The sequence below is a fragment of the Urocitellus parryii genome, chromosome 11, assembly GCF_045843805.1.
Source record: "Urocitellus parryii isolate mUroPar1 chromosome 11, mUroPar1.hap1, whole genome shotgun sequence".
Taxonomy (NCBI): domain Eukaryota; kingdom Metazoa; phylum Chordata; class Mammalia; order Rodentia; family Sciuridae; genus Urocitellus; species Urocitellus parryii.
The window spans coordinates 65,126,027-65,198,115 of record NC_135541.1 but is presented as its reverse complement, the minus strand read 5'-3'; the positions used below and the strand labels follow the sequence as shown (position 1 = coordinate 65,198,115).

Here is a 72,089-nt window from a genome sequence, read left to right as displayed (position 1 = left end):
TAAATACAATTTGAGGTCAACTATTGTGATGCCTCCAGAATTGCTTTTTTGGCTTTGAATTGCTTTGGATATTCTAGGTCTTTAATTCTTCCAAATGAATTTTAGGACTATTTCTTCTAGTTCTATGAAGAATGTCATTCGGCATTTTGATGGGGGTTGCATTGAATCTGTATGTTGCTTGTGGTAGTGTGGTCATTTACGAATATTAATTCTGGGGTTGGAGTTGTGGTTCTGTAAGAGTGGTAGAGCACTTGCCTAGCACATCTGAGGCCCTGGGTTCAATCCTCAGCACCACATAAAAATAAATAAATAAAATAAAGGTATTGTGTCCAATTACAACTAAAAAATAAATATTAAAAAAAGAATATTAATTCTGCCTATCCAGGAACATAAAAGGTCTTTCCATCTTCATGTGTCTTCTTCAATTTTTTCTTCAATATTCTATAGTTTTCATTGTAGACATCTTTCACCGCCTTGGTTATATTTATTCCTAGATTTTTTTAAGGCTATTTTGAATGGGGATATTTTCCTGATTTCTTTCTCAGCAGATTCATTATTGGTGTATAGGAAAACTATTGATTTTTGTACGTTGATTTTGTAACCTGCTACTTTACTGAATTTGTTTATTAGCCCCAACAGATTTTTGGTGGAGTTTTTTTTTGGATCTTTTAAGTATAGAATCCATATCATCTGCAAAGTAATAATTATTCTTCCTTTCATATTTTATACCTCTTATTTCCTTCTCTTGCCTAATTGCTGGGGTTAGAATTTTTAGTATTGTATGAAATAGGAGTGGTGAGAGTGGATATCCTTATCTTGTTCCAAATTTTAAAGGAAATGCTTTCAGTTTTGGTTTTGTTATATTTTGTCATATGTAGCTTTTATGATGATGTTGAGGTGGGTTCCTTCTATCTCTAGTTTCTTCAGTGTTCTTTATGAATGGGTGCTGAATTTTATTGAAGGCTTTCTCACCATCTATTGAGGCAACTAAGGGGTTTTTGTACTTAATTTTATTTATGTGATAAATTATATTTATTGATTTGTGTATGTTAAGCCATCCTTACACCCCTGGGATAAAACCAACTTGCTCATGATGTGCAGTCTTTTAATATGTTGTTAAATACGATTTGCTAATATTAAGGATTTTTGCATCTAAGTTTATCAGGGATATTGGTCTATAGTTTTCTTTCCTTCATGTGTGTTTAACTGGTTTTGGTATGAGTGTGATATTGGCTTCATAGAATGAAGCCTGGAAGTGTTCCATTCCTTTATATTTTATGGAATAATTTGAAAAACATTGGCATTAGTTCTTCTTTAAAGGTCTAATAAAATTCAACTGAAAATTCATCTGGTCCTCAGCTTTTTATTACTGCTTCTGTCTCATTGCTGGTTATTGGTCTGTTTAAGTTTTCTCTGTCCTCTTGATTCAGTTTTGACATGTTGTATGTGTCTAGAAATGTATCAATTTCTTCTAGATTTTCCAATGTATTGAAGTATAAGTTTTCAAAACAGTCCATAATGATCCTCTGGATTTCTGTGATGACTGTGATGATTTCTCCTTTTTCATTTCCAATTTTAATTATCTGGGTCTTCTCTCTTTACTTTGGTTAGTTTGGCTAAGGATTTATCAATCTTATTTATCTTCAAAGAACCAACTCTGATTCATTGATCCTTGTGTGTATTTGTGTGTATTCTCAATTTCTTTGATTTCAACTCTGATCTTAATTATTTCCTTCCTTTTACTGGTTTTGCAGTTGGTTTGTTCATGTTTTTTTCAAGGGCCTTGAGGTACGTCATTAGGTTGTTTATTTGGGATCTTTCTAATTTTCTTCTGTAGGCACTCATATCTATAAATCTTCCTCTTAGAACTGCCTTCATAGTGTCTCAGAGGTTTTAGTATGTTGTATCACTATTCTCATTTTATTTTAGAATTTAAAAAAATTCCCCTGATTTTTCTATTACCCATATTCATTCAAAAATGTATCATTCAATCTCCATGTGTTTATATAATTTCTGTTATACAGGGGTTATTTAATGTTGACTTATAATTTGAATGCAAGATTGTTTACTGAACCACATCCTCTTCCCTTTTTAGTTTTATTCTGAGATAGGTTCTTGATAAATTGCTGAGACTGGCCTCAAGTTTGCAATCCTCCTGCCTCAGCCTGCCAAGTTGCTGGAATTACAGGCATGCACCACCATATTCAGCTCTATCATTATATCTTATTTGCTGGATTATTAATTTTAGCATATGAAGTAACATTCTTTGTCTCTTTTTTTAAAGCAAGCTTTTATTGAAACTTAAATTGTGATACAGAAACACATATCAACTTATTTAAGTCCAACACAAATAAAGAGAGAAATTATGGCACCAAAATTTTCCTTCTTCTATCACACGAGGATAGATTCTATCCAATATATAGTTTTCACTTCTCTAGGCTTTGTTCCATACAAATTTGTGCAAGTTTTCAACATTAGAAGTCTTAAGATTATTAGGGGAAAGGAAAAAAATTTAATAAATAAAAATAAGACCTCAAGCCAACAAACATTACTAATCTACTGGGATACTGATCCAAAACAAAATCCATGTTGAGTATAGGTCCTCACAACAGAGCAAGTCAAAACATTTGGTGCTGTGCTCATTACAGAATCAGACAGATCAAGCTGATTGAGAGCTTCCTCAATGAAACATTCAGTCAACAGCATACTCGAGATATAAGTCAAACAGTGTTCCAACCATGTGATTTCAAATCAAGTAGATTTTATGTTTAGAAACATTGAAAATGTGTTTCATTTATAATTATGGAAGGAATAAAGCATCAATCCAGAAATTATCAAGAAAATATTGTGAGTTCAAGAAATACAAAATGTAGTCATTTTTTCCTGTTCTCTCAGTTGCTTAAATACCACAGTATTTGCAAATATAGCTAAAAGATCCCAACTCTTGAAAGCCTATACACCGAGTCATTTCCCATTGAATATTTTTAGAATTTTAATTTTTAAAAATCTATCCATATACTCTGCTATATGATAATATCTGAATAATCTGGACAGTTTTCATTCTGGGCAGTCATTCATTTGATCTTGTGGATACCGTGGTGGAAGGAATATGATGCAGGAACAGATGAACATAAACGTGTGTTACTTTACTTAATCACAGAACTTCTAAGTCTTAATATGGAAAAACACTGATTCTGCTTTGAACCAAAGTTCACAATACACTATTAAAGGAAATTACTGGCAATGGCTACTAAAAGTAAAATTTAAGTAGATGATCCAAGATGACAGGACTTAATGAATCCAGGACAACCTGTATGCTAAATCTCCCTACTTATCTACTTAGAGATAAAAATCCTTTTATACCACTACTTAGGAAGTTAGTACAGGCATGGTACCCCATTAGAAGCTAATCTCATTTATGAAAGAGCACAGCATAGCATGGGGTATACAGTTCAGTATACCCTAATCTCAATCTATAACTCTCCACGTCCTCCCTGCTAGTCAACATTGGAGATGCTAAAAATTATTTTGTGGGAGACATGTAATTTTGTCACTTACCTTCCAAAAGAGCCCATGCCATTAAAAAGGAGGCCAAATTAATATGCCCTTAAAAGAACATCAAGCCCAGGGACTTTTCCTAATTCTCGCACCTGGGGTATAAGATTAGTATATAAACCCACAGTGTAAGTACATGGCTTCATTTGTGGGGCTGGAGGGGAAGACACCAGGTTGAGGGAAGAAATCAAAGGACTACAAATGCAGAAACAATTATAAAAATAGTAATACACAAAATGAGTAATTAGAATAATTTTCTTAAGGACTTGTGAAAGAAAAATTTAATTGTGGTTGCCAAAAACATCTCTATGAAGTAGAAACTAGTTTCAATAACATTAGTAGACAATATGTTCTAGAAAGTTGAGGTCACTGGATATAAAATTCTGGCAGCAATTTAACAGAACAGTCCCAGATGGTTCAGCTGAGGCCAACACCTAATGAGGACGAAAGCCTTGTCTGTGAGGAATTTTGGACAATACCTGCAGATATATTATACTGTGCATAAGCCAGTCGAAATTGTTTTCACAAGTGTTGTAAAGTTTAATATAGTAAAAGTTTTTTTCTGAATGCACTTCAATTTCACAGCAAGAGTGGCAGAGAATACCTAAACACAGAAAACAGCCTCCATGCAAGATATCTAACTCCTTGATATAATAATGCATACACTTCAAAATGATTACGCTATCATTAGTCTAGGACTTTCTGCAACTACAGGTGGTGGTTATGGAAAGCATAGCCCCCAGTACCAACATCTATAAAGCAGCCACCACCTTCTGTGGGTGTTCTCTTTTTGAATTTTTTTCTTCATTTTCCTCAATCAACTCTGCTGTGCTGCTTCTTGGCAAGATTAGTAAAAACAAAGTTGTAATCATTTAACTAACATAGCACTCTGGCAATCAAGACGAGTTCTAAATGCCACACAGTGCTTTCTTCTGGCGTGAATATATTTTGTATACAACTGGAGATACGAAAAATTGTGCTCTATAGGTGTCATATGAATTGTAATGCATTTCTTCTGGGGTGAAGAAAGCACTGTGTGACATTCAGAACTCTGACTAACAAACCAGGTGGTCACAAATTTTCCTGGCTTGAAGACTTCCCAAACTTTCCTGATCAGATCATCATAAGAGATCTGACTCAAGTTTGTTTCAAAACTAACATAAGAACATTCTGGTTCTGGAGTGATGTGAATAGTCCAATAAGTTCCATTCTTTTTTATTCCATTCATTGAATACCCACAAGGATTGAACAGTACAGCATCAATGACAAAACCTGGTATCAGGTCACAAATTCCGCTCTCATGAGTGACACCCTTTGCAGTAACACCATCTTTCATGTAGAATTGGTTAGTAACTGCTGGGTCAAGCTCACTCATCAAAATTTTCAGGGTTTAAATGCCAAATGTTTTCTCTGATATAAGGAGGCTGACTCCTAGTGGGGTTGGGAGGGGGAGCATGGGAAGATTAGACAAACTCTAGATAAGGCAAAGGGGAGGGAAAGGAAGGGAAGGGGGTAAAAAAGATGAAGGAATGAGATGGACATTATTACCCTATGTACATGTATGGAGACACGAATGGTATGAATATATTTTGTGTACAACCAGAGATATGAAAAATTGTGCTCTATGTGTGTAATATGAATTGTAATGCATTTTGCTGTCATATTTAACAAATTAGAATAAAAATTAAAAAAAAATTTCCAGGGTTTGATCTGGCTGACTTATTATCCGACTCTCTGGGAAATCCAGAGTATACAAGTACCAACAGTCAGAATTCATAAGTCCCGTAAAATACATTGTTCCATTTGGGAAAATTGCATCTATGTCTTCCTGGAAATTCTGGTGTGGGTATCCTTGATGAGACGGCTTCATGAAATTCTTACAAGAATAAAAGAAGCTTTGAATTGAGTCAAACCCACTGTAATCCTTAGTAAGCTTCAATAGGGGAAACAGTGCTTTCAGCAAGAGGGTGGTACCAAATGTCTTCAAAATGTCTCTTGGAGACAAACACACTACTCTCATAAGCTTCCTTATAATCTAGATTGAGATTCCCCTCTCCCTTATAGGTGTGGTATCCATAGACTTTGTGTTAATTTTGGTTTTGCTGCAGGAGAAAATGTCTGTGAATGGGATCCAAGGTCCCATGCCTAGCCATTTCTATTTGGGTCCTGGTCATTAGTCTGAGTTTTTGCCTCTTGTTTTCATTGTATTGTTATTTTTTTAAATATTTATGTTTTTAGTTTTAGTTGGACATAATACCTTTATTTTATTTTTATGTGGTGGTGATGATTGAACCCAGGGCCTTGCATGTGCCAGGCATCACTCTACCACTAAGCCACAACCCCCGCCCTATTTAAGTGCAATGAAAGTTTGAGTGTGGCTAACTTTAAAAATAATTATTGTAAGAAAAATGATAAAACTGAGAAAAAAGGGAAAAAACATGTATAATATATATAATGTATTATATATACAATACATATACATACATACATAGACACACATACACACACACACACACACACACACACACACATACACACACACATACACATATCCATGAACCAATCAGCCCAGCAAGAACACAAAAGCAAAAAGAAAGGAAAAAAGTTAATAAAAAATGAAAAAAATTGTCTTGATTGAGGTGTTCAAAACAGTTGTTGAGAATGGATGGTCACTGCCTGTGCCCGACTGTTTTTCGTTCCATTTCTTCTTGAGCTAGGTTCAGAGAGAGAATCAGAGAGAGATATAGCATACACAAAGTCTGGGAGTTGTGAAGCCCTTTCTCTTTTTGAGTTGCTCCCTGAGCTGTCAACTGGAGTACCCTAAAACTGAAGCTGATTGAAATAGCTCTCAGCTTCCCTTCTCATCAGTATAAAGTAGGATGGAATGAGAGGTTCTGTTGATTGAAGTTTTGTCCACACAGACCTGGATCAATGCACTCCCCAGTTGGGACTGCTGTAGAGTTCTGTAAGGGGAGTTCCACTGGCTAGGGCTTAGGTCTAATCTAGTGTTGGGGCCTTTGTTGGGTGATATCTGCTCTGGGGAGATTAGATCAACACACCCCTATGGCCAGGCAGTTACTGATCACTGCTTGGAGTCTGGATCTTAGAAACCTCCTCAAAATTCTCCTTATGGGTCAGGGGAGACTATCCTTTACACACTGCACCCATGAATATGGTCTTAGTTCCTGAATGTATTCACACTGCCTGTTCAGATTCCCAACCCTCAAATGGTCTTGTGAGCTACCAGACTCAAAGGAAAAGTGAATTTCACTCCTCTTTGTTTTTCCGACTCGAAAACCCCTCGGCTCTCTACCTCCTAGTTGAGAAATACAGAGCACTTTTCAAACACCGGTCTGTTGTGCAGTCTCACAACTAAGTTCAGGCTGCTTTCCTGGTTTACAGGTCCATCTTTCGTGTTTCTCTCAACCCTCCCCCTCGGTGGTGAACTAGCGCTGCTGTTGCCACACCTGGCTTGGCTCCAATGTACTCTTTCTTGTTCTTTGTTCAGTGCACCCGAATTTCTGAGTCTCTTAGACACTCTGTCCAATGTTGAATTTTAGTGCATTCCTTCGTTCACCCACCTCACTAAGAAGCAGTACTTCCTCTGCTTGAATCCTGAGCCATGGAGCAACTGGAGATGCAACCTTCCTGTAATTTGCTATCTTGAATCTCTTCCGTGAGTGTTTTGTAGACAACAGAACAAAGTTGTATATTTACAACTTGTAGTTAAGGAGTTCATCATGGCCTTTTGTGTTGTAAACAGGGGCTTACTACCTCCTAAACTTATTTGTTTCTTGCCCCCACCCCCACCCCACACTAGCTGCAACAAACTCCTGTTCCCTTGCTTGGATTTGGTCCCATGTCAGCACAATGTGACTTCCTCTCCATGGAACTCCCCACTCTCCTCCTATCCCAGTGGTTCTTGGGGAGGAAAGAATGAACACTCTCTCACTCTGGGGACATTTGGAAATGTCTGGAGTAATTTTTTTGTTGTCATAACTGAGGAAGTGCCACTCCTAGCATGTTGTGGGTAGAGATCAGGGAGGCTGTTAAGCATCTTACAATACAGAGGATAGTCCCACAATGAAGAATTTTGAAGCTCAGAGATCAACCGTGCCAAGGTTGAGAAACCCCATTTAGTCCCTGCACCCCAGCTCCACTTGCCTGCATTCAGAAAACTCTTATTCAGAAGCAGTTCAGTTAGACAGCTTTCTTGGAATTCCTTGTTTTCCTTGTCTCCTCCTTCTGACTAATGATTTCTAATCTGGACTGTGCATCTGTCCATCTCTAGTCACCACAGGTCATTCTCACATGTAGCAAAGATCAGGAAGAATTCCTTTCTCAAGTGTGCATTCCTTGGGGTAGTTAATGAATGAAGCAACTTAAGTATTTTCAAGTTCAGAACACTGTTTTGCAAATTCTTCCAGATTTTCATTCTTTGCTGAGTGACTATGCTTTAACAAGAATTTTTTTAAAATATTTATTTGTTTTAGTTATTAATATCTCCATTTTATTTATCTATGTGGTGCTGAGGATCGAACCCAGGGCCCCGCACGTGCTAGGCGAGCGCTCCACCGCTGAGCCACAGTCCCAGCCCCTTTAACAAGAATTTTGATATTAAAAAAATATTCAAATCCATCAGAAACAATTCTCTTATATCCTTTATTTTTCACTTGCCTGACCTTTGTTTAGCTGTCACTAATGGATTTAAGAAAAAAGTCTCATAGTGGGCACAGTGGTGCATGCCTGTAGTCCCACCTACTTGGAAGGTGGAGGCAAGAGGATTGCAAATTCAAGGCCAGCCTGGACAATTCAGCAAGACCCTGTATTAAAATAAAAAGTAAAAAGAGTCTGGGAAATAAATAGTGGTAGAATGCTTGCCAAGCATTCACAGGTCCCGGGGTTAATCCCCAGTACCAAATTAAAAATAATAAAAACAAAATCTGACTTTATTTCTTTTTTATAAAAATGGCTTCCTTAAAAATTTCAACAATATGGAATGGTACAAAGACAAAATTAAAACCATGAGAACATTGAATATGCAAATAAATGGTTAGGTTACATATTGTTGAATATCCTTTCAGACATGTCATAGTCCATAAAATGTGTATATGTTTGTGTGTATGACATCTTACAAAAACAGGGCCATAAATATACTGGTCTATATTTTACTTTTTTTTTTTTTTGGTAACAATACTATGTCCTTGGTATATTTCCTGGCCAATACATATAGATCTACATCATAATTTTAATAAATTTCTAGTATTACCCTTTGTAGCTCTTTAATGATTAACATAATCAGCTCCCACTGATGGACATTTAAGTGGTTTCTAATTATTCACTATCTTAAACAGTGCTGATATGAACAACCTTGTGAAACAGCATGACCTGAAGGCAAGGTTGATCTGGTATAACTCTCAGCTCTGCTGTGTAACTTTAGATGAGTTACTAAATTTGTCCCTCAGTTTTCCCATTAATAAAATAAAATATTATGATACCTAATATTTGATAGGAGAACTGTGAGGATTAGGTGAGTTATTATATGTAATAGTACCTATTACATATATTAGTACATAACATCTCATAAAAGTTGTGTACTATTCTAATATCTTTTCATTTGTCAGATATGTGGTTTGCAAATATTTTTTTTTCCTTGTCTATAACTTTTCATCTTCTTAACAGGGCCTTTTGCACATAAAGTTATTGAGATCCAGTTTCATGGATTGTACTTTCAATGTCAAGTTTAAGAAATTTCCTCTAGGCCTAGGTGCTAAAGATTTTCTCTGATATTTCTAAAAGATTTATAGTTTTACATTTAAGTCCATGATCCATTTTGTGTTAAGATGTGTAAAGATAGTACACTCATATTTATAGCAGCGTTTTTCACAATAGCTAAACCATAGAGGCAACCTGAGCGTCCATTAACAGATAATGGATGAAGGGATAAACAAAATGTGGTATAAACATACAGTGAGACATTATTTAGCCTTAACAAAGGAAAGGAAATTGATGCCTCCACAATGCAAACGATGAAGACATTCAGCTAGATCAAATAAATCAGGCACAGAAGAGCACCTGCTGCATGACTCCATTCATATGAGGTACTTAGAATAATCAGTTTCATAGAAACAGAAAATAGAATGGCTATTGTCAGGGGTTCATGGGAGAGAGGAATGCGGAGTTATTGATAGGAACTGTGTTAAAACTTTGTACCATTTGGGGGAGAGTTAGCATATTTATCATGCTGAGTCTTCCAATCCGTAGAAGGAGTCTGTACTTATTTGTCTTCTTTGGTTTCTTTCATTAGTACTTTGTAATTTTCAGCATAAAGATCTGTGTATGTTTTAAATTTCATATCATATTCTTTGTAGCAACTTGAAATGGAGGGTTTTTTTTTTAACCTTTATTTATTTATTTTTAGGTGGTGCTGAAGATAGAACCCAGTGCCTCACACATGCTAGGCAAGCGCTCTACCACTCTGCCACAACCACAGTCCTAAATGGAGGTATTTCAAAAATAGATTCTGCAAACTGCTTTCTACTCCCCTATAAAGCTGTTCTCTCTTAAGGCTTCACCAATATTGAGAATTATTCATATTCTTTATCAACAAACGTATAGGCAAAGAATAATAGTTTCTTCTTTGATATCCCAGCAAAGTTGAACATCTTTTCATTTGTGTTTTGGCCATTTGTTTATTTACATTGATAAATTGCCTAATTTCCATTGAGATGTTGCTTTTGGTTAATTTATGAGTTCTTTGTATTTAGAGGCATTGATCCATTGTCTGTCTTGTATTGCAAATAATTTTTCCAAATTAAAAAATTCTTATTGGACTAGTATATGTGTGGGTGAAGGTTATCTGGTTATGAGTGTGTACATAAATAAAAATTAAGTCAGCTACACATTTACAGTTTGTACATTTTACTGTTGACAAGTAATACTTCAATAAAAAGAAAGGTAATAAATAAAGAAATTCATTGTTTTTTTGTGTGGTAATTCCAACAAAATATAAAAGTTTGTAGTATATTCTACTTGCCAGAGATTTGTTCTATTTATAATACTTACGTTTTTCCATTTATAAGACATAGTATTTACTTCATTCTGTTTTCTAATATAGTTATTTGAGTATATGGCATATTATCTCTATTGGATAATGTGTATTAAAGGCAGGAATTTATTATAGAGTCTCTTTATAACCATTCTGGGAATAAATGAGAGAAATAAATAACACACTATTTGGGGGTAATTTCCAGTTATTTCATGTTATGGTTATTGAAGATCTATGTTTCAGACACTGTACTAGGAATTCTATCTATTCTTCACAAGAGCCATACAAGTGGTCTATTGCTTAGCAGCAAACCATCTCCAAATTTAGTGGCTTAAAACAATGATGCATTCACTATGCTAAAAAATCTGTGTGTGGGCATACTTAGGCAGAGACAACTACTGTTCTCAGCATCCACTGGGTAGTTTGAAGGTTCAGGGTTGGAATAATTTGATGCCACATGCATTTAAATGATGTGGTCAATGCTGGCTGTTGGCTTAAACCTTAGCTGGGCTGTTGATTGGAACACCATATGTGCCTCCTCCAGGTAGCTTGGACTACCTCACAGAAGTGGCTGGGTTCCAAGGCTGAGTGCCCAGGGAGAGAACCAGGAGGAAGCTGTGTTGTCTTGTACGACTTAGCCTCAAAAGTGAACACAATGTCTTTCATACTACATTCTGTTCTTGAAAGCAACCACACCACCCTGCTAAATTTCTAGGGAACGGGAAATGGAGTTTGGGGTATGGCAAGAATACGTGGGATGAGAAATACTGCTCTGTCCGTCACTGAGAGTTCCTTTGACCTTGGCAGAAACTCATCATGATTAGTTTACTAAAACTTCTAAGTGGCTTAATACTCAGAATTCTGACTCCAAAGCCATGAGTATGAACTAGATATTTCTCTGATTTTTAGCGCCATTGACAAATATATCAATTCCTTTTATGTTTTATAAACAAATCCTTATGCATACCATTCATTTTCCATAGGAGGATCATCTATGAAATATTATTTTCCAATTATATTTAGACAATTTTGTGCTGCATAAGGTACTAATTTGTTTTAGAGTATTGTTTAATTCTTGGTTACTTTTTATCCATGGAAAGGGACTAGCATTTTTGAGGAAGCAGTGAAGAGAGAGCAGAGCTTAAAATAAATAAATAAATGAATAAATAAATAAATAAATAAATAAATAAATAAATAAATAAAATAAGAGAGCACAGCTTATGTGGAGAATTACATGGAGGGCAATGGCTTGAGTAGAAATAGGGGAGAGAAAAGCAGTAAGAGATGAACTTAAAAGTAAGAAGGGCTGTGTCTTAAGCAGGAAAAGGGCTGAGACCTAATGCCCGAGGCAAGGAGGGATCTCTGAAATTTTTAAAATAGGGGATTGATGAAGTGCAGATTTGAATTTTAAATGAACACTTCAGCTTCAGTGTTCAAAGCAGGAGATTCAGAATGATATCTAGTCACTTCTTGCATAATTTGTAGTTTGAGTAGAATATTGTATGCTCATTCAAACCATAGATACAAGTAATTTTCAACTTAGGAAAGGGTTGTTCCCCCCACCCTCCATTGGACTATCTTTGGCCATGCCCCTCTTCCCCCTGTGTTTTATTAACTGTGCATAGGTTTAAGTCTTATTCTGGATTTTTAGGTGATAGTTCAGCACATCTGTTCTAATGAGATGGAATTTCTCTAATCTACTTGAGTATATTAGGATAGGACAGGCCATGAAATAAATAAACCCAGAATTCTTCACAGTTGAACACGGGTAATTTTCCACTTGCAAAATGTCTGATACAGATTGAGAAACTTTTCTCTGTTTTATAAATTATTGGCATTAGAACGCATAGTACGAGAAGTTAAAATTGGAGGATTTCATGAAATGATTTAAAGTCAGGCCTGGAGTGGCTTCTATCACTTCCACCCACATCCTGTTGGCTGGAACTCAGTCAGTCACGAGATTCTAATCTAACTGCAGAGGGGGCTGGCAAATGCAGAGGCACACAGGGACGTTTGACAAGAACAGTGGTTTCTGACACCATCCTCTGCCCAGATTTTATACTCTCAGTCAACTAAAATTAAGATTCTCAGAATAAGTGGATACAGAATCTTTTTGTTTCCAACTCTGTTTATAGTGTATCATCTCTGAGGACTAAACTCCTCACCAATATTCCCTAGTAGAGCTTGAGTGGATTTGTAGGGTTTGCTTTCCTAGTGCTATGCTGATAGCCTGCTGGAGAAATTCAAACAAAATTCTGTTATCTTGAAAAAATAAAATATAGTGGTGCTTACATGTTTCCCTTGTTGATATAGATTGGGTTGAGAAGAACACATAAAATGCCTTTCTACTTTTTAAACAGATGTCGCTCTTCTTTTAAGATAATGTTTACTATTTTTCCTTTTTCCAAGTATAAGACTTTAGGGCCTACATAATTGTTAAACTAAATTAATTGGCTACTAATACGTGTAAATTATTCATCCAATGGGTTAAAACTGTGGAATGTATTGGAAAGTTGAATGTTAATTAAACATTGGCTAGGGTTGGGGTTGTGGCTCAGTGGTAGAGTGCTTGCCTAGCATGCATGAGGCACTGGGTTCGATCCTCAGCACCACATAAAACTAAAAAATTAAAAAAAATTAAACATTGGCTATTGGGAGTTACATTGTAATAAAAATATACTACAAAAAAGGTCAGTTTACTCCCTTTGATACTTCGAGTCACCTCAGAATCCCAAAGTAGTTCAGCATTATTATTATTATTATTATTATTATTATTATTATTATTTCACATATATTTACAGCATTTAGACTTCACAAATTACTTTCATTTGTTTTATTTAATCTTTATAGTTCCATGCCATGGGAATTATCCTATTTGTTGAATGAAGAAATGAAGGTGATTTGCCCAGCATTATAAACCTAGTGAGTGGCTGAGCTTGGGCTCTCTCTGTTCTGACGACATTGAAAACCTATTGCCCAGTCCTACAGACATGACTCTTAGCTGAATTGTGCTGACACTTGGATAAACCTTGAATTTGGTCATCAAAATGATAAATCCTCAATTCATTTTTTATTATTACATTCAGAGCCATACAGCCTAGAAATGTCTTTAAAAATGACAAGCTGGTATCAATTTCAGTTTATAATTTAGCTTGCGTACTAAGGCTGAAATAAAGCAGACGATCAGCACTTAAGACTTGATTCTATATTGTTTAATTTTAACAATTTTTTTTCAAAGAGAATTATTATTCTTAAAAAATATTGCCCCTTTTATTGATTAGGTTATTTTTTTTTGGATGTTGATTTTTTGATTTCTTTATATATCCTAGAGATTAATGCTTTATCAGAGGTGCATGTGGTAAAGATTGTCTCTCCCAATCTACAGGCTCTCTCCTCATATTATTATTTTCTTTGCTGAAAATAAGCTTTTTAATTTGAGTCCATCCCATTTATTGATCCTTGATTTTACTTGAGCTTTAAGGGTCTTGTTAAGGAAGTCAGATCCTAGGCCTACATGGTGAAGATCTGGGCCTACTTTTTCTTATATTAGGCACAGAGTCTCTGTTCTAGTGCCTAAACAAAATAAGTCAATCCCCTAAAAACAAAGGCCGAATGTTTTCTCTAATATGTGGATAATAATTCACAATAAGGAGGGAACTAGAGAAGAGAGTTACCTTAGATTAGGTAGAAGGAAGTGAAGGGAGGGGAGGGGAGGGGGAGGGGTGTGGGGATAGGAAAGATAGTAGAATGAAACAGACATTATTACTGTATGTATGTATGTATATATGTGACTACATGACCAATGTGATTCTGCAACAACATGTACACTCAGAAAAATGAGAAATTATATCCCTTTTATGTATGATATATCAAAATGCATAAATGCACTCTACTGTCATGTATAACTAATTAAAACAAATTTAAAAATTAAAAAAATATGGCCCCTAAAAAGAGCTGGAAAATGTATCTCTAGATGACAAGGGAGAATGTAAAATCTTCTATTTTACATTTTTCTAATTCTTCTCTGTAAAAGAATAAAAACATCCTAGAATGTCACAGTGCAGGTTAGTTAGAGAAACCTTACTCTCTGCCTATATTTGAGTGTGGGCATTATTACAGGGAAATACAACCTATATCATTTGCCATATTCACCATGTATATATTTTGAGTCATAATTGTTGACAAGAAGGTAATTACACATTTTCTTTTTAACCATTGTTTCCTCAATAAAAGTTGGTTGGGTGTGTGGGATTCTGCACTGATGATGTGCACTTGTTTTACATGAACCTGTGACCCTCAAACAGCTCATCAGCTATGCAAGAAATGGATTCATCTCACAGGATTTAATCTGCCCTTCACTGAGATATTTTATTTCCATAGTAGGGATCTAGCTCGGTTATACAGTATCTGCCCTGGCAATGGCAGCCTAGCAACGGGGTAGAATGCCGCCTACCCTGGGCAGAGCTCTGGGGCACTAGGGCACAGAGAGATGTTAATTATTTACAGTGGTGGATTAGCAAAGCTGCAGAGGAGCTCATGGACCACTGACTACTGGAGTTAATTGCTTTTCCATCTGAAGTACACACGGATGATGTGTTTATTTGAGGACCTGAAAATATGCTGGTTTCATTACACATTTCTTGGTGAATAAAAAGGATTTATAATGCAGAATAACAATTCAATTTGATCTAAATAAGTCAAATATTATTAGAATGATTCATTTCTTAAATAGCATTTTAATTTCTGCAAAACAGAAAGCTACTCTTCAGATTTGAAATAGTGTCCAATATTTGTGGTCTCAGGATGATCAAAAGCTAATATTAAGCCAGACGTGCACAGTTGCTGCTTAAGTCACATTTAAGAGTGGGAGACATTCCCATTATTAATAGTAACCAAAATGTTAAAATCAGAGATTATTACTTGGGGCAGAGGAAACACTGGTGGATGTGTCCTTGTTCCTGAGACCAAGTAGTGGAGACAACATCCATTAAGGGCCAACAATGCTCAGGTACTTCACATTATTTTTGTGAGTTGGGGTAGGTATGATCACCACTCCCATTTTATAGATGAGGTAGCCAAGACTTAGAGGACAGTGCAGCTTGCCCAGGGCATGAAGCTGGGCTCTGGACTCCAGCCCCTAAAGCTCTCCCTATTTTTACTACCCTGTAGGCAAGAACAAAGAACCTATGAACAGAAAAAGAAGACCAGATTGACCCAAAGTACAGCTTGGAAGGAATGGGCAACAGGGGACAGGGCAGAGCCATGGGGTTAGGAAGGAAGTACACCAATTAACTCTTTTTCATTCATGCCCATATTCCTACATCTTCCATTTAGGTGTTTTGCTTGAGCCTCAAACATGCTCTTTGCTGAGATGTAGCACGTCTGCCAAACAGAAGGTCTGGGCCAGAGAAAAGGACATCAGCTCGAGAGGCTGAAAAGCCTCCGAGAGATCTCATCCCATGGCAGCTGTGTGAGTTTGCTCAAGTTCCAAAGCCTTGGAGTCAAAGGGAAGAACAAGAAAATCATTAAACCATATCTGGCCACCTGAGACACATCCTGCACGACCTCTGCCCTTTCCTCTCTCCTTCTGTTCATACAGATGGGCATTGAGGGATGAAGTCTCTCCCTTGTTTCTCCCTCTTTCTCCCCCAGCAAATCCTTTGTGCATCTAATTCTGCTTGGTATTTGCCTCTTGTTACCACTTCAACTCCCAGGAACACTGTCCCAGCCATAAGTTATTATGTACTCTAGCATTTTGGAAGAAGGGAGCTTTGAGTGCCTGGTGGTCTTCAGCTGGTTTTTTGGACATACGTGACTCCATCTTTATCCCAAGTGGTACTGGACACACCTAGGGGCTCTTTACAGAAGGTGGAGATATCTGATAAGCAGTTGGAACAAGAATTCACAAATCTTGGGTTCTGGCTGCTAATGAGACCCCATTGGTGGCCACAGGATAGGGACATGAGAGGACTTGGAAAAATTGAGTTTCCAAACACTGAATGAAAATATATTAAACTGATAGTAGTTGTAGTCATTAATATGATGAATCCCATGTTTAGTCTCTATAGCATAAATGTTATAATCATTTTGTATTTGTAAATTAGGGGAGATATAGCAAAATGTTACTTACGGCTTACTAAATACTAGTCACTATACAAAGTTATTATTATTATTATTTTGTACCAGAATTGAACTCAGGGGCACTCAACCACTGAGCCACATCCCCAGCCCTATTTTGTATTTTATTTAGAGATGGGTTCTCACTGAGTTGCTTAGAGCCTCGCTTTTGCTGAGGCGGGCTTTGAACTAGTGATCCTCCTGTCTTAGCCTCACGAGCTGCTGGGATTATGGGCATGCACCACTGAAGTTCTTTTCTTGATAACCAAGGCAGACACTTATTCAATATTCATTATTTACCCCATCTTCTATGCTAATAAAATCCTGATTTTGAGAAAACAAAGTGCTTAGCCCTCTGTAGTGGTTTATGTCACATACCCATGACCACACCTGTTCTCTGTAGTCTAAGCATTTTTTGCACTGAGGGATGGAGGACTGGATTATGGAATACACTTCCAGAAGATTATAGGTGAAATTCCTCACTTCCTTCAGGTCTTTGCTCAAATATCAGCTTCACTGGTCACCAGTTTAAAAGTGTGGAGTCTGGCACACAGTAAAAACTTAATACTTTTTTTTTTTTTTTTTTAGTGAGTGCATGAAAATAAAACAAGGACTATTTCTGGAGAAGGTGCAGTACATAGGCCTTGGGTTTGGAACATGCCTCACACATTTACTGAATAGGAGGTCAACATGACTGGTGTAGGTCTCATGGAGGAGAGAGTGAGTGATGAGACCCAGTAACAATGAAGCACACGGAGGCTTGCAGGCACGGTAACAACTTGAGCTAGGAAGCTGTGGGAAGAATGATAGCACCTGACTTTCATTTAAAAATAGCAGCCTAGCTGTCATAGAGAGAGAAGAGAGGTGGAGGACACAGAAGCAGAGAGAACCAGAGGTGAGGTCAAACTCCAACCTGGTGATTAAGGTTGCTTGGACCATGGTGAAGCTGTGAGGGAGGAGGGACATGATAAGGTTCTGGCTGTATATGAAGGTGTACTCCACAGGATTTGTTAGCAGATGGATGTGGACTGTGAGAGAAAGAGGGCGAAGGATGACCCCGCGCTTTTTGGCTCCAGCAGCCAGAAGCGTGGTTGGCTGAGAGGATTGTCAGGAATGGGTTTTGGAGGGAAGTAAGGTCAGGCACTCAGTTTTGGGCATGTTGAAGTTTGAAATGACTATTACCTCCAAGTGGAGATAGAGAGTCAAAGGGCTCCGTGGCTCTTGGTTTTAGGGGAGAAGTCCAGGTAGTTTTTAAGACCATGAGACCTGGTGAATTCAACCCAAGATCCAAGTGCAGAAAAAAGGAAGACAATTCTAATAGGAATTCATCCTAATAGAAGCAGAAATCAAATTCTGCGCCTACTGATCACATTGCTTTTGTTCATCTCTCCAAAAAGAGCTCCCCCTGTAAGACTGCACAAATTATAGGGCCATGTGCTAAACACAGTTCTAACAAATAAAATCTAGAGATAAACATATTTAAAAAAAAATAACAGATGGAGTCTGAGTTGGGTTTATCTAAGGTTAATTTAACCATAGAAGCTCAATAATTGACTAAAAGAAAGTATGATGCCAAGTAGATATAGAAAAACCTTTGATAAGGTTTAAGATCCATTCATGAGAAACAATAAGAACTTAAGGTGGCAGAGAAAGAAGACAACTTCCTTTATCTAACGAAGGTCATCTAAAATAATCCCATACCAATCATTACACATGGTGAAAAACTAAAAACTTTCCTCCGAGTTGTGGCCAGAACCCGGTACCCACTGTCTTTGTCGTCCTGTTGGTGTGGTGCTGGGGGTTTAGCACCCAGGCACAAGGAGGAAATGATAACATGTGAAATTGAGCTGCCACAGAATATGACACTGGGCTGTAAAGGGAAGTGGATTATAGATTGTGGGGAATTAATAAAAGGGCTAAGCAGGAAGGTGCCAGTCAGCTTTATTTTTAGGAAGATAAGGAACAGATTTGAGCCGGGAGGGTCTCCTGGCAGGAAAATGACATTTTTTTTTTTTGGTTGTTGTTGAAAACTCTTATATGCAGGTACAAAATTCAGTGCACACTCAGTACAAAACTTAAACATATTTTATTGTTATAATCCAAATACTTTAATAGAAATGAAATAAAAGCCTATAAGTAAAACTACATATGTTCAATTTGTTAGTTCATCTTATACAAAATAACAAATAAAACAAGACCCACAGAGACCCACCCCCAAGTACCCCTTCAGATACTTTCCTATATGATGTCCATGTATGGCACCTTCTCTGTCTCTTTGGCTAGGCCAAGATTGATGAGGACACTCTTTTCCAGCTCCAAATAAGCCTCGTATTCCAATTTCAGTTCAGCCTCCGCTTGTTCTTTTGACATCTGATATATTTTCTAGGAGGAAAAATAGCAAGACATCTCTAGAAATTGCTGATAGATAAAAACATCAAAGAATTAGAAGAAGCTGTTTTTGAATAGTTGGTGTGACTGGGCTCTCCAGAAGGGGCCGGGGAGGGTGGGAGGGCTAGAGGGCAGTCCATGTGCAGGGGTGGGGAAATGGGGAGAAGTGAAGGCCTGGCTCTCTCCAGTGCTTCTCTCCAAAAATAAAAGAAAGCCCTCTTTCCCATAACTCTTTCCTGGCTCTCATGGCCTGGAGGGAGAGTAACTTGACTACAGGCTGCAGAATCCTTTTGAAGTTCTCCCTCCCCTCAATCCCATAGAAAAGGCATAGCTTGTGGATCACATGGCTACTACTCCTTTACCCAGCTCTGGTTCTCCAGCTGAAATTTCAATTAGAAAGATTCCCATTTCATATGCTGTTAGAGCTGTGATTATTATTATCCTTTGAGAAGTGAGCTGTGTCCAGACTCGATGGTGGCAAAGAGATGCTGTATCATTTCCCTGGGGTCTGTGGGTTGAGCCTCATCCCTGGCATCCAGAGGGCATTCATGAAGTCCAGCCAGGAAAGTAGGATCCTCCCCTGACCTCTGACTAGCACTTTCTAGGTACCAATCACTGTCTCAGTGCTGGAAATATGGAAATATTTTAATTCACTTAAATCCCCACTGCAATCCTCTGAGGTTCATATTGCTATTGTTCTCATTCCCCCCTTTCTAAGGGGATATTTCTGACTAACATTGTTTTTCCTTAGTGACTTTATTCATCATCAAAATGTAACAGAAGAGCCCTTTGAAATTCATTCACTTATCCATGATCTAGTTCCAGAGAAAATTTGAGAAGTGGCAGCTCTACTTACAAGAAGATAATGTGTCAAATGGAAATGATGTTACAAGAAGTAGTTGGAAAGGTTCTGGAAACTTTAAAGTAACACAATTTTAAGATATGACTATTGTAATATCCACTCATTTAAAAAATATTTTAAATGCAAGTTATTTTTTGGAATTTCCATAATTCTACTTTGTTTTCACTGATGTCGGTAATTTGAAGTTGTTGCTATGATATATAAACACGCATAAAAAATTTGGATAATTACTTGGGTAAGGGAAGGGTGGCAGATATATCCCACCACATAATTTCATTGAATTGTTTTTAAGTGTGAAAAAGAAAAACTTAAAACCGTTTTTTTTTTTTGGTAGCAGTGGAACTCGATGAAGAGTTAATTAACTGGCATTAATGCATAATTTGTAAAAGTAAGCAATGTTTTTGAAATGAGTTCCTCTGCTTCTATTGCACAAATTAGTTATCTATCAGTAAGTGATATTATTAATCTATTGGCTAGTGCAGTATGTTATGATATTTCCACATGTTGGTGCTTTTAACAGGGAACTCAGGTCTCACCTGAATAATTAAGGATGCTATGCATTTGGCTATAAGGAGACTACTGCTAGGACCAAACATAAAATTACTGGTGACAAAGGGCAAGGGATGGAATGAACCAAAGAGAAGTAAAAATCTCAAGGGAAAAGGAGAGAAGAGCTTAATTAACAGACTATTGAAAAGACCCAAATTCCAGTGGATAAATGAAGATCAGAATTATAGAATTCATAAAAAAAAACAAAGAAAGGCTGAGAAAGAGGAGGGTGAGAGCTTGATTTAGAGTTCTAGGTTCCTTTTTGGTGGAATTAAAGATGGGTGTGTCCTGTACCGAATTCTTCTCTATTTCAAGTGTCATGCACAGCTCCAATATATTATATTATAGGAAAATTCACTCTCTCCTTGTCTGTCATCTGCCATTATAGTTATAGTAGCTCTCATTTGAAGACAGTCTACTATTTGTCAGGTTATTTAACTGAAAGTCTTATAGTAATCATCATCAAAGGTAGTTACTAATATTTCTATCTTCCACACGAGACAACTGAAGCTCAGCAAATCAAAGAAGAGCCCTCTTGACTCTCATAATGAGAGAAGGCTGTGGAAATGGGGGAAAAAGCCAAATGCACATATTTCCATGGGTGTGAGGGGAAAACAACTTTCATTTCTACAATTTAACTTACAAATTTTTTCTTCTCCATTTCTAGTTCCATTTCTCTCTTTTCTTGCTCACGAATATTTTTGCGCTGTTCTACATATTCCAGATGCTTGACTTCTCTTTCGAAGTAGTAGTTAACACTTGCTATCTGTTAGAAACAATGGCTTGTGAGACAGTAACCCACAGGGAAGCTCTATGTTCTGTCCCAGACTCTTAGAATTCCTGCTGTTTGTAATGAGGCAGGCCACCTACCTGACCAACCTACTTAGTCCATCCTGACATGACCTAGTGACCATCTACCCAATCATGAGAGAGATATCTACTTTGGGATGCTTCTAATCCTTGAGGTGAATGCAATTTGGAAATTGTACCCACCTGCCTACTACCAGAGTAGCTAGCTCAATATGGGAGCAACTGTGCTTAGATTTAGGTCCTTGTGACTTGGAGGTTTTTAGGAAAGAAGTAGGTTGGAAGGAGGGGGCTGCAAATAACTGCTATTGCATAGTAGGAATATTTTCCCCTTTTTCTTCCTTGATTTGAAGGATATTTCATGTCATCAACTGAACTTAGAAAACCCAGATGAGGATATCAGTGGAGACCCTGAAGGGACTGACGTAGAGCTGAACTCCTAGTCCCCTGGAGGGCTTAATATGTGAAAATAAGAACAGAAGCTGAAAAGTCAGCAGAGTCCTCAGGAAGGCAACCTGAGTAGGACGAGGGAAAGTTTGTCACCTGCCAGTAAGCAGGTTGTTGTTGGGATGTGCAGTGGGTTACAATCTGTGCATTTAATGTTGGTTGTGTATATACTTATGCATCTCTATTCATTGATTTTCTTTTTTATAACCTCATTATTAGCATTGCTTTAAACACTTGGGTAGTGTGTACCAGGTTTGGGGGAGGGGTGCAGAATATTGTCAGTTCAGATATGAGGCCTGCAATATACTAAGGTGGGAGGAGGAGGACAGAAAGATGCATAAAAATGTCACCTGGGTTCTAAGGAAAGAACTTCACTGAAATTGGGAGGCTAAAATTTAGTTAAAATCTAAAAACATTACTATTTATGATTATGAATTCCCAAACTGATTTTTCTATGACTCTGGGCTTCATCTAATTGCCTTCTCTCCCACCTTGTGTTAGGTCTTTTTTTCTAGCTTCAAACTACTGAACTCATATTAAGAGAAATATATCTCCTTTTTTTTTACTGCATTAGTTTTTTGTTTTCTCATAAAGCAAACATGCTGCCATTTTAAACACACTTTTAAGATATGCCTCAGCAATGTCTAGTCACACAAATCTTCAAAACTAAAAGTCACTAACCTCATTGATGGAAGGGTGACTTAATGTCCATGGAATTTCTAATATATGCAGTGTTCCATAATAGTCAGCTATGGCTATAAATTGTTGCTTAGCTGAAAGATTTAAAAGAGAGAGAAAATTCAGCAAATTCAGCTTCAGAGGCTAAATATGCAATGTGTTTTGTTTTGTGGTTTCCCAAGGGACGTGCTGTGGTTACAGTGATCTTGGCAGCTTCATCAGATGTTCATGACTGAAACATATAAACATGTAAAAGTCATTTTTTCCAGTTAATGAAATGAAAGCTAAGACTCTGAGTCTTCCTTGGCCTCCCTGTCACCTCCAACCTTGCTTTCCTGGCATCCATATGAGGAGTATGGCTGATAGCCGGCTTCTCTGTGGCTGGGCTCATTGTCAGAGTTGAAAGTAAGGAGGGCACATGGAAAGATTTTTCAAAGAAAAGCCATGAAGCATATTTTCACCAAACACCCTGAGGGCTAAAAGAATACCAGTTGAAATTCAAAGACATAGCCAGAACCACAGTCTTCATTACAAAACCGAATTGCTTACTTGAACCACTTAAAATGGGCAAAATACATTAAGTGTTTGAGAATTTTAATTTTCTATCTCATTATATATGTCAGTATAGTTTCTTCTCATTTTCAGAAGATCTAGTTCAAATGGTTGAATCCTAGACTCATGATCCCTGCAGGTACAAAAACAATGTTTTGTACCAAAGATAGGGAAACATACATTAGTGACACATATAGCTATGCAGTACCCAGATTGTGATACGCTACAGAAGCTGAAGACCAAAGTTTCTGAATCTAATGTTTCTGAGAGAAATGGATCGACAACTTCTTGCCTGTACACCTTTGGAAACAAAAGGGAACTTCTTTTAGAAAAGGCAAATATGCTGGATTTACCCAGAAAGTACTATTTAAATGAAATAGAAAAATTGGGGAAAAGGAAATAAATTTGCTCTTTCATAGACACAGTCCTGGGTGTATGCTTGTTTTGCTGCATATTACCTTTTCCTCATCCTTAATCCAAAGATTAAAGTTTAAATAGATATATAACCCCAGAGAATCATTTGATGTCGTGAAGAGAACTGCTTGATAGAGCCTACAGGAAAAATCATAAAAGTGACATAATGTCACAAAATATAAATTATAATAAAAAAGAGACAAAAAAATTTTATATGGAAAAGAAACAGCAAAAAGTAGCCAAACTTCAGGGATGACCCTGTCTGACCCCAAGAGGACAAGAAGGATGTTTCCCATCAAGCTTGACATGGTAAACGTGTATCAGAAATCATTGTCAATGAGGCCAAACAGTATGGGAGGCTCTGGGTGTATCCAAGGTTTGAGAGCAGGAGAGAAGGGGAAGGATGAGGAAGGAGGGGAAAGAAAGGAAAGATGGAAGAAGGAAAGAATGAGGAAGGACAAGAGAGAATGGGGTGGAAAGATAAACCAAAACCTGAGAGAAAACACTGGATACTTTCCAAATGAATGTCAAAATGTTTCCCAGTTACCCAAAAGGATATAGCTCACTTATTTAGAATTAACATACAGGAAAAGGTCCAGGGCTTGATGTTGGTGATCATAGTTATGCAAATATTTTGTGACAGAGCTGGTTCATGGGTTTTCTCCAGAAGGTCCCAGACATCGATGTATCCATCTTCTCTGCCAATATAGAAAACTCCAGGCCTTGTCAGGGACCAGTGTCCTGAGGTGTACCTTTTTGGTGCACAGCATGACTGAAGGAGAGGTCCATACTTCCGAGCAAAATTTTGAAAAGACAGGTTAAAAGCATTTGTTATCACTGGAGAGAAACACAATGATTTTCTTAAAGTATAACTCAGCTGGCCACGATCATTTAACAGCAAAATTATCCCACTGGAAAGTCTTTTTGTTGTGAGGGTTGAATACAAAAAAGCTCTTTTCTTTATTATTTGTTTTCATAGGTCATTTTTTTCTTGTTTTAGTTGCTTTTAAACAAGATTGAACCTTCCAATTGAGCTGTTGAGGGTCCTATCAATACCTGCCAATCAATACCAGCTGTGAGACACATGTTGAAAATCAAGAGCTGAGCTGGCAAATTCTAATTAATTAACTTCAGATGAGAGTATCTGATGGCTTACAAAAGTATTTGGAAGAGATTTTAGACCACCAATGCATCTTGAGATTATGTCTTTTATGTATCTACCTTGAGATAATTTTCTGATTTGGGGAACTTTTCATAGAGATGATTGGAATATGTCTTCTACCAACTGCCAGGGTCCATCAAACCAGGTTGATATGGGAATCTGCAGGGACTAAGCTAAACCACCTGCCTCATACCCTCTAATACACGGGTAGGAACCTTTCCCATGGAAAAAGAAGGTATCATGGCTTCCTGGACTTCTAGAGGTGAAACCTCAAACCTCTTCTTGCCCATGTCTCCCGGCTCCTTCAGTCTCTATGAGGGTCTTGGCCCGCATGGTCTATGAACCATCTTGCCTGAATTTTCTTTTTTTATTTCTTTAACTACAATGCTAGCTCATTGTAAAAAGAAATGTCAACATTCAGATGTAGATTGTTATAAAGTAGAAGTCATTTGTTGATGCATATTTAAGTAGTTTCCAATTTTTTTCAGTGACAAATTTGTACAAATGTTCACATACATTTCTCTATTACTTGTGTAAGTTAGAGTTGCAAAGGGGAAACCATTAGGGTCAAGAAATCTATGTTCTACCTGGATCCAGCCCCTTTCCTAATTCTGACCAGACTCTTCCTCCTGCCTCCCTGTGACCCATGCATGCCTCTGGCAGGCTCTCATCTGCCTGGTGATGGACTTCTGAGCCCACTTATTCCCTCTTTCTGAACCTTCCAGAAGAAAAGCTGGAGCAGAAGATGATAGACCCAGTGTTTCCCCGTTGAACTCCATCCAGGAATCAGCCTCCCATCTTGCATTTTAAAGGGAGGCAAAAACACCAGCCAAGTCAACCGCCTGTGGTGTGTATTTCCAAGAAAAGGATTCGGAGAACAAGGGACTTGCTTTGCTGTTTACTGCCCGCAGGAAAGAAAAGCAAATGGATGTTTTCAAAAGGCTTAAGGTGGTTCTGCTGACAAGCTGGGGCGCAGGCCATCTGTTCTAATTTTTCTAAAAAAGTACCCAAAGGCAGTTATGTCAGAACAGGCCACTGTTCCTATTGTCTTTCCCAAGAACAAAGGGCCACATCCCGACTCGACTCTTCCATTTCACAGGCCACTTACCATAACACCTTCTTTCCAAATAGCCACGTTCCACCCACCAATGGTGAGGACAATGTCATTGTAAAAAGGTGACCTCTGGACAGTGTGGACAGCTCCATCATGGACAGTGTAGATGTTCACTGGTTTCTTTGCTGTTGGAGTGGAAAAGACCATTTTGGGGGTGAATGAATTTATAAGGGATAGTTCCTCATCTTTCTATGAAAAGGTCTGGAGAATTTCCCACCAGGGCCACTTTTCAGGCTCAGAGGAATACTTCGTCTTCTTATTCATTTACTCATTCATTAGTTCATTCAGGGAATCAATAAATATTATCTGTAGATTGCCTACATGTGCCAAGATGGATGGGTAAACAATGGCTAGTAAACGATGTGATCCTGCCCTCATGGAGCTTAAAAATCTAGCGGGAAAGACAGATGCTCAGTAAATAAATCCTAACATATAGAATTAAAATATGGTAAAGACTGTTATGAAAGAAAAAATATTACAAAAAAGTAACAAGGAACATTCGTCATTTAGACTGATGGTCAGAAAGCCTTCTCTGACGATAAGTCATGGACACTGGAAGACATTGGTGTGGAGGAAGATTCTAGAAAGAGGGAACAGCACACACCAAAGTCCTGAGGAGGAAAGTGTTTGATACCTTTGTACACCTGAGGAAATCAGCACCAGAGTTTAGTAATCACAACATAAGCCAGGAAAGGTCCAGACCATGCAGGGTCTTGCAGGACAGTTTGGAGTCTAGTCTAAGGGTAGTATGTTTTAATGAGTCCTAGAAGGTAGACAAATTGATGGGCGGTTCTAAAGGGTCTCTGGTTGTTGTGGGGGAATGGATTAGAGGCAGGTAGAGGTGAAGAGGGGACAATAGGGGAGGCTGCTGCAGTAGTTCTGGGGAGAGAGGGAGGTGGCTTGGATTAAGGTGCAGTGGAGAAAAGTGGATTATCAAGAAATATATGTGAGCTGGGATGTGGAGACTGCTCAAACAAGGAGAGTGAAGAGATGAAGTGCTGAGAACAAAAGCTAAAATTCTTTCTTTTTTTTTTCTTTAGAGAGAATTTTAATATTTATTTTTTAGTTTTCGGCGGACAGAACATCTTTGTTGGTATGTGGTGCTGAGGTTCGAACCTGGGCCGCACGCATGCCAGGCGAGCGTGCTACCGCTTGAGCCACATTCCCAGCCCCAAAAGCTACATTTCTGATGAGAGTAATTGGCTCTGTGAGGTTGCCACTTGTTGCAAAGGGTTGGGAGGGCACTAAAGAAGGAACACTCCGGATGGAAGATCAGAGTTGATGTTAGTCTCTGCCCCAGGCCACAGAGTCTTCCCACTTTTCTGGACTCTTCACCCAGAGCACAGGAAGGTTTTGCTTGGGTTTATTCTCTCCCAGGCCTGTCTGCAGAGCTCGATGCTCCCCATTCCTCATGCCAAAGCCCAAACCAAAATGTCTAGTTACTTTACACCAAAATCACGATCTTGTTCTGAATCTCACTGTAGTAGTTATGTGGGAGCTGGGGTTGTTCTTCCCGTCCCCAGAACACTGATGGAACATGAAGTATAAAAAGATCTACTACATCTTAGAAGACCTTATGAAGAAGAGTTTTTCTATGCACATTAATAGCAGCATTATTTGCAATAGCCAAAAGGTAGAAGCAACCCAAGTGTTCATTGGTGGTGGAATGGATAAATAAAATGTGATGTAAACTGACAGTGGAATATTATTCGGTCCTAAAAAAAGAAAGGAATTATGATACATGCTACATTGTAGATAGATCTTAAGGCTATTATGCTAAATGAAATAAGTCAGTTCCAGAAGAGTAAATACTTTATGGTTTCACTTATATGAAGTACCTAGAGTAGACAAGTTCCTAGAGACAGAAAGCAGAATGGTGGTCACCAGGGACCAGGGAAAAGAGGGATAAGGAGTTAGTGTTTAATTGGTGTGGAGTTTCAGTTTTGCAAGAAGAAAGAGTTGAGATTGGTTACAGAACAATGTGCATGTCTTTAACACTACTGAATTGTGCACTTAAAAATTATTAAGATGGCAAGTTTCTGTGTATATTGCCACAATTAAAATTTTTTTGGAAAAAAACTTATTAGGAAAAATAAATAAATAAAAATGTAAACATAGCACTTCTGGATTAAAAAAAAAAAAAAGGGCAATTTTCCTCTACCCAGAGCCCAACCTTGAAGACAGTACAGAAGACATACTTCTAAAGGCCACCTTGAAGTGACCTAGTAGATTAAGACAGGAGACTCTGGAAACCAGTGGCTGTCTTCTTGCTGCTGCCCCTGTGTCTCAGGGTCTGGTGTTGCCCTCAGGGTTAACTAAGCTTCCTTACCCTGGTGAGCAGGCCCTTCTGTAGTCTGGAACTGCAGTGACAGCAATATCCATAACAATAAAGGTTTGGGGATTTTTAAATTTTTTTATTTTATCTTTTTAGTGCTTGGGAACCAAACCCAGGTCCTCATACATCAGACAAGGGTTCTACCAAGGAGTTAAACCCCCAGCCCAGGTTTGTTCTTTAAAATAACAGCCCATAAAACCTTTTTCTTCCTTTTGTTCTTTGAAAGACCCGTTGGCCATTCAGCAATGAATGAAGCTGTCTTAAATTATTAAGTGGAGTGCCAAGGCCTCTGGGCCAGATCACTAAAAGAAAATTATAATAATCGGAAAAGCAGTTTTCCTAAGTCATTGTCTCTTGTGGGATTCAGTAGGGTCATGCGGTTAAGAACATTGACTGGTGGCATATGTGACCAAATGCTGGCGTCAATGCCAGCACTGCCACTATGGCAGCTACCCATGGGGCTGCTATGAGGTGAATTACATGGGTTAACTCATAGAAAGTGCTTGGAAGAGTGCCTGGCACATGGCATGTGCTGATTTGACAACTTGAGAGCAGACTAAAGGAAATAACACGTCAGCTGTCACCATTCCGAATCTGCATTTCTTGGCTTGTCACTTAGATCATCTGGAAATGTTTGGTTCAGTCTTCTTTATCACACACATCTCAGTGGGTGTAATCTGACTTCCAGGAACATCTCCTAAGAAGAAGAAATTCTCCTTCCTGCCCGGTTATATATTTGAGATAAGCAGACCCCAGAGGGTCAGGCCACAGTAGGTGCCTCACCTTTACTCAGGAAACGCCACGCTGCTTAAAAAAAGACACTGGGATGGGAGGTGCCAAGAGACATCCCTCCAGTTCTCAGAAGGCAAATAGGGCACATAATAATTTACAGTGCCGAGCGTCTACACATTGACTTTCCTTGGACTTCAAACATTATTCAATGAGAATAATGAGTTTTTTCAGCTTTCCGTGCTGTGCTATAAAATAGTTGACTGATGATTTAAAGTATTAACCGTCATCTTTTAGCAGTTAAAGCTATTCCCATTTTTAAAATGAACTAAATGCAAGAAATTAAAACAACTCCTCTAGTCCTGACTACCCACATTCCATGGGCCACAGAGTCCTGGCATGTCGACCCCTGCGTCTCTCTCTCTCCTGTAACCATGCTTGGACTTCAGCACTGTCTCTCATCGGGGCTGTTGCAACTGAGTATCCTGTTTTCATCATGAGTATTATCAACAAACCAACCCATCTTTGTTCTCCTTCCAGGAGATTTTCTGATTATATGTATGGCTCTGGGATAATGTCCAAAGCTCTTAGGAGGGAGCTCAAGGGTCTTTGCCACCTGAACGAAGTGTCCTCACTAACAATTCCCCTGTTGCCTTCTCTATTGCTGTGCTTTGGCCATGAACTCTTCCTTTTTCCTAACTATCCATTGCTCTTCAGGTTTTTGTGTTTTTGCCTTTGACATATATTTTTTGTACCTGGAGTCTTTCCTCATCTGATCCAAATGGAAACTTCTAATCTATTTTTCAAGACCTAGCTCCACTGTGTCTCTCTTGAGTGGGACCTTTTCTTAATCGTCCCATATTGAGTCAGTTCTTCCTTGGGCTCCCACATCACTTTGCATTTTCTTAGAACCATAGATCTAATGGCTGTGTGATGTCTGACTTGTTTTGTCGGATTTTTTCAATAGATCATGAAAATCGATTGAGGTGGAATAATATCCTGGTCATCTTGATATCTCCAGTGCCTGGCACATAACAGGTTCTCAATAATGACCTGATAAGTGGATAAAAGTAAGAGGGAAAGAACAAGCCAATAACAGTATGTTTCAAACATAAAGCTCTTGCATTTTAACTTTACTGATATTTGTTATTTTACTAGTAAAATAAAAATCCATTTAAAATAGATGAATAAACCTGTTTGTGATGGTTCTTCCAAAAGGCAGTTTAGGAAGTTGGCTGTTAGGAGGAGATGGAGCCTCAAGAGAATCTCTGAGACCAGAAGAAATTGATGCCTACATGTCCACAACCAAGTCATGGCATCTGGTCCTCAGCCAGTGTCTCAATAGTGTGGTGACAACCACTGCCGTGTTATACAGTGACTGGCATGTAGTACATGCACGATTAATATTCATGAATTATTGAATAAATAAATTACATGAAGAAGCATAAAAGAAGTTGAATATAATTCATTATATCCAATATCTAATTTTGAGTTCAATTTTAAGTTATAGAATTAGGAATAAATGGAAAGCAAAAAAAATCAGTTCTGTGTAACTTGATCCTCCTTTGGGTCACATCTGATCCTCTCTTGATGCCCCACTATTGTCAACAACACATATTTGAGTTTTTGGACAGGGGATACCGTAGAAGGAAAATATAAGTGCTTTTGTTTCAAGATTAAAAGCTTTTGTTTCACTGTTGGCATGTGACAATGAAAGCCTTCCCAGGTCGATGGCAGACTCTGGTCTCTGGAACCAGATCAGCAGGACTGACTGGGGGGAAGGTTTGAGGTAAAGATGCCAGCCCCAACAGCTGTCCCGTGCAGGATGTGGCTTTGACCTCTGACCTCTGTGGGTCATTCACTTGCCACTCTTCCGAACACCCACAGAACTGACCAGATTTCCTCCGCAAACTGACTCAATGTTCCACAGGGGGCTGCTCCTACATGGTGCTCTGAAGCCTTCCAGAGCCTTTATCTGCTAGCAGTTCCAAGAGCCAACTCTTCCTTTGCTTATGGTTATTTCAAACTTGAAAATGTAGTACAATTACATTGTCATGGTGGGATAAAATTTAAAGGTCTAAAGTAAGCAGCTGTAATTGTAGTGAATCCCAAGACTCTGAGCCTATCAAAGACAGGGAGCTTTGCTTATTGGTGTGCCTGTTCTCCTGGGTGTGACCCATGCACCTTTGCTTAGCTGCCCAAATCACGGGAGCAGGAGTTTGGGGTTACTGTTTAATTAAGTTGTTCAAGTGTCTCAGTGATGTAAGCATCATATAAGTCAAATTTGGGGGTAAAAATAAATCACCTAGAAAATCTTATTAAAACCTGGATTTAGGTTCAATAGGTCCCAGGGTAGGATCCAAGATTTTTATATATTCTTCTAGTAAGCTCTGTGGTGACAAATATGCCACTTCGTAGAGGCCCTCATTTTAAGTAACACATGTATTACAACGGGTGCTCTCCCTTCCACGAGCAGGACAAGGACCAGGCCTCTCAGGACTTCACAATATTTTTTTGGATGGTTTAAATTAAAAAGAAGATATTATTAATAACAGAGCAATCCACAAAACTTACTCATCAAAACTTACTCATAAATCGTCCAGTGTCAGGATCTCTTTCTAATTTCCAATCTGTATATATCACTTCACCTTCCTAAAAATATTACAGGTTTCTGATGAATACAATGATAACTTCAGAGACAAACCCTCAAATTCATGTGCTCAGACTAACTGCCACCAAGACAAATATGAGTCCACAGTTCAATGTCATCAAATGATAATTAGATAATCACATTATGAGAGGGTATCGAAATCATAACTGTACTTGGTTTTACAAAAAATGAGTTGGTATTTATATACATACAGTGACATAGAGAACATGGTGGCTATGGAAATATGCTATGTACAAAGAATCCTGACTTCTGGGGTTCCAAAGTTTTTGCTGAACCATGATCAGTTTCAACTCATTCAGTGATCTGTTCTTAACATGTAACAAAGTACTTAATAACGACTCGTGGACTAAAAGAAAAATTACCTTTCAATTACCTTTTAAAGTTGAGAACAGGAAACACTAAGTTCAATCCAAATAAAATAACAAGTAGTATGTATTCTGTTAGTACCTTATGACCATTTCAAGAAGGGAAGGCAGAAGGACCCAGTGTAAAAAAAAGAAAGAGCCACACGAGAGGGAAGCATACAGTCCAATGAATGACAGAGGTGGAGAGGCAGTAGCCCCCACTGTCATCTTTTAGATGAGAAAATGGAAATAGAGAAGTTCAATGACTTAGTCAAGGTCACCCAGATGTAGACTCCTAATTCTAATCACCACCCCTGACCCAGATGACTGAGGGTATTTAAAAAGAGGAGATGAAAGGACTTGGAGGAGGGGATAGATGTATAGGCCAGGGAGGGGAGATGAGAACACATTTGATTCATGCAAAGTGAAGGATGAGTTCAGTGGTGGTTGCCAGGAGCTGCAGAAACGTGAAAAATGAGGAGTTTTTGTTGAGTGGGTGCAGAGTTCAGGTTTGAGATGATGAAAAGTTCCAGAGATGGATGGTGACAGTAAGAGTGGATTTAATACCACTGAATGGTACACTGCAATGGTCATGATGGACAATTTTGTTATGTATATTTTGCCATAATTTGAAACATTTTTTTAAAAAGCCTTGATGTGACATGCAAGTTATAAAACATACGTCTATTGGTAGTGTCCCACTGCTTACTAAACCGAATTCCAAAGGCCATCTTAGGTATTGGACTCCAGTTCCCCATGCCAGGCATAGCTCTCCCTCCTGCACCATTCTGTGCCACCACCTGCTGACAAATCCCAGACTTTTATGACTCCCAAATATTACTCAGGCTATGACTCCTGCTTGGAACCATATTCTCACCCTGAGCCTTTTGGTTTCTTCTCAACTGCTTATGTCCCCTCAACCCTCCTGCTTCCTGTTTTGGCAGTTTCTGGACTGGTGTTGACCTCTGTCACACTGTCAATGTGTCTGCTCCTTAACTAGGCAGAAAGTGCCTTGAGGACAGGGACTGTAGGGCACACTTTATCTCTGGCCAGTGTTGAGCACTGCTCCTGGCAGGTGCCATGCTCCCCAGAGCTCGTGACTGAGGATTCATCTTGGAGTACCAGATTGTGAAGGCAAACTGCATTCTGTTAAGACGGAGCTGTGGCATCTTCCCCTGGTGCGTTGGTCTGGGAAAAAGAGGGTCATGAGTGAAAGGAGCATCTCTACCTGACTGTAGACAAAGTTCTGAGCCTCACTTTTCATCTGTAAAATGGGACTAATAATATTGGCCTTTATTCTTGGGATTAAATGAGTCATACTTTGGAAGATCACTTGGCACAGATCCTGATACATAACAATGTTTGATAAATTTGGGTTTGCTTTGGTTATTACGGTAAGTGCTGAAAATGGCATTCATTATCATTATTATACTCAATGGTTATTTATCTTCTGAATTAATTTTTTAACAGTCTTTCCCACTAGCTTGTGTTAGAATAAGAAAGTGGTATTTTCTTAGTAAATCTCTAATACTTAGCATGTTTTTTTTTCCCATACAGTGAAGTATTCAGTGAATACTTGCAGGTTGATCAATAAATTATTAGTAAAAAGTTTCCCTAATTTTATAGAGGGTTTTTTTTTTCAGATTTGTGAATCTATGAGGCAACAAGGTTAAAAATCTCAAATGCAAATAAGCACATGAAAACATGGAAAATATTTGAACACCATAAGTCTTAGTACAGGAAACACATAAAACAGGACTATAATCTCATATTTTGGTGTAATTAGGTATTGATTTTAAAAGCAGGGGATTCCTATTTACCTCTGTCCCCACGAAGAACTTTGTGCAGAAGTCTTCTAGTGGCTTCAATTGCTCAGACATCCCACCTTCCAGATTGTAGTATGGGCTAGTTTCTCCTGCCTTCAGTGCTTTGGTCTGGGCTAATATTTTGTCTTTCAGAGGAGCATAGATAGAAGAACACATGTTTACATGAAAGATCTTTTAAAAATATAGTTTACATTTTCTATTCCTTGCCATATACATCTGTCCCAGTCTGTTCTGTTCTGTGGCATATGACGTATATCATAATTAAATACGAAAACAGCATAAGAGCATAATTAGTCCAGGGGCTGAAATGCAAACACCATCAGGAAGATGCTTCTTTTAAAAAATACTTGATGTCACCTTGTCTTAAAACAAAGTTCATGGTCTAAAATTAATAAATATCATTTCCTGAATCTTTGGAAAATAGAGACAAGCATGAGTGAAAGAACAAAAGTCACTCTTTATCTTGTCTCTCAGAGATAACCACTATTAAAATATTGGTATTTTCCCCTCTAGTGACTTTTCTGTATGTGTGTGTGTATGTATATGTATATATACATACACACACATTTTTTAAAACATTGGACCATTTCTATTTGACCTTTTCATTCTGCTTTTCCATCTTAAAAATATGTCTTAAGTATCTTTGCAGATCATTTATTATTTTTTAAAAAATGTAGTAGTAAATCTCTGGGAAAGATGGTACAAAAAATACATGTTCACAAAACCCTTCTCATTGCACCTCCTCAGTCTGCCCTCTGGTTATGTCTATGGGAAAACACCAGCAAATACAAAAACCAGCCAACAAACAGACAAAAAGTAAAGTAGGGTAAGAACACTTTAGCTATACTAAAAATTTATGTGGCATTAAAAAATCTTTGGCATAATTCTGGACAAAATTAAAAAATGACATAGTCAACCAACACTTCCTTTGTTCTGGAACACATATGTTTTGAAAGGTCTCTTTTTTTACTGGGTAAGACATTAAAAGCAAGTAGTGAAATAACCCAAACACAGGGATTTAAAGAAACTGGACACTTAAGTAATTGTTTACAAAGTGCAAATCAATGTTTTAATAAATAACGAGGCACATTCAGTCACATTATTCTCCTTAAAAGAGACGATTTATACACATTTAGGAAAAGCAAAGAGGAATTTCTATTTGTTTCATATATAAAATGAAATCATTAAAATATTTTAGATTCTTCACCCTTGTTTTAATGTCTGCTTTTCTCTTTTTAAATAGAGTACATAAATATATTAGTAGAGCATTACATGTACATAAGTTATAAATAATTATATGTACATTGGAGATCTGTACTCAAAAATATTTACTGAGAAGGTACAAGATCAAAAATCTCGGAGGCAGGCTGGGATTGTGGCTCAGTGGTAGAGTGCTTGCCTAACATGCATGAGGCCCTGGGTTCGGTTCCTCAGCACCACATAAATGTAAAATAAAGATATTGTGTCCACCTAAAACTAAAAAATAAATAATTAAAAAATTCTTGGAGGCCTCTGGTCTAACAAGGGTAATGAAAAACAAGAGGCAAATGAGAAGTAATATTGTAAAAGAGAAGAGAGGCAGGATGGGCTGGGAGTCATGAATTCTGTACTGGACACATTGACTTTGAGCAGGTGGGTTGGATTCAGGCCTGTGAGAGGTCTAGTGGAGAATTCTCAGCCAGAAAGTGGGAGCCACGTGAGTAGACTATGTTACCAACAAGGGTATAGCTGAAGTTAAAGTTTGAGGTACATTCATGATGAGAGCAGCAAGGCAAAATGGAGCCAGGAAATGGAGGAGGAACTGAAAAAGGAGCAGGATAGGAAAATCACCAACACCAAGGAATGAGTGATGAGCTCCAGGAAAATTTATTGTGGTACTGCCAGAGGATGAGGCCAGAGAAGAATGTTACCATCAATTTCATTTACTCAGACCTGAGTGGGGCATCTTTAGATATTTAATAAATTCAAAGTCATCCTAAGGGGTCATGGATTTTTCATCATGAGGGTTAGTAATACTAGTAGCTCACATTCATCAAATGCTTATTATAAGCCAGGATCTGAGATGTGTGCTTTATGTGAACCATTTCATTCAATCCTTGCAATAGCTTCCAAAGTATGAATGTATTAATCCTCCTTCAAGGATAAGTAAACTAAGGTTCAAAGAGATTGAGTATTTGCCAAAGGTCTCAAAGATGGTGATTAACATTTATTGTGCTGTTCTTAGAGCTTTGTGTGTATTCACTCATGTTTTCTTCACAATATCCTATGAGATAGTTATCTTTATATTTTACTCCCTTTATCTTCTCACTCTGTTTTCAAGCAGGTTAAAAAGTAAGGCAAAGAGAGGTAATGTAACATGATCTGGTCAAATAGTGAACAGTGACTTTGAGATTTAAACCTAGACCATCAACTTCACAGTCTTAACCACTATACCACATTGTTTAGAAGAATATATAGCAGGCCCTGAAAGCTATTGTAAAAGAAGAATTTCACAATCATTTAGAGCTAAGAATTCCTCATTGAAATAAATGTAGGATTTCTTAAAATCATTTCAATTCTTCAAAGGGCATTGTCACGGACCTAAAATGGGAGGCAAAAGGTGAGTGGTCTCTGGCCCCTAGATGGCGACAGAGCATGAGAAACTGACACTGAGACCAATTAGGTCTCTCAAAGAAAATGGAATATCTTGGACTGGTGATCCACAGTGGAAGGAGGGCCAATATTGGATCAGTAGCAAAATGTGCTGAAGTGTTTATGAGTGTGTTCTAGTTAAAGGGTCCAAGTCTGGCTAGAATAGGTAGATAACTGGCAGTTTCTCCAAAAAAGATCCAAAATACCATAATTGATTTCCAATTAAAGTCCTTAAAACTGGCTGTTTGCACAGGAGGCAGAAAATGACCATATAATGACTGACTGCCTTTAAAGATTAAAAGAAAAAAGTTAGCAAGATTCCTGGGATTAACAAATGAAATTTACTTCTTTTAGGCACTATAGAATTGCCTGAAACATGAAGAGCCAGGCATGCATAAGGGGACCTAAAACCAACTAGAATCTAAGCTGGGAATCCCAAAACATGTATCCATTACTGTTACAAACTGATGTAAAATGCCTTTTATCTGAGAATCATCTATAAAATCATGTTGTCTGGAAAGAGAACATTCATTTGATGATATATACTCTGGTTTGATGACATATGGGACATGCTGTAAGCTTCTTATTTATGTATTTTGATTTTTTTATTGATGCATTATAGCAAGCTTCTTATTTTAAATAGGCCTTTCCTTAATTGGATGTCAATATATACATTACTTATTTTAGTGTCTATCCCACCAGAATATTAGCTCCATAAAAAACAGGGACTTATCTGTTCTACAGTTGTACCCTCAGAGCCTGAGTCTTTGCAGGAATTTTATAAATATTTGTTGAATGAACTCAGACATCAATATGGAAATAATTAAAAATTATTCTTTAAAAATATAAAGGAGCACAATATTTCTATATAATACTCTGGCCACATCTATTTTTATGCACTTATTGTTGAGTGTTGGCTGTGTCAACAGTAAAATGAAGTTTCTTTTAGAGATAAAAAAGGCCTCTATGTCATGAAATGGTACCATATTTAGGCAGCCTTCAGCAAGAGGTAGCTTAGGTGTCTAATATTTATAAAAATATGATGGAAAGAGAAATTATCATCACTTAATGAATATTAAAATTTAGATTAATTTGTTTAAAAAATATATTATCATATCTCAGTGTATTTCAAAAAATATACTATAGAGAGACATCTGCTTTAGGTCAAGATGGAGCAACTGGGACTGAACTTAGGCTATCTCACCTAAAAAAAAATCACAAAACACAGACAAAGTATATGAAACAATAATATTTAAGGTGCTTGACCTCAGACAACAAAGGGCAGTGATATCTGAAAATTAAGGTTAAAAAATATGACAGTTTTAAATCTGTCAACAGTCACATTAAATATAAATGTTCTAAATATCCCAGTTAATATGCAGACATGATCAGGCTGGACTAAAAAAAATAAAATAAAATAAAGACCCCAAAGAAGTGTTCAATACAAAGACACAAATAGGCTAAATTTAAAAGGCTAAAAAAGGTACTTCATGTTTTTTCACTAAAAGAAAACTGGAATGACTATAACAATAGTAAACAAAGTAGATTTTGAAGTCAAAGGTATTACCAATTAATCCAGAAGACATTAATCTTGGGATTTGGGAATCTAATAACAGGGCTTCAAAAATAATTGAAACAAAACTGATAGAAAGAACTATGAGAAATCGAAAAATCCACACTTACATTGGAAAGTTTCAGTGTTGAAAATCAGAAAGGATGTAGAAGACTTAAATAGTCTCCCTTTATCTGTGGTTTGCTTTCTGTAGTTTCTGTTACCTGTGGTTAACTATGTTCAGAATATATCAAATGAGAATTTCCAGAAATAAACAATTCCTAAGTTTTAAATTGCATATCATTCTGAGTAACATCATGAAATTTCACACCATCCTACTCCATCCTACCTAGGATGTGAATTTTCCCCTTGCCCAACATATCTACCCTGTATAGGTTACCAGCCCATCAGGCGCTCAGTAGCCATCTTGGTTACCAGACAGACTGTGGTGGTACTGCGGAGCTTGTGTTCAAGTAACCCTTATTTTACTTACTAATGGTTGCAAAGTGCAAGATTAGTGATGCTGGCGATTCAAGTATGCGAAAAAAAAAAGCCATAAAGTGCTTCTTTTTAGTGAAAATGTGAAAAACACAATAAGATATTTGGGGAGTGAGAGAGAACACATTTGTATAACTTTGATTCTAGTATATAGTTCCATATTGAAGCGTTTGATTTTCTGTATTATTTTCACAAGTTAAACTATTTTAGCAAGTAACTCACCTTGGATATAATCAGATACAGATGCCCAAACTATTAAATGCCTTTTTAATAGGCAAAAAGCAGTTACCTTGTGTTTTGTAAAGAAGATGGTCTTCAGTCAGGCTTATCTTGGTTGGGCAGAGGTCTAAACTTGTTTCCCCCTTAGACAGCTTTATCTTTTGGGAGAACATAAAGGAAAGCTATGTTCTTTCATATCAAGAAAGAAGTTCTTATCAAGGATAACTTAAGATGTCCTTAATTTTGCCTGTCACTTCTGACTTCAGATTATGGGAAACCCACCAACCTCTCCCTCCCTTCCTGCTTCCTTCCTCCCAGGTGCTTTTTACCATGGAAAACACCTAACCCACATTTCCAAAACCTTGCTGCAAAAGGGAGCTTGTCTGGAGGCACATTTCCAAATCCCAAAGTTTCATGTTCTGTTATCTTTTTGAAAATGCCTTATTCTACTCCATAAGAATCCTTATTAGTTTTAATATAAAATGATGACTCAATCTCCTGTTCCCTAAATATTTCAATTAAACGAGACTCCAGGAAGTTGTAGAGGGACCTTTGCATCTACCTGACCTCCACCAGGTTCCATCAGGGACATATGTGACTCTAAGTTTTCTAGAAGTGGCCTTGGGCCTCCACTCAGATCCTGGTGGCCAGGATGGTAAACTGTTTCACTTTAGGTTTTTCCTTCATGGCTCCTTCTCTATTTTTCTATTTCAGAATGTTTGCACATGTTGTACCATCATTCTTTTTTTTATAATATTTATTTTTTAGGTGTAGATGGACACAACACGACTTCTTTATTTTTATATGGTGCTAAGGATCAAACCCGGGTCCCCCTCGTGCTAGGCGAGCGCTCTACCGCTGAGCCATAATCCCAGCCCTGCTTGTTTTAATTATTCACCACTCAGTAAATTCTACCCCAGAAAATTTCTAATATTTTCTTTCCAATTCTTTCCTGATTACTTCAGGGATATTCTCATCCCTCTATGCTCTCTCATCCACTAGGGGCATATTTAATAATGTAGTTCTTGTGATACTTATAAACTAAAAGAAAAGTATTAAGTTTGGAATTCAAATTAGATGTTCTGGGCTGGGGATGTGGCTCAAGTGGTAGCGCGCTAGCTTGGCATGCCGGGCCGGGTTCCATCCTCAACACCACATACAAACAAAGGTGTTGTGTCCGCGGAAAAACCAAAAGATAGATATTAAAAAAAAATTCTCTCTCTTTAAAAAAAAAATTAGATGTTCCAAAGAAAAAGCCCATTCACACTTACCATACACGGCCTTGGCCATATTGTTGTCAAGGTAAATTGCTTTTCTTTATACTTTGTAATTCAAGATGTATACAAATAACTTTCAAGTTCTGTTTGGGCTAAAGTATTGCAACTACATTATTTCTTACTATTGATATGCAAACGATGCAGGATTTTGACAGTATTGGGGAAAATTAGCTTTTCTAGGCTAAGTTGGGAAACTACCCATTTTTGAGTAATGGATACACAACTGAATAATTCGTACACAAACCATTTGTAAGCTGTTGTTCATGGTTTGCTTATATATGAAATATCAATCTCAAGTTCACAATGATTTTGATTTCTGATTTGCTCTAGGCAAGCATCAAAATAATGCTCAATCAAGGAATACATTGTTTGAATGAGTTCATGAATTTTCAGGTCCAGTGTTAATTTGAGCTGTTTTACTTTTAGAGGCTGTGCATATGTATGTGTTATTTATGCAAAATATATAGTGTACATAAGTAAATAGGATGGCTCTAACCTCATACTACCTCACCTTAGCGAGAGGTTTCCAGGAGAGATCTAGGTGCAAAAAAGTAGGTGGTACATCAAAAGGAATTTCAATACTTTCTTCTTTCTTTTTCTCTGTTGGCTGAGGGGTTAAAGGTTTCTGTGGTCTAATATCCCAGAAACATATGGTGCTAAAAGAAAGTTGACAGACATCTTTATTAAATACAATTAAGAGGTTTAGTCTCAGCACCAACATCAGTGCTGATACACACCAGCAATCTGACTGTGGCTGTCCTAAGGTCTCTGAAACTAATTTTTTTTTTAAAGAAATTGGACAGGTTTTTATTTCATAGTTTAGGGGATTATACCATATATTAGGTTTCTTAATGACCTCCCTTGTCTAGAGATTAATATTGCCATAGGTGAGAACAGAGTTTAGAAACTGATGCAGTCTTTTAAATATGAAATTAAGATACGTCTTATAAGCTAAAAATTCTACCCATTTAAAGTGTATGATTTAATAGATCCATCAGGTCTCCCTTGCTCATAGCTGTTGCTCAGGTCACTTTTTCTCCTGTCAGTTTGTATATACTTCTGCTGTCTTTAATAGTACAATAATAGTATTTAAAGGCTAGATAAATAATAAACTCTACTGTGGGAGACCAACTTTACACATGACTAAGTCACACTCCCTGGCTGGGTGCTGAGGCGCTCAGTCACAGAAATGTGGCAGAGCTTTCCCCACCCTTCTTGGGTGCGAGGGTCAGTTTCTTGTGCATGGGTGTGTCTTGCTACAGCCCCATGGGTGAAGCTATGCTCACCTGTTCCTTTGTAATATAACCCCTTGCTGTTTATGATAGAATCTTCCATGGAAGTGCCTTGTGTGTGTCCCCTTCTCTTACTGTGCCCTTGGGTGTGGCCTACCCAGGTGTCAGTCAACCTGCTGACAGTGGACATCATGAAGATAGACTCAGTGCCCTGAAACCTGACCCCTTGCCTCATTTGAATAGCTTCTCTCAATAATAAGGGGTCAGTGTGTGCTTTCTCTCTCTCTCTTTCTGCAGACCCTTAAGATCAGAGGAGCCATCACAGCGACCCTAAACAAAAAGGTATTTGTGTCTCTTGCGTGGTTATTTCGTGCAGTCCAGTTAGCCCAGTTTATCTGGAGTGACCCCTGAGCCTTTTAGTCGTGGGAACAGAAACCCAGCACTCTACATATTTCCTACATTGTTACAAATTCTTGGTCCTATAAATTAAAGGACAGAATTTTATTTAAATGATTATTCACTACCAAGTTGCTTATAAAAACACTTTTTACAAATGTACAAAGAAAATGGAAAAACTCTTCTACTTTTTAAAAGCTTTCCCAATGAAACGTTATAATCTCCCTAAATGTGAGATAAAATTGAATTTGTAAATATCACACACTGCAAATTTATAAATAAGAAAATGTGAAGAAGCATAATAACTATAGATAACATTATACACTGTTATCAACCATGAATCCTGGTTAATTCCCTTTTGTTTTTAAAACAACATACCTACTGCTATAAAAATATTTTTACACACTAGTAGCAATCTATACCAGTCTGCCCTTGAATTATATTAGGGTTAATTGTTATAATAAAGATGAGTTAAGGGGCACAAGACAATGTTCTTAGGAATAAATAAGAAAAAAAATACATTGGGTGAAAACATTTTAGGTAATGTTTGAAATAAGACATACCAATCTGCTGAACATGTGGCAAGCTGACAGCATATTCCATTTCGATTCTCAAAGACAGAGCCCATTCTGTTAATCTATTTTTTTAATGCAAAAAAAGTTAATTCTGTATATCTAGAAAAATAATAACTTTTTTCTCATAGTTATTTTTTATGTTTTTAATTTTCCTCTTTTATTTTAATATAAATTTTAATAAAAGATCATAATACTACCACAAGAGTTTGGAAAATATGTCTTAAAATCAAATATGATTTTGTCACATATTCTTGCCCAGTCACAGAAACATTTTTAACATAGTTTTAATTAGAACACATGTAAATTTTTATCCTCAGAATTTTCATTTCACATAACTTGAACATTTACCTGGGTATATGATGGATTATTTTAATAGTTTCATAATGTATAGATGATGTACTATACTTTCATTATTGTTGGAGTGAAGACCCTTTTAGTTCTTTTATATTATCAATTGTGGAGTTAAACATAGCAGCTTTTATGAGGTGGTTGAGCAAGTAAAATCAAGAAAAGAGGCTAATATTGGTGACCAGGATAGGAAGAAAGGAGGGGTTGCTGGGACAAAAGGATGGCTACTTCCAGGCCAGCCTTAGCAATTTAGTGAGCCCCTGTCACAAACAAACAAACAAACAAAAAGAGGCTGAGTGTTAACTAAGAGACCAGTGGTGTCCAGTGTCTGTAATTACTGGCGTAACTCTGCAAGTACAAGGAGGATCTGCAGGAGAGTTGATGACTCCTCCTTGTCCTAGAAGCTCTTAAATCTCAATTAACTAGCTGTCAAGGCAAAAGCCTTTGGAGGCAGCTTGAGAAGAGGCCACTCTTGAATTAATAGGGAGACTTGATTTCCCCAGTTCCCTCCCCTCCTGATAGGGATGAGGAGCAGAACAGTGAAACAAAGGTGGGACTTCCAGCAGCAAATAAGCGGAGAGAGCAAGAGTGGAAGAAGAGGACAGAGGGGGCTCTGGTTAGGCCTGGAGGCAGCACAGGAGCTGGGCAGCCACAGACGAGGCTGACACCACTGTGGCCTGAAGGCCTTCGGGTTGTGGAGCTGCGGCCAACTTCCCCTTGAATCTGATAGTCCATGCACCAAGATCTCTCTTTGCTGAGGCTCCCTGTTGCATGAAATCAGGGCCCTCAAGAGATGTGACTGCTCTGGGGTTTTATGTTTTAAAACTAAAAATTCCTAAAACCATAATATTACAGAAGCTTGGAGTGCAGAAAGCCTTCAAATCAAACAGAATGCTACTTTGGCTTCTTTTCCAATCTTTTTTCATGTGCACACTTTGACATGAGTCTTTAGGGTGTGCATGTAATATTCTATCTTGAGACACAAGATAAATTGAATCAAATATGATTTGGATCATTTCTTAAGTTGAATTCCCAAAATTGGAATTACTGGTCAAAAAGCTTGAAACTTTGGATGACTTAAGAACTACACTGACTAATTGCATTCTAGAAATTTCATATGTCAGTCAGCAATGGTAATGGACAACATTTTTAACCTTTCAAATACTACTTTGTATTAAAGAGATTTCATTCTTTAAATTTTAATTTAAAAATTAAATAGATTCAAAAGAGTAAGTTATCTTTTCTTTATTAATTTGTTTGATATTAGAAAGGCTGGGTGATTTTCATGTTGACTCGCTGTTTTGTTTGGTGTATGTTTTTGCTTACTTATTGAAAATTTTTATAATAACATCACATTTAATACAAATATTTTCCTCCATTTCATTATTTACTTGTTTTTAAATTTATTTTGTGGTGCCAGAAATTGAACCCAGGACCTCATGCATGCTGGCCAATATACTCTACCACTGAGGTATACCTCCAACCTTGACTTTTAGTTTTAATTTAGAAATTTAAATGTGTATGCTTTCAATCTGTCAATTTTTTCCTTTATCATTTCTTTCATCATTAAAAAGCTTAAAAAGCTATCCCCATTCCAGAAATATGATATTCTATTCTGTTTTTTTTTTAAATATGTTATTTCTATTTAAATGTATCGTCATCTGAATTAACTTGTGTGTGTGATGTGAGTTAAAAGGGAGTTATTTTTCTTGTGTCATAACTTCCATTATCATATGTAAAAATTTTCAAAATAATAGAAACTGTGTCTGAATATTTATTTTGGTCTATTATGACTTTTTAACAGTAGTTTTGTTTTACATAATCCATTTGAATACCTGGTTGAGCTAGTAACTCTCAAAACGAATTTCTCAGAATGTTCTTTGATATTTACACTTGTTAATTCTTTAAAGTACACAGCAAATCCTGGTGTCCTTGAGGGAAAACATGTGGGGAGCTTGCTTGTTTTCAAATTCATAAAACTACACTTTGTGAGGCTGGAGTCAAGCTCAGATCCTCAGTTGGGGTGGTCAGCCAGGCATGCTATTGTGTGGCTAATCTTCACTAGCAGCCCTTTGACACACACAACTCAAAAATGCCTTGGCAAAGCTACACCTTACAGTGTGTCACAGATTGTTAGGGTTGCCTCCCCTAAAGACCGGAGATCATAAATTCTAAGTCCACAAATGCTAAAGGAGTATAATATTTGCACTTAAGTTTTGCATATCACACCCCCATTTACTCCACCATCGTACCTGTATCAATGTTGATACTAACTACAGTTTTCAGTGGTTAAAACTATCCCTAGTTGGAGGATTGACCTTATTTGAATCCCCAAGTTCTGACACTGATCTGGAAATGGTGACCCAGTTTTTGATGTTGGGCTCCTGTTATTCCGCCCCTCCCCCAATTTAAATATAAATGAATTATTGACTTGAAACACCTACTTTGGATAAAATCTGAAAATTTATAATCCAGCAGGAGAAAAGTATAAAGCCATCAGGACTCACCTCGAACGTGTCAGGCAGCCAGTGTATATCTGTAATTATTTTCCTATGTCCACTCTCTATTGAAGAGACAGCACAGTGTCTGATGAAGTTAGACTCTTTAGGACTTTCCGGTTCAAGGAGAAACATAGGCTGAAGAAATGTTAAAGTCACATTTCAGAGAGCTGATGAGTGAACTCAGATTCTACTCATCATTTCAATTAAAATTAATAACTTGAAGATATATCAGTTCAAGGGAAAACATAATTAGTGTTTCTCTATATATGTATATTTATGTAAGATTCTTGATTTCCCCTTAAGTTTAGTCTAAGATTTTATTTCTAAATCTAAGTATTGTTGGCACACTCCTGAAAGCATCATTGGTCTATCTCAGTCTTGAAGGAGAATTTCCATGTGTGCACAGAATGTGACATTGACCATTCCTTGGGGCTCCGGGGTGGGGGTGGGGGTGAGGGTGGGTGGGCGGATGTTCAATATGGTGGCCAAATACTGAGTCGGGAGCAAGAAATATTTTTTCCAGTGCTTTTTAACAAAATCCACAGCCTCACAAAATTATAGTATATTTTGACCAGAAAGGATTTGAAATCCATTTCATATATGAGAACTAATTCCTGATGAAGTAAGGTGATGTGTCTAAACTCACCCACTGTGAGGCAGAGCCTGGATACCTGGCCCTCTGTTCAGGGCTCTCTCTCAGCACATAATATAAATCACTTGGTCTCTTTGTTTACTTAACAATAACAACAACAACAACAACCCTCCCCCCAACATCTGGTGGGATAGATGATGTAACTTGTTTTGTTGCACTTTTAAAGGGTCCACACAAATGCAATTTGGAACACATCTATGAGAAAATGGGAAGGCTTAGGAAATAACATTCTTTTTTCTTTTCTCTACTGAGTCTTTGTTAAACTCGGCAACTTTTTTGATGAATTCCTAAATGAGAAAAAATTTGCAAGTAAAAATTTTTAGAAAACCAACCTTGAGTGTGACCTTTTTACTTTTGCCACTCGCCTTAATGTTTTCTATGTGATCTGCAAATGTGGTGATGTCCCACAAGACGATCTAAAACAGAAATAAATGTTTTTTTTTAACACTTTCAGGAAACAGCTAATTGGATCGTAAAGATTTCTTTAGAAAACTATTGATATGCAGCCTGATAAATCAGTCTTCTTAAGTGATAATCAAATTTAGTCTATATCTTAATAAGCAACTTTTAAAATGAATATTAAAAAAGAATGTTTTCTCCTTTCTAAAAGTTCTTCAGCCATTGGATTTTTCTGCTTGTGATAATAAATGCCAATGTTCTAAAAAGATCTAGATGAGTATCATGTACTTTGCTTTGCTTTGGGAGGAATTCTTCTCCTGTACTTGTGAATGTACAACTGCTATAGACCCAGGGGAAAAGATAATTTTCCAAAATTCTCCAGAATTAAGTTCTCCAGAATTAAGTACAAGGCTGGTAATTGATGATTTCTATTTTTTTTGGGGGGGAGGGGGGGACTACAGGGGCACATTACTACTAAGCTACATCCTCAACCATTTCTATTTTTTTTTTTTTTGAGAGAGTCTTGCTAACCGCCTGGAGTCATGGGGATTATAGGTATGTGCTTCTGTGCCCAGTAGTTGATTTTTATTTAATTGAATATTTTAGCCAACTTCAATTTTGTATATACCTGGTCATTTTCTTGAAAAACCAGAATAAAACAGAATATACAATATTAAATTAGTTTCAATGACTAAAAGTTTTAATCTTTTTTTTGTATATATATATATATTTTTTTTTTTTCTGATGAATTCTATTTAAATCTGTATCATCCTCTAATAACTACTCACAGGAAAATTTCAGAAGAGGTCTTTTTTTTTCATGAAGTGGTAATGCTTGTAGCTATTTTTCTTCCATGGATTCTTATAGAATATGTGGCTCTATCCCAGAAAATCCAATAGAGTTGACCCAATTTTTGTCAATCATTGTAACTGGGTTACTCTGTGAACACCTCATATACTGTTACCATGTCTCACACATCTTCATCCCCTGGTTCCTGGCAGGATGACTGGCACTCAATTGGCAATGCTTTCTTCTGCTGAACTTAATTTTTAAGTTAGTTCAAAAAACTACCGAATCAAAATTTATAGAATGTTATCTACATTAATAAGTGACTAAAATATTCCATAAATACCTGTCCATTTATACAGCCTCCAGCAATGATGTTAGGGTCACTCGGACAGAAGTTGAAGCAGACGATATCATCGGGGCTCTCCAGCATTAGCTAAAGCAAATCCCACAAAGGGAAGAAAGAGCGAGAAAACCTATTAAGATCATAGCTAGTAAATAACATTAAGGTGGTTTGAGGTCTAATTTTATAGCTGTCTATAAGCAACGTGCATTAGAGTTCATTCTCAGAAATCTATCTCTGATTGGAAGGTGCTTTTGTGGAATATTATCATGGACATTGGCCATACCTATGATAGTGGGGATATTTTCAAGGGCACCTAGGTCTTCTCCCTTGCCTACTTCTAACATGCCTCCTATGTAATAGTTGTCACATGTTAGAACTTTTCTAAACCAAAGGACTATGAAATTAGTGTTTTTGTGAAGTGTGGCAGTCAGTTTTACAACAGCAGGATATTTGCTTTTGTTCTCTGATGTATACCTAGCCTGGCACATAGTAGACACTCAAGAATAAAATTCCTTCAAAAACAGAATATGGGGCTATTGCCAGTGATATTTTAAATTTTATAATAACACGGAACCCATAAGGTGAAAAGTAAGTTGAAGGAATAGTTATATTAACAATGTTTAACACCAGTGTAAAATGCTTACATGGTTACTTTTCTTCAATCACAACAGCAAAAACAAACAAACAAATAAATAAATAAATTTTAAAAAGCCCCATTAGGCTGAGTGAGCTAGCATTTCCCACCTGGGATTAGAGTTAATTATCTTCATTTATTCCGTACTTTGTGGATTCTAGAGAAACCTCTTTTTTTCTCTCTCTCCTTCCTCCCTCCTCTCCCTCCCTCCCTCCCTCCTTCCCTTCCTTCCTTCCTTCCTTCCTTCCCACATGTTAAACAAGCACTTCACCATTGAGCTACATCCCTAGGCTTTTAAATTTTATTTTGAGACAGGGTCTTGCTAAATTGCCTAGGCTAGCCTTGAACTTGGAATCTTCCTGCCTCAGTTTCCAAAGTAGCTGGGATTACAGGCATGTGCCACACCATGCCTGGATTAAACTTTTACTTTTGAAAATAAAATTGTTAAACACTCTCTTACAGTGTTGATTAAACAAAGACAAAATGAAACAATTTGCATTATTTCTTAAAAGATTATGTGCTTGTGTTTTTAAAGCTACTTTTCCAAACAGGAAAGGACAGTCTTTCTTTCCTCTTTCTTATTGCCTGGAAGTTCAGCTGTACTTTCATAGTAAGGAGTGGAGAGTATTTCTGCAAGGCAGTAATGTTAAAAATCCTCTGTGGCGGTGGGGTGGTGGGGGGTGGTGGGGTGTGTGTGTGCTGGGGTTGTGGCTCAGCAGTAGAGTGCTCGCCTACCCCTGGGTTTGATCCTCAGCACCACATATAAATAAGTAAATAAAAATAAAGTTATTGTATCCAACTACAACTTAAAAAAAAATCCTCAGTGGGAGAATGGCACTATCTTTGCGATAAGTAGATTAACAAAGAAGAACTAGAGATCTGTCATTTTAATATCTGGGTCTGTAATAAAATTTCTAGAATCTCTGACAGTAAAATTGCCATAATTCCAATGAATTTGGGAAGAAGCAACAAGGAGGGGCTAGGGCTTTTTAAGGAAAGCCTTATAGTAACAACATATTATTATATTTAAGAATAGTACAAAAACTTAATCTAACATTCAAAAAAAGCACCTTCCACTAAACAGAACTCTTATTGAGCAGATACTGGAAACTAGAACCATATGAAACAAACCCAGACTTCAGTCTCATTTTATGCAGATTGCTGTGTGTTTTAGTTTGGTTTGAGTGGTATGTGTGTGTGTGTGTGTGTGTGTGTGTGTGTCTAGGTTGGTTGGTTGGTTTAGTTTTAGTTAGGCTATTTAAAATTGGGAAATTTTCACACAAAATCTTAAATTACTGATTCTCTTGACAAAGGGATGCCCTGGCAACAAGAGAGCTGAGCAGTACTGATCCAAGGTAGATAGGTCCTGTACTTGGGGACACAGTCCTACTCCTTCCACCCTCTTGCTCTCCCACACAACCATCTTTTCTCATTTCCGCCACCTACTGGTGTTTCTTGGAATTGAGGAAATTCATATGAAATAATTGAAAATGAAATACAATTGAAAATCAATTTGTATTTGAAAATCAATATTAAATAAACCCAGAAGAGTTTGTTTAAAAAAAGGTTTAAAATTTCTCTTATAACCATTTTTTAAAAAATATAATGCTTTGTTCAGCACACTGTTTCAATAAACTCACCATAAACTTTAATTTTGCTCAAGTTGGATGACATGCTAGGCATTAAAGAAATCCCAATTTCATAAGGCTTTACAACATTAATTAAGTGGTAAGAAAGTACTTTGCACTTAGAAAAACTGCTAAAGATATATGACAAATTAGTACCTGAAATTTCCCCAGTTATGTGGGTAACTTGTAGATTACCTGAGGATGTATGGGATCAGAGAAACTCCAGAATAAAATCAAGGATGGTTGCAGCAATAATTTACCAGAAAGCTGGACTCTCTCTTCAAAGGAGAGACGCTCAGCCATTGACACAGCGATTAGCCCTGAGTGAAATGTAAGGAGACATTAGCATTGGCAGCAATAGTGGAGAAGAGATTCCAGCTTGTGCTCTTCTGTGTAGCAACTATTAAAAGATTTGGTAATAAAAGAAAATGTTGCCAGGCATGATGTTGCACACCTGTAATCTCAGTGACTCAGGAGGCTGAAGCAGGAGGATTGCAAGTTCAAAGCCAGTCTCAGCAACTTACTGAGGCCCTAAGTAACTTAGTGAGACCCTGTCTTAGTAAATGAATGAATGAATGAATGAATGAATGAATGAGTGAGTGGATGAACAAATAAATAAATAAAGGGTTGGGAGTATGGCTCATTGGTTAAGCTACCCTGGGTTCAATCCCTGAAAGAAAGAAAATGTTTCCTTTTGTATGTGTGTGAAAAAGGGCTGGTGGGGAGTTTGAGGACAGAGTGAGCAGGGACTTCGTGGTTCTGCCTTCACATGTTCCTCTGCTTCTCAGCTGCCAAGCTCCTTAAAGAAGGTAAGTGTTCTGTCTTGCCCAGCAATCCTGGAGGCAGAGTGTCAGGAGGAATGAGTCCAGTTGGGGAGTCCCCTTGCACTGCACAATTGAGTGACCTGAACAAGTCACTTCCCAGAGTTGAGATTTGGTCCTCTTGTTGTAAAATAGAGGTAGTAATATGTGCATGTCCCATGGGATTGCTGGGAGGACCTGTGGAAGCAAAGGTGTTTGGCAGGTACCTGGCACTCAGCAAATGGAATTGGTTTTGAAATTGATCTAGTTTGATCTAATTTTACATAAATTTAAAATTGATCTAATTTTACATAAAAAAGCAAGGCTATTTGATATCAGCACAAAAGGGAATCCATCATTTCCTTCTCACCATAGATGGTTGGGTGCCATGAGATATAGCTAATCATTTTATCCGTGCCACTATGAAGGTCAGTAAAGGACTGGTACTCTTTCAGATGGGTGTCAGTTTTATCTCCAAAGGCACCTTCTTCTTCTGCCAGGCGCTTCCAGTCTTCAATGAATGTGTTCATGATTTCATTTTGCTGCAGGGCTATTTCAACACTATTTTATTCAAGAAAGCAATGAAGATGTTGGATTTTAGTGTTCAAAGATAAGGCTATTTTAACAGGTTTTTCTTCATTCATATTGAACAAAACTAATAATTCTCAATTATATTTGGTCATAAGGATTAACCCCACATGAAATAAATAAATTAAGAGAAAAAAAACTTCATTGGAATTTGTTACTTAGAACTTCTTTCATGAACTTGCTATTCAGCAGCCGGAAGGGCCATTAGCTGACAGCTTCTGTGGGTTCCGAGGCAAGACTGCACTCTGTGCAGGTCAGTGACCAAGCAGGATGCCAGGGCCTGACCAGTTCTGCTCTGAAGGCTGTGCTGGATTGGCTAAGAGTTTGTCTGAAGCTCTACCTGAACACTTCTTCCTTTATATTTCACAGTGTATACTCAGGAAACCTCTACTGCTAATTTGGCCTCAGTTGCTTCCTGGAAAGTCCAAAGTGACACAAAAGGAAATTTCTAAGGCATTTTCAGTATTAAATGATCACTTATACTAAATGAGGACAGCTCAAATATGTGTGTGGACATGCATGTAATGTATATGTGTGTATTACATAGATACAAATACATATATGTGTATAAATTCAAAACAACAAATAACTGATTCTCAACAGGGGGAGATTTGGAGTTTAGTAGTGTGTGTGTGTATGTGGAGTTTAGATGTTTGTGTGTATGACAACTAAAACTGGTGGTTTTAGTTGTCACAATGCCACAATGCCTGGGAGGTGTTACTATATTCAATTCTATTACCCACCCCCTTACAATATATAAGATAGTTCCTAAAATGAAGAATTGTGCTACTGAAAATGATAATATTGCTCCTTTAAGGAATAATCCGAGTGCCTGTACAATCTCTTAGCAGGCTAGGGATTCTGGTTTCACAGGCTCCTGTCTTTAAATAGTTACTATGTTTATTATTCCTTTATATAATTAAGTTTGAAAATAGCTCACTAGGCTTCTTGGAGCTTTCTTACAATTAGAATGCTGCTTCAATGATTGAAGTCCAAATATCTTGTGTGTGTATGTTTACATAGGTGTGGTAAGCTGAATCATTTCCAATGATGAATTTCTTAAAATAAGAAGAAACACTGCATTTAGGCAATTAAATGTAAACACTAAATTTCCTAATGGACATTCCTAGAATGTAAATAAGGGTCCCATTTGATATCTCTGTCACTGATCCTTAACACTACTGGTCACTGCTAAATTGAATTCTCTCTTGGTTAAATTCCTTGTAGTTCATCTTTTCGAACAGAAGCATTTTTAAGTCCCTGTGTTTCAAGTGTGGACCATGGGCTAGCAGCAGCGGAGGGCCGGCAGCTTGCTTGCAGCACAGTCACAGGCCTCTGTCGCCATCTACCACACTTGATTAGGGATTGATGAGAGGCCCTTTATTTTGAACATTTTTACTTCACCAAGGCCGAGCTCTCCCTTGATATGATCATTTGCAAGTAGACCTTTCATTTTTAATCTTCTTATCAAGAAAAACGTTAATGGCTACTTAGTGTTGCAATGAGGTGCTATGTGTTTTGCTATGTTTTGATTCTTGTAACCTAAGTAAATCCATATTTTAGTTATGATCAGTGTGACTATGCTCTGGCAGCATTCGGTTTATTCTGAGCCTTTTCTTGTAACACAAACTTTAACTGAGCTGAGTTGCCGGCTGACGACACATTGACAACTCTGTATTGATATACAAACGTGATAGTTGGTATCTCAAGACTTTTCCCTCCAAAGTTACCAGCTGGAAGCTTTACATGTCTTCAGAGTCCATAAATAACAGTGCCTTAAGACTACCATTTGAGACTCATCTTGCTGTGACTATGCTCTGAACATTGACTCTGAACATTCACTGGATGACAGAGGTGAGCAGTCCTTTGTTTCATTGTCGGATAAGTTGGCTTTTCACACCTGTTCAAAGTATCATCTTGAGGGACTGGTCTCCCAGTCCATTAGGACATTTTTCTTCATGGATGCACAGTGTTTAGTTTGTAACTAACATTTTGTGTCAGAGTAAATTTTTTTTTTTACCCATTTTTGCCTAAATGTTCACATATTCCTTTTGTTTATTTTGCTCTTGTGTGCATTACAATGGACTGATTAATTTAGGAGCTATCTTGACTTGTTATTTGATTAGGAGGATTAAAAAAAAAAGGAACCTGTTTTATTGCATGAATTACAATGCTTGAGGTTAAAATTGTCATCAGGTATTGGAAAACCTGACCACCCTTCTTGGTCCAGTACAACAAGTGACAAGAAACCTTAAATTTTCTTCTTTCTTTCTCATTGTAGCATGCTTGCTGCGAGTGAGTGGCAAAGAGTGAATGTACTCTGAATCATTAAATGAATTTTTGCATCAGATTCTTTCTAGACATCGGTAACAACTTTTGAGAGTTGCTGGAATTTTCAGACATTTAGTTCAGTCTGAAAGAATTAATGAATGTTTTCTTAAAAATAAAAAGCTTAACTTGGGCTATGTATAAATTTGCCTATCACATTTTTTTAATTTTGGAAAGAAATAGAAACCAACCCATTCCGTACAACTGCTAGACTGGTCCACTATTGATCACTTCAAACTCTGATGATAGTTCCATGAGATTTAGTGAAGCTCATTCTCTAGTTTAGAAGCCCCAGAGCTCTGCTCTGAGTCCTAGCACCAGCATAGGGGTTGTTTTGAAGACATCTCTCTTTCAGAACCTGGGTGGCAGCAACACAGAAATTTGTGGTAACAGTGACATGTCCAAAAAGCATATCTGAATTGAATTTGGTTTCTCATTAACAAAGATAGTTTTTGCAAATTCTTTCATCATAAAAATGATCATCCCTAATACCCACAGCATCTTCAACCTAATTGTCCTATAAAAGGCAATGAAGCTGAGAAAGGGATTGTGGGGTGGAGAAAAGAAACCGTAGTATATACAAATATACTTTGACTAAGGTCGAGCATCCTTAGTCCAAAAATTTGAAACTTGAAATTGTTGAAAATCTGAAACAGTTTGAACAAGGACATGACACCACTAGTAGAAAATTCCATACCATGAAACTTTGTGTAAAATTACCTTCAGACTATGTGTGTAAGGTATATGTGAAACAAATTAATTTAATGTTTAAGTGTGGGTCCCTCCCAAGCTATCTCATTACTATTATTATTCCCAAATCCAGAAAAACCTGAAATTGGAAACACTTCTGGTCTCAAGCATTTTGGATGTGGGATACTCAGCCTGCAGTTGTTAATTTGCAATTAGGAAAACATCCTCACACATTCAGTTGCTCAGTGTGTTTGGTGTGGTCCCAGCATAGGATATTGCTTAGCAATAGAAGGGCAAGAAATACTGAGAATCTGTAGAATGTGTCATGATCTCATGCACATCTGATGTTTTTGTACTTTCTATCTAGATACCTTATAGAATTATTTATTAGAACCATTATAAATAAACTTGCACATTTTATATTTTATTTCAAAATTTTAATATAAAAGTTTTTTACCTTGTGGATACCTTCTTAAGAAAATCAATCAAAGTCTTTGATTGTCCAAGTTTCTCTCTTTCCTCTTCTGAGAATTCTCTAGCATAATATTGTGTAGTAGCATTTTTGGGGTATGTCCTAATATATTCAAAGAAAGTAGAATACAAAAAATTATATAAAAGAAAAGCACATATATACATGTAGGTCATGATAGATCAAAAGTTTATCTCTGTAGCTGGGTGCAGAGGTGCACATCTGTAACTCCAGTGACTTAGGAGGCTGAGACAGGAGGATCAAAAATTCAAGGCCAACCTCAGCAACTCAGTGAGATCCTGTCTCAAGATGAAAACTAAAAAGAACTGGGGATGTAGCTCAGTAGTCAAGTGCTCTGGGTTAAATTCCCAGTATAAAAGAAAGTTTGTCTCTGTGACAGTGATATTAGCTATTAATTTATACTAAATTCTAAAGTTCAAATTTTCTTTTGTCTTAGCAATTGATATTGACTACCATTCAAAGTCTAAATGTATTTCTCTCTGACATAATTAAAAGGCTTATTTTGTAAAATTTTAACTTAGAAATCATTTTTAATTTATAGAAATGTTATAAGAAGGATATAAAGAATTCTCATACACCTTTTGCCCAGATTCATTGATTATTAACATTTTCCAGATTTACATTATCAGCAACTTAGTGAGATCCTGTCTCAAAATGAAAACTAAAAAGAACTGAGGATGTAGCTCAGTGGTAAAGTGCTCTGGGTTAAATTCTTAGTATCGTTGGCTCTCTCTCCATGTCATTAATGTTTCTTGACTACTGAAATACACCCCCATGCTCAGGGAATATTTGGCAATGTCTGTAAACAGTTTTGGTTGTCAATGCTGGAAAGTGTTGCTGACGTCTAGTGGGTAGACCCCAGCGATGCTGTTACACAGCCTACAAAACACAGGTAAGTTCCCCCACAACAGAGGATCGTTGAGCCCAACATGTCAGTTGTGCTAAGGTGAGAAACTCTGCTCTAAATATGCAACTAGGAAGAAGTTATAGTTAGGCAGTAATGGCAGCATGATCTCTGAAAGAAATCTGCTTCCTCCAGTCTGCTCTCCAGGTCACCTCCCCGTGAAAATGTCACATGGCCTTTTACTTCTGGGCTTCATTGATAGCCCCACTCACTAGACTGGGTGATGTTGGTCCTTGCATGTGGTGCTGAGAAACAGATGATGCACAATGATCAAGAGTGTGGGTACTGAGGACAGGCTACCTGACTTTGAAGCCTCATTCTATCACTCACTCTTAAATTTAGATCTCCTGCCCCTCTCATCTATTTACACCCTCTGTAGCCATCACTATTACTCACAGCCAACATTCCTTGAAAGCATACCACATCCAAAGTCTTGTGGTTGGGGTCCCTGTTGTTAGAGGTTTACTGTCCCTTCTGAGTCCACCTACTGAGTCTACCCTGGCTGGCTCTGACTTGGGACTTGTCTTCACCCGGATAGGGACCCAGAGGAAAGCTGGCTGGCCTAGCTGGACATTTGTCTCAAAATCCAAGGTCCTTTGGTACCTACGTATCACCTCTCTCCTTTGTGTCTCGCTCTCACTTCTTGGGAGTTTATGGATCTCTACTGTCATCATTCCCTGCAGGGACTTTACTACCAATCCTTGTATTTCTGTTTGCTTTCTCTGGTTCAAGCCTGTCAATTCATCTGCCACCCTGGTTTCTGATTCATTTCTTGGCCCAGCATTTGGTGTTTATGTTTCTGTGCCCTGACTTTAACATTGCACTCTCAAGGTTTCTGATTTTTGGCTTAAATAAATCTGAAAAGCATTTGTGTGTTGCATTCCATGTTTTGGACCCCTGATTCTTCTGGTCTTGAACTCTCTTACTGTATCTCATGGCTTTTCCCTTAACACTGAATATAAGTGAGTGATCAAGCTGAAAACGTTCTCTAACTCCATCCCATCCTCCCTCTTTCCTTGTTCTATTCCTTTTTTTCCTCCCCATTTAGTAAGTGCATGTCAGGAACTATTGTAGGAGTTAGAGACATGGGGGAGGGGAGAGAGAGCTTAAATTCTAAATGGGAAGGGGAAAAGAGTCAATTAAAAATATAAATTAAGCAATTCGGCACGATGAAGAAAAATAGAGTAAGGGGTTAGATAGTAATGGAGGTGGTGGCCTTTATGTAGGAGTGTCAGGGAATGCCTCATTTGAGCAGAGGAGGAGGGAAGGAGACATAAAAGATATCTGGTAGGGAAGAGCATTCTAGGTAAAGGAACTGCATACATATACCAAGCCTCAGGGTGTTTGGAGAATCCAAGAAACAAGAAAGACAGTGTGGCTGCGATGGATGAGAAAGGGGAATTATGAGAAAGGAGGGGGGAAGGGAAAAGGGAATCCCGATCATGTGATGCCTTATAGGTTCCTTTAGGATGGAGACCATTGGAGGGCTTTAATCAGTGACATAATCTAACCTACTTTTTTTTTTTTTGTGATTGTGCTGAGGATTGAACCCAGTGCCTCACCCATGCTAGGCAAGCACTCTAGCACTGAGCTACAACCCCAGTCCCCCAAACATACATTTTGACAGGATTTACCTGGCTTTTCTATGGAGAACAGAATGTAGGAGAAACAGGATAGATAGCAGAAGCCCAGTCAGGAGGAGTTACAATAATCCAAGCAAGAAGTGGTGATGGCTTTGTCCAAGTTGATAGCAGTGGATATATTTAGAAAACAGATCCAAGAAAATCTGAGGCTTTTGGTCTGAGTAATTAGGAGTATATTATTGTCGTTTATTGAGAGGAGAAGGATTCAGGATGTTTTAGGTTTGGGGATATAAAATCAAAATTTTGTTTTGGGGCATTTAAATTTGAGATACCATTAGATAATTCAATTAGGCAGATGAGTAAATGAGTGTAGGATTCTGGGGAGAGATGGAGGTTGCATGTATAGATTTGGGAGTCATCAGCAAAGAGATGGTAGGAAACACCACAGCACAGAAGGAAGTCATCCCAGGATTAAGTCTAATTAGAAAGGAGATCAAAAGGAGATAGCCTCGGTGCCCTGAAATGTTTAGACAGTTTCTAAAGGAAGAGGAAGATCCAATAAAAGAGACTTATGAGCTGCCAGTGAGTTAGGAGGGGATAATAAGAGTTTTCAATAAGTCCAACAGAAAATGTGTTTCAAGAGGGATCAACAGTCAATCCTGTTAAATACTGCTGAGTGGACTAAGGTCTGAAAATGGATCATTGGATCAAACTGTCAGAAATCTTGTTAAAGACTGCTTAGAGTGGGCTTTAGACAGAAAGCCAGAAGAGAAAGTGGAACTACGAAATATGGACAACTGCCGTGAAGAGTTTTATTTGCAAAGAAAAGCAGAGGCATTAGGTAATAGCTGCAGGGGGCAAGCTATTTGTTTGCTTTAATGATGAGTTCATAGTATTTTGTATGTACACATGTCTCCTTTCCACCTCTTCCACTGTGTTGACAGCCACCATGTAAATTTAAACATGGTCACATTTTTCCTGGTTTAATTACAACAGGCTCCTAGTTGGTCAGTCTCCTCAATTCCAGCCTTTCTCTTCTCTACCCTCCAATCCACAGTACCTGGATATCTATCTATAGCCTTACCATCCTGTCTCTGCTTCAGAACTTGCCAAACTTTCCTACTGTCCATCATTCTTTGTCTGCCTCATCATGGAGGAAAACAGAACCTTTGATGCCATCCCAAGAACTCTGAGTTAATGTATTTTTGTAAGTAATAATGAACCAAATAAGAAATCTAGCCAATGAAGTAAGACTTGAGGTGTAAAAATGATCACTTAGGTGGTTTAATGGAGCAGTTAGGAAGAAACAGTAATATTCCAGGTGAGTAATGACCAGCATTGCAATTATTAACATCACTCATTTTCCCATCTCATATTCTTTATAGTCTTCCACAGTTGTATCTCACTTTCTTAAGATTTTTAACGGCATTATTGAGCATAATTAGATCTTGAATTGAATGACTCTAAGTGATCTATAGGATCATTGTCAATCCATTTCTATTAATTATAAAGAGCTCTCAAACTATCATGGAAGTTGCTAAATTTTATGGCAACTGTCTATAAAAATACAGAAGCCTATTCTATACCTACCATTTTGTCTGAGTGCTTATGTCCTTGACAAAGGGGATTACTTGCATGCCAATATCTTTCTCGAGTTTTTTAAGGGTGAAGTTTTTATCTGGGTAGGCTGTACAGTCAATGTAGGCATCTTTTGTACTGGAAGCATTCTGGTCACTGAATGTAACTGGTGCACCAAATTGATTTCGTTTTCGAGAAATCATATATATAATCTGCAACACATGTAATCAACAAAGGTAATATAATGAAGTCCTAGGAGAAAAAAATGGATGTATAGAAGACAGTGTTGGCATTCTTCTCAGTTCCTCTCAGCTCTCTTTGTACAATTTCCATGTGCCCGTTCAGTTTTCCATTCCCACTGGCTACACCCACTTTGGAGGACCCTCTAGCACCACTGAGAACACAAGAATAGAAAGTGACTGGCTGATTGCGTCTTGACCAATAAGGGACTGGTAGGAGGTATATGGAAGCCCAGTTTCTCGGCTTCTGTTTGGGACAAAGCTCTGAGTTTAGATTGCATGGCCCCTCTACAGGTTCAGGATGAGGCCTGGGGGACTTTTGCCTGAGATTGCTCCCTTGCAGGACTTCCTCCATGTCTCTGTCCTGCTGCTTGTTATCTTATCTTATGGGGCACATTCATAATAGTCACTCACACACAAATCCTCCTCTCAGGAGATGCTCTGGGAAGGAATGCCATCATATTCATTCCCCAGGGTTTCGATAAGGAAGTATCACAAACAAGGTGGCTGAAAACACAGGTTTTGTTTCTCAAATTGTGGAAGCTGGAAGTCGCAAATCAGGGTATTGGGAGGGTTGGTTCTTTCTGAGGGTTGATGGGAGAATCTGACCTGCCTTCTGGTGTTGGCCAGCAATCCTTGGTGTTCCTTGGATAGTAGTTAAGATGGTTCTACTCTCTACCACCTTTTCCACAGGGTGTTCTTCTACATGTTCTACATGTAGCCATCTTCTTATAAGGATACCAATCAATTTGGATTAGGGGTTATCCTACTCCAATGTAACTTCAATTAATTATATCTGCAATGACCCTTTTTCAAAATAGGGTCAAATTCTGAGATAACTGGCATTACAACTCCAAAGTATCTCTTTTTGGGGAGTGGGGCAGATTCAACCCATAACATACACCTAAGAAAATGGCCATTCGTCTATAAGATATTAAAAAAAGACATATCCCCATAGTACATGTAACAGATTTTTTTAGATCTCTCAAGAATAAATGTTGTTCAGCTATAGGGAGGTAAGGACTGGAAGTCGTATTTAAGCCCCTGACCTGCTTTGTAGATTCCTTCACTGATTCTTCCTCAATTTCTTTTTCACTGCCCAAAGAAACCCATGGTTTAGAGACAGGTGGTTGGTAAACATATATGTCTTCAGGAATAAGTTCTTTAGTTTCTTCCTGTTCTTCTGGTAGTACTTCTGGGGGCTGGAGTAAAAGAAATAGCATTTTAAAATAGATGACCAAATTTAGGTTTGCAATCACATGTTTGTATTTTGCAATAAATGTTGCTTTTATGTAAGTTCATTAAGCACTTTCTGTTTGTTTTCTTTGTAGGCTCATGCTTTTGAATGATGAGAAGTAAATTAAGTCCAAAAAGGGAAGAATAAAGAATGAAAAAGAGACATTAAGAATGTAAGAAGAAGAAGGGGAAGATAAAGGAAAAGAAAAAAAGGAAGCATGATTAGAAAAAGTCATTTATTACCCATCTTTATGACCACAGAATGCTAAATTTGATGATAAAATGTAAAACTAATTTTATCTGATTCAATGAAAGGTTCTTTGATAAGAGGAATGTAAGTATGAATAAAGATGATATCCCTTAAATATTAGCAATGAATTTTTTTTAAAAACCAAGATGTTCACTGCTGTTTTATTTGTAATACTGGAGGAACTAGCAACCAAATGAATATCACTAGGGAAATGGATCAATGACAGCGTGGTATCATTGTAAAGTAAAACCCCCAAAAGCAATTAAAATGAACAAACACAATCAACATATATATGACATCCAAATGTATCAATATTTATAGATTCTAGAATTTTACTATTCTGAAAAAAACTGCAGAATGCTTTATATAAAATGACATAATCTCCATGATAAATTTTAAATTAATTAAACAACAAAACGCATTATTTGCAGAGGATACATATATGATAAAGGCATAAAATCATGGGTACAAAGATTATAAAACAACCTTAGAATAATGGTTCCTTATAGAGAGGAGTGAAGAAAATGAAATTAGGGATGATATCAAAGGGAGTAACATTATTTTTATTTTATTTTATTAAATTTTTTTGAAGTAAATATGATAAAATATTCATTTTGTGTGGTGATTTTATAGATATTTGTTATACCACTCTTTTCTATACATTTAAACTATTTCACAGTAATAACATAAAAGCAGAGAAAACAATGATAAAAATAAAATTTAAAATATTAAGGCAAAATGAAAGATTAGTTTTAAATTAGAAACTATCAGGTATATAAAATTCTGAGCCCTTCCCCTATTTTTTCTTCTTATTGGACAACCATGCAAATCTGTGTGTCTCCTTCAAGCAATATGACCAACTTTTTCAAATAATTCCACTCAAATTATGAATCTCTTTCTGAGTGCAGAGGCGCACGCCTGTAATCCTAGTGGCTCCGGAGGCAGAGGCAAGAGAATCTTGAGTTCAAAGCCAGCCTCAGCAAAAAAGCGAGGTGCTAAGCAACTCAGTGAGACCCCATCTCTAAATAAAATACAAAATAGGGCTAGGGATGTGGCTCAGTGGTCGAGTGCCCCTGAGTTCAATTCCCGGGATTCCTCATCCAACAACTTATGAATCTCACAAATCTATTACCTTTCTTGCCTACCTTCAGCAAAGGGCTTTACCTGTATTAGTTCAACTGATTCAAATGGGTCCTATTGGTGCTACTGTTATAGATTTGAGGTTAGTAACTTACCCAAGGTATGATAATGGGTGTGACTGGAAAAAAGGATCATGGACCAGGGAGAGACACTCTCAGGAGACCAGTGGTGCTCCAGATAACCTGGTTTTCTCTCTTGCTGGGTTAATGAAAGGTAAGCAGGAAGAGTGCCTGCCACCCAGATACATCTGATTCTGTTCACCCTCCAATTACTGGTCACCTGTTCTAGGCACCTGAATCTGATCTGGGCCCCAGGGAAATTGGGTTGAACAGGAATAATCAGAACACGTATAGGGATCCCCCAGAGGTACAGCTTCCTTCCAACATCTGACAAATCATATGGGTTTGGGATTTGCTTACATTTAAATAGTTTTCCTTGCCCTCTTCAGTGCCAATAAGGTAAAAGTTGAGTCCATATTGGAAGTCTTTGTCATAAACAAGCAGAAGCTCATCTCCAGGATATACCTGTAAGAATAGAATCAAAAGAGAAGATTAATGTTTAATGGTTTATTCAGATGCTGACACAATATTGATTTTTCTTTAATCAATTAGTCATAAGAGATAACCATAGTACTAGTCTGTGACTGATAACCCCAGACCACAAAATTATCTGCTTAACTTAAAGCTCTTAAAAACACAAAAGATCCAGGGATATTTACCAATACAACTTTATTTCCAACAGGAAGAAAGAACCATTACTTTTATTTGGTGTGCTCTATAGCATGTTTCGAGAAAAATCATGAGCAAAATTATGAATTAAACAAAGCAACATGAAAAAATAAGAGGTAAATTTCTATTCAAGGTAATAGCTTTACTGGGTGCAGTAAACTAACCTGAACTAACCTGAACTGCTAGAGCTTTGCTTTTCACAGAGGATAATCAAGCAGGATTTCCAAGGAGATGCGGGCAGGCTAGTGTTTGTTCACAGTAAGAGGGGCTGCCAGATTTGAAATTAACAACCTCTCAAACTTATATTAATGTTCTTGGTACATAATAACACATTGTGCACCATAATGAGGTAGGATGGAAAACAAAGAGGGATATTGTACTTACTTGGACAATTTTTTTGACTGGGTGGAAATCAGATACTGCGTCTCTGTTTTGCAAGTCTTCAAAAATATCTTCTTTTTTGATAAGCTTATAAGGTACTTCATCTGTGATATCTTCATCTATTCGGCAGTTGAATATTTCCTGGGTCTTGGTAGTTAACACTAGAGGATAAATTTCAGGATGACCTAGGAGAGATAAAGTGAATTTGGACATTATATATAACTACTTCAAATATTAGCAATGGGAACATGCAATTGTTTGCTTTTAATAAATTTCTTGGTTAAAATTTAAAACTTCAAAGTTATTGTTATTATATTCAAAGTAAATACATCCATTATAAAAAGATGTTGAGCAAAACAAAAAGGAAGAAAATAACAATGGCCCATAATCATACCCTTCAAGAAAGAACTTCTATTAATATTTCTTTTAGTCACCCCAAATATACCTTATATGAAATTCTGGATCCTGCTTTTAATACTTACTATTATGTCACAAGTGTTTTACTGACATTAACTAATCCTTCAAAAACCATCATCTTAATTTAATTCTGTAGCATAATTTTAAACCCTTATTGGTAAACATTCTAACATTGTCCCATATGTTTCCAATTATTGTAAATAACCCTATAAATAAATATCTAGTTCATAAATTTTATTGCATTTCAAGTATTTTCTTGGGATAGATTTGAAAGTGAAAGTATTGGTTCAAAGGTCTGATCATCTTTTCAGGCTCTTTTGAGCCTCTATTTCTTTCTTAAAACACCTCCAGCACCTGCCTGGGATGTGGGTCTCTGTCACTAGGTGATGGCTTTCCATTTCATTCAGAAAACAGGATCTGTATAGCACAGAATCCTGCTCAACAGCTGATCAGCACAGGTGCCACAGTCTCACCCTTTGCTCAAAGCAAAAGACCTGCCCACCCCCTCCACCGCCATTAGCCACGGCACCATCAACCATTCATTCTCCCTTCAACTTGTCTATGCCTAAGCTGTTTTCCCTCAGCACACTTATTTGCTCAATGACTTCCCTTTAAAACAAAACAAAAAACCCCAAAAACCAAAACACACACACACACACACACAACCCCTTCCCTTGACCCAATGTAGTGACTCTGCTCTTTAGGGCTTCTCCTTTTCACAAATTTCTTCATGTTTTTCAATTATTGACTTCTCAATTAAGTTGTATCACAAAACCCTTGGACATAGGAAGGAAAGTGGGTAGGGAATCCCTGTTTCCCCTCTGGTTCACTAGTTCCAGGGTTGCTCTCCAAAGAGGAGGGAGGAGGATGGAGAAACTTCCATTCCTGGTCTCTGGTGCCTCCCTCCCACCCTAGACCTGTCCTCAGCAGCAGCATGCACTGGGACAGAGGATGCAAGAGGACAAGGGAGCATTTTGACTGCTGCCATCCACTCATTTAAGCTTTCTTCCCATTTTCTTATCCTCTGTCTCACCATCAGCTTCTGCCAAGCCCTCTAAGCTCTGCATCTGCACCCTGAACTTTCTCTCTCACATCTCACATCCTGGGGTCCCAGGCCCACTGTCTTCTTTTCCAACTCCCATATACCTGGATATCTCACCATCCTCCTTCCAGCTGCTCAGCAAAGGCACCAGTGAGGGGAGGAGTGTATGTGTCCTCACAGTGGAATTCTGAGCTTATTTTCCTGTAGAAACATTTTCCTCTACCCAAGTGGTTCTATGGTACAATTATTCAGGAAATTTTGGGGTGTTGAATGACTGCACACATAACACAGACTATATGTGGAAATATATTCTAAATTGCAATCAGTTGGTATAACAAACATTTGAAATTCAGTAAATAATGAATTAGGGACAAATACCGATTTTTATCTCCCTCAAAATACTAACCATAACACTTGACATATGCAAGATGCTCAATAAATAATTGTTGGCTTGAACTACATATGAGTAATCCTTTGAAAACATATTGTGGACAGTGATTTGTATAGTGTTGAATACACAGTAAAAGTTCTGAAGTTTTGTCATGAAAACCATACAGTGATACAGCCACATTAATGTGTATAGCAGCACAATTCACAATAGCTAAATTCTGGAACCAACTCGATGCTCTTCAATAGATGAATGGATAAAGAAACTGTGGTATATATACACAATGGAATATTAGCTTAAAAGGGAATAAAATCATGGCATTTGAAGATAAATTGATGGAGAATATCACACTAAGTGAAGTAAGCCAATCCCCCCAAAAAATCAAAGGCCAAATATTTTCTCTGGTAAGTGGATGCTGATCTATAATGGGAGGGCGGGGGTAGTGGAGAGCACTGGAGGAATGGAGGAACTTTAGATAGGGCAAAGGGGAGACAGGGGAAGGGAGACGGTATGGTGGAATGAGATTGATATCATTACCCTAGGTACATGTATGATGACTTGAATGATGTGACTCTACTTTGTGTACAACCAGAGAAATGAAAAATTGTGCTCCATTTGCGTACTATGAATCAAAATGCATTCTGCTGTCATATATAACTAATTAGAACAAATAAATAAATTTAAAAAAACATATTGAGAGAGTTCATTTAAGCAACCCCTGTATTTTTTATACAATTCATCTGCACTTTGGTTTAAAAAATTTTTAAAACATATTGGTTGTTATTTAGCTTTTAAAAAATAGAACTAGGTAGATCCTTGAAGCTCTCTTTACATTAGGGTAAGACACAGGTAGTCAGACCAAAAAACTGCCTGCCCTCCAAGAAACTGGAAAGACAGTGACAAAGATTGTGTACTATGCTACCTTCCCCACCTAAACAAAATTTTCAAATTCTACTAGCTTGATATTTTTCACAAAGCTATCCTATTGCAAGAATTAGGAATTTTCAAGGTGACTTTAATATAGGATCTAATAACATTCCTTTACCTAGAAGTTTATAAACCTTAGAGACTGTTTCTAGCTGGAGTTGGCAATTAATCAGACAAAAGGCAGCCACTAGAGTATAAAAAAAAACCTCTATAGGCTGGTATATTCATGCCCATCAGAATAATATCCAAACTGAATAGAGCAAGGCTGGATGTTTTTGGCCACCCCAAAGGGTCTGGGGCTAAATTCAAGACAAGAACAGTTCTTGTTTATGCTTTGAGGCACACATAGAGGGACAGTATCTCAGGTTACAGCAATGGGGCTAAGGTGATCAGCACTGAGATGGGCCCAACTGAGCCTCCAGCATATGGGATATTAGTTGCTGGAAGATGTTGGGGCAGGGGAGGAAGCCTTGGGGCCTCCTGAAGCTGATGGAGGTCAAGAGTGCCTGACACAGGGCTGTACCTGCTGGGAGCGGGCAGGTTAGTGCAGGCTTCAGGCCCAACAATGTAACAGCCATGTTTTATTGGAGCACCTACTTGTGCCAGGTGCAGTTCTAAACACTTTGTATGCATTACAAACTTATTTAGTATTCACAACATTCTGAAGTGGTTACAAAAGCTGTCTCTGTCTTTTTCTTTTAAACGGAGGAACTGAAGCCCACAGAGACTGAGAAACCTTTGCAAGGTCAGCCACTGAGAGAGTTGGACGCTGCAGAGCTGCCATCCAAACTAGAATCCTGCTCCTCCACATAGTCAGGGAGGGCACAGAGAGGAGGCTCCATAGGACACAGTGAAGCGCAGATATTCACCTAGCACCTGATAGAGGAGGATCTAAGACGGACTTGAGCTCTACATAATTCATGCCTCAGACTCTTGCTGTGTACACAAGCCAGGGCTGTGCAAGATAAAGCATAGGTTATACATGTATTGTCTTACGTATTGAAAGAGTTCATTTAAATGAACCTATACATTTTATATACTTCACCTGTGCCCTTTCCCCCCTCATTTTGGTTGCTATCTAGTCTTTTAAAAATAGCTTTGCTGAAGTCTAATTGACAAACAATAAACTGCATATATCTGAAATGTACTATTTGATAAATATATGAATTTGATAAATATATATAAGCCCCAAATGTTTCCTCCTGCCCCTTCCTCACTGCACTTCTCCATCATCCCCAAGCAACCGACCACTGACATGCTTTTTTGCTTGAAATATTTATAAATGGAATTACACAGTGTGTTCTCTTTGTCTTCTTTTAGAAGCATAATTATTTTGAGATTCATCCATGCTATTTGCTGCATGTAGCAATGATTCATTCTTTTTTTGTTGCTAACTGGTATTCCACAAAAGAAAATAATCAAGATTTTAAGGAGATTTTCTTAAATTCCTAGCATTTTAAAAAATAACTAATAATTTTAGGTATTGTCTATAGGAAATCCTTGCCTAATCTCACATCACACATATTTTCTTCTAAAGGTTTTATAATATTTGGTTGTACATTTAGGTCTCTGGTCCATTTGAGTTAATTGCATATGATGTGCGGTATGGATTGAAACTTATTTATTTATTTTTGCATAAAGACATCCAATTGTTCCAGTATCATTTGTTGAAAAGACTATCTTTTCTCCACCCAATTGCCTTTGCACTTTTGTTGGAAATCAGTTGACCCCATCTAGTGGGTGGGTCTATTTTTGGACACTATTCTCATCCATTGATCTTTAATATCTTTATTATCTTTCCTATGGTGATAAGGGTTGTGTGAACTTACTTTGTTATAGCCCCATGTGAGGAAATGTATCTCCTATTTTAATTTCTACTAAAAATCTCATGAGGTAGACATCCTACCTCATTTTTCAGGTGAGGAAGCAGAGAGACTCAGGGAGGTGAAGTTATTTGGGACTATACAGTCATTAAGTGGAGGAATCATGATTTGAATCATATCTGTCTGGTCCCAAAGGCTGTGCAATTAACCACTTGTAGTAAACAGAATAATGTCCCTCCAAAGTTGTCTACGTCCTTTTGGGGACCTTTTGGGTTGCATGGTCATGCATTTTATTGGTGATAATGCTGAAGTGCTGTCTAGTGTTCCTAAGTGCAAGAAATCTGATATGCCTAATGGAGAAAATACGTGTTAGATAAGCTTCATTCAGGCATGAGTTACAGTATTACTGGTCACATGTTAAATGTTAATGCATTAATGACATATATTAAATGAGGAATCTTTAAACAGAAACACACTTAAAACAAGGTTGTGTATTGACTAGTTGATAAAAATGTAAACAGAGGCTTGAAGGAATCTAATTCTGTATTTCTCCTAGAAACAACATTTGGTACTGGATAAGTCATTATTGAAACAATTTCATAGAATTTTCATGAATAAAGAGTATTAATTTTGGATTTGGAATGTTCCCCAAAGTCCTATGTGTTAAGACTTAGTCCCCAGCTTGGTACTAAAGGGAGATGGTGGAAATTTCAAAAGGTGGAAACTAGTAAGAGGTTTTTAGGCCATTGGGGGCATGCCCTTGAAAGGGACTGTGGGACTTGGGTCCCTTCCTTTCTTTCTCTTTCACCTCCTGATCCATGAGGTAAGCCAGCTGTTTGTTTTGCCATATGTTCTTGTTATGATGTGTCACTGCAAGCCCAAACCAACAAGGCTAACCAGTCAAAACTGTGAGACAAAGCACACATTTCTCTTTGTAAGTTGATTATTTCCATTGTGTGTAATAGTGACAGAGAGCTGACAAACACGTCTATACTTTAACTTGACAGTTACACATGCTATGAAGAAAAGGCCTCTTGAGATGGAATTGGAGTCTAGATCTCAGTGATACAAAGATAGGTGCATAGAAATGTGAGAGCTCTTTCCCTATCCGTATAACCAAAAGCCAAATCTTCATCTAAATCAAATCTGAAAGTGAGGTTTCTCCTCTACTTCCCTGAAAAAGTCCTGTCGGTATAAGATTATTTAGCCCTTAAAAGAAAGAATTTCATTAGTTTTGTTGTTTAAGTTCTAGTTCATTTCCTTGAAAGCCAACCCCTTTCCTTGAAATAGTGGAATCTATGAAGGACAGACAAATAATACTTATGAACCAGATTTTGAAAAATACTATTTTGATAAAAGTTGTAATATGCAGACTTAAAATACTTCATAATTACAAAAGATCTTTCAATAATCACAAAATATATTTTTAAAGGTCTTCTTGGTCCAAGTCTATTTCTTAGTTTGAAATTCTGTTTTCATCTCTTATTTTTTTATTCTTTATTTTTTTTTTCATTTTATATTCTAAATCACATGGTATAATGGTAGCCTTTGGACATTTTGATGGATCAATTCAATATGTAATAAATATTCTTTTAAAAATATCTTTAAAAAATTTGTTTATTTATATATGACAGTGGAATGCATTACAATTCTTATTACACATATAGAGAACAATTTTTTCATATATCTGTTTGTATATACAGTATATTCACGCCAATTCATGTCTTCATACCTATACTTTGGATAATAATGATCATCACATTCCACCATCATTAATAACCCCATGCCTCCTCCCTTCCCCTCACACCCCTCTGCCATATTTAAAGTTCGTCTATTCCTCCCAAGCTCCCTCTCCCTATCGCACTATGAGTCAGTCTCCTTACACCAAAGAAAACATTCAGTATTTGTTTTTTTGGTATTGGCTAACTTCACTTAGCATTATCTTCTCTAACTCCACCCATTTTAAAAATGTCTTTAATTAATTTATTTTTATGTGGGTCTGAGGATTGAACCTAGGACCTCCAACATGCTAGGTAAAATCTCTCCCACTGAGCCACAACCCCAGCCCCAATATATAATATTTGTGCTTGCTTATTGTATATTAAAATATTATAAAACTGGGACATAAATACTAAATTATATTTCTACTTACCCATGCTCTCCATATTTAATGGTTCCTCTTCTTCAGTATCTAGAATATAATAAAATGATATCATATGTACATTTTTCAATCAAGTAAATATCTTAGTTTATTGTAACCTTTTGCAAAACGTTATAATTAAGAGCATAATTACAAATATACAATGAAGACTTAAACTGTCTTATGAATAATTATAGAAAAATCTGAGTAATTGCTTTTCTCAAAGTTATGCTTAGTGATACACTTTCTACATCATTCATCGTATGTATGGTATTTAATTGATAGTGAAACAAAATGAATCCAAAGTAAAAATTAATCCCCAAATATTTAATTCTGCATGTGTTTAACTTTATGGCAGCAAAAACATTTCATTTTGCTTGATACATGAAAACAATCATTTTGGCTGCTAATATATGTAGAAGAAACACAAATCCCCTTTGAATGAAAAATAATCTTACCAGGTAATGGTTTATGTTTTTTTTTGCTACGTTTCCCACCACCTGGGCTCTTTCCTCTTTGAGCTTTTGGAGCCATGGTACTGACGTAGACTGCTGAGAGAGAGATTATCATTAGTAAATTTGAGCTTACGATTTCAAATATTAAGCGTTATCATTTTGTGAACATAATAATATGTTTTCTAAACTTTTCCCTGGACTAAATCAACATGTATTTTCAGTGGAGTAGATGTTCTGTGACCAATGGTTTATTGTGAAAACAATCTTGCTGATAATATCTTGTTCCAATGGAGCCATTCAGCTGAAGCACAAGATGGTGACCTGCCAAAATTTCAAAGTTTCCGCAGAGGCCCTGCCATGGAAGTGCGACAGAGGGCAATGGATCCCCTGCTTTTCACTATTGTTTCCACCCCAGGTGGTTGATCTCTGCTGCCTTGTGCTGGGATCCAGCACAGGTGTCCCAGCTACAAAGATGAGCTTAAAGTCTGCTGGGAAGGACAGGCCCACAATGTGCATATATGTACATAATTGTTAAATAAACAGTTTAAGTTGTACATTGGCCTTAGCATGTGAGCATATAACCACTAAAGTCTCATTTATGCTGTCAGAGGCTGCCTCTGGATGTTTTCTGTAGAGTTGCTTATCAATTTTGACAAGATATAACACTAATCAAGGTCATTACCATCACATCAAATCCCCATGTTCTCCAAGATGCCTGCCTTACCCATTCGTATTTAATGGTTAGGAGTGTGATTTCAGGAGTTTAGCCAGCAGTCTTTAAAAACAGGCTCTACTTTTAACCAGCTGAGTAACCCTAGGCAAATTACTTAACTTCTCAGTTTATATTCATCTCTTCAATGGTTAAAACAATGACCTTCCTCACAGGGAGTCAGTGAAGACTTAAGATTAATCAAAATCTCATCATCTTCAACTCAGTTATCTCAGATTGGTTTGTTTCATTTTAACAAATTAACACAGTTTGACTATTACCTCATAACCTATGATCAAAGAAAATCACAAGTCTTTTTTTTAAACCTAGTTTCCGGATTACAAAAATCTTGACCCAAAATATGGGTGCCTATAAATATCTTTATCTTTAGATTTTTGCCCAATAAGTTTTTCAAATGGTAATAATGATAGCTTGTGGTTGTGGAGCGCTTACTACGTGCAAGGTATGCTTTTAAGCAATTCATGGGTACTTTTAACTTAATCTTAACCTCATTTTATTATTACTGCTATCTTTATCTCCACTTTATGATGAGAAAAGAGGCCCTGAGAGGTTCAGTGACTTTGCTGAGGGGACACAGAGAGCAGTGGGCAGTGGGTCAGGCAGTGAGCCCTTACAGTACAGCTATAGGGCCACACTCTCTCTGTAATAAATTGTCCCTCAGACTGGAAACCGTTTGTTATGTTTCATTACAAATAAAACTATTTGTTGGGTACAGTGGCACACACCCATAATCCCAGTGACTCAGGAGGCTGAGGCAGGAGGATGGCATGTTTTAGGGCAGCCTCATCAACTTAGAAAGACTGTCTCAAAAGAAAAAAAGAAAAAAAAGGACTGAAGATGTAGCTCAGTGGCAGACCTTGGTTCAGTCTTCAGTACTACAAAAACAACAAAATAAAACAAAAACAAATGAAATTGTTTAAAGTCATTGTCTTCTTATAGAAAGGCACAATTTATGATTTAATCATGACTATATTATTATGATGTAGAAATCTGTAATTTTTAAATATTTTGCAAAATTAAAAAAAAAAAAGCTCAGCTTCAACTTTTCAGACTAAATGTTCTCTATCCCACTTGTCAGTTTTAGCATAATTTCAGGCCTTGGACCTAGCTCTTTTTTGTAAAGATTTCTTTTCAGTGTACTATCAATTCCTTATCTCCATTTTCTATTTCAGGAGCATTTGGCTTAAAATGCACACACAAAGAGTGAACACTACCTAGCCTCATCTTGCATACCACTCACTGGCATGTGTGCATGCACACATACACACACACACACACACACACACACACATACACACACAAATACACCACCACCATCACCACTATTCATTCTCATATTATCTATTGACTAGGATGGACAAGGGGTTATCCTAGGTATTAGGGAAATAGCATTGGACAAAATAGGCAAAATAGGGGTAAAAAATGCTTGCCCTGATAAAGCTTGCATTTTAGGATGAGACAGAAAACAAAAAAAATAAAGGAGCACAATAGTGAGTATTTAGGTGGTGATAGTTGCTAAGAGGAAGAATAAAGTAGGAAAGGGAAAGGAAGTGCAGGAGTGGTGCAGCTATGATTTTACAATCCCTGACACGAGAGGCCTCACTAAGTGTCACTGGAGTAAAGTCCCAGAGAATGGAGGAAGCCCCAAATGCAGACATCTTGGGGAGACAGACAGAGTGTTTCTAATTCGAGGGAAAAGCAAGTATGAAGCATCTGAGGGCAGGTGTCTGCCTGGCACATTTAATAAAACAGCCAGAAGGAAAGTCTTCTTGTCATTGGCACCCTGTCCTTCTGCTCAGGTTCCATGGGCCCTTGCAAAGTATGTGGCCAACTCTGGGGATGGGAGAGGGATGTTCTGCCTGCGTGGCAATAGGTAGGAATGTATGGTCCTTTTACAGGGAATCGAGGTAGGAGTTGGGGACAATATAATTGGGAACAATTGTATAATACACACAGGGGG

At 37.5% G+C, this 72,089-nt stretch overlaps 2 protein-coding genes across 2 annotated transcripts; both read right to left on the bottom strand.

The window, feature by feature from the left end:
- Positions 1 to 4,423: 4,423 nt before the first annotated feature.
- Positions 4,424 to 5,425, bottom strand: LOC113194863 (S-adenosylmethionine decarboxylase proenzyme 1-like). The gene is made up of 3 exons (XM_077791462.1): positions 5,254 to 5,425; positions 4,568 to 4,938; positions 4,424 to 4,474 (listed from the first exon to the last, which is right to left on the bottom strand). Exons 1-3 carry the CDS (start codon positions 5,423 to 5,425, stop codon positions 4,424 to 4,426), a joined length of 594 nt encoding a protein of 197 aa, XP_077647588.1.
- Positions 5,426 to 18,958: 13,533 nt separating this feature from the next.
- Dnai3 (dynein axonemal intermediate chain 3) lies at positions 18,959 to 69,482 on the bottom strand. Its single transcript, XM_026406137.2, has 22 exons — positions 69,403 to 69,482; positions 68,957 to 68,995; positions 62,211 to 62,392; positions 61,518 to 61,622; positions 59,522 to 59,674; positions 58,246 to 58,445; positions 54,136 to 54,252; positions 50,443 to 50,633; positions 49,468 to 49,592; positions 47,011 to 47,100; positions 45,812 to 45,895; positions 44,834 to 44,962; positions 41,967 to 42,040; positions 40,287 to 40,431; positions 38,566 to 38,656; positions 33,593 to 33,750; positions 31,346 to 31,409; positions 25,688 to 25,818; positions 24,003 to 24,207; positions 22,451 to 22,546; positions 21,163 to 21,281; positions 18,959 to 19,102 (listed from the first exon to the last, which is right to left on the bottom strand). Exons 1-22 carry the CDS (start codon positions 69,476 to 69,478, stop codon positions 18,959 to 18,961), a joined length of 2,718 nt encoding a protein of 905 aa, XP_026261922.2. The 5' UTR covers positions 69,479 to 69,482.
- Between the last annotated feature and the right edge of the window lie 2,607 nt (positions 69,483 to 72,089).

Excerpts from the sequence above, each read along its gene's own strand:
- LOC113194863 (XM_077791462.1), bottom strand. The coding sequence starts at position 5,425 with ATGAAGCCGTCTCATCAAGGATACCCACACCAGAATTTCCAGGAAGAC. Across the intron at positions 4,939-5,253 it reads TCAGCCAGATCAAACCCTGG|AAATTTTGATGAGTGAGCTT; the intron begins AAATTTTTTTTT and ends TTTAAACCCTGA. Across the intron at positions 4,475-4,567 it reads TGCTTTCTTCACCCCAGAAG|GTGGCATTTAGAACTCGTCT; the intron begins AAATGCATTACA and ends AGAAAGCACTGT.
- Dnai3 (XM_026406137.2), bottom strand. The coding sequence starts at position 69,478 with ATGGCTCCAAAAGCTCAAAGAGGAAAGAGCCCAGGTGGTGGGAAACGT. Across the intron at positions 45,896-47,010 it reads GAGGCTGTATAAATGGACAG|ATCGTCTTGTGGGACATCAC; the intron begins GTATTTATGGAA and ends TTTCTGTTTTAG. Across the intron at positions 21,282-22,450 it reads CCCTTCCATCAATGAGGTTA|CAAGTGTTAACTACTACTTC; the intron begins GTGACTTTTAGT and ends TCTAACAGATAG.